We start from the raw sequence: 72,089 nt of genomic DNA on the forward strand, positions 1-72,089 counted from the left end.
TAAAAGTACCTGTGAGCGCATTGAGAAGCTATTTTTAATCATTTGTCAATATGTGATCCTTGCTAATTTTATCACTAATTGCAAATAGAGAGCAAATTACATGATCATTAACTAAATCTTCTGTGACCTGATAATCAATTAATTAAAATTGTTTAAACCTATCCTGCAAAGAATAATGTGAACTTTAGATATTTCTTCATAAAGGAAAAATGTGAGCGATATTATATATGTATATTTTAACTAAATTTATTTGTTAATAATTATATCTGTTGTAATATATTGGATAAAACACTCTAGAAAATCAGACATCCTGAATAAAATCCTGTGGCATCTTGCTACAGGATATAAATAAATTTCCCCTTTATCCATAGACTGCAAACTCTCTTATTAAATACCTTGGGAATGATAACTTGAGTAAACTTACCAAAAATATGTTAGAGTTTAATAATTACAACTGTAGGTAAGAGTGGCACTTGCCTCCTATGATATTACAGTTTTGGAAAATTTACCTAACTTAAATCACAAATAGTTGATACAAATTGAGAATCAATTAAAATTTAAGAAGATAATTTATTTATTATTATATTAAATGCAATTTTAGTAAAGTGTATCATATTATAAATCATAATATAAAATCATAATATAAAATTTACCATAATAAAATTAAAATTCTGCATTATGTAATTTTGTTAGAATGTATCATAATTTAATTTTCATTGTTTTCCCTATTATCTTATAATCATATTTTCATTTAAATTATACATTTTTTATCACTACATCTGAATTTTATAGAGAAGGTTTCCATGACAACTTGATATAGCTTTTGGCATATAGTACTTTTGAAAGTAGAATTCCTTTGGATTTGTGTTTTGGGTTATTCCATTAACCCTAGAGACTTTTCTGTTTAGTTTTTCTTGGAAAAACACAAGTTGGAGAACAAAAGTAAAGATCACAGTTGAACTAAAACAGAGAGGTCTTTCTTCTGGGGCATTATTCCTCTCATAATTTTAAATTAATTCAAATCAATTATTTTCAGATACGATTGATTGTTCAAAAACATTGGTCTCTGTAAATAAAAATATTCATTTACACTTGTACTTATCATATTTTTTCATAGTTATTAAAGCTATTTTATTGTTTACATTAGGAAAATCAAACTACATATGTTCTATAGATGATATGGATAGGTAATATTACTTTGATTTTGATTCATAAATAGTTATTACTTTTCCAATATGTTGTAGTAGTTAAGAAAAACATTAAATTTGGATAATAGGAAATAACATTGACCACTTTTTCATGATGGGTGAAAATGTATGGGATGCTTTTTTTTCTGCTATGTCACATTACAATTTCATGTAAGTTTATCGTTGTCTCCTAATATGTATGCAGACGAATATAAATAAAAATTTCACTCAGCTACACACATTAAAGAAGCATATATCCATGGATCTATGAATATTTAAATTGCTTCTAGGATTTCATGAGGAAAATGTATTGAATCTATCCTGTAATTAGGATGTGAAATGATGCCTTAGCTAAAAGCACTACATTGAACAGCATAAAAACAATACTTTGAAATATTCCTGTGCCTTTTCTTTTCTTTTCCTTTTGTTATTGAAGTTTAAACTTAGGGCTAGTTTTTGGGTCAAAACTAGCTCTCTTCCACTTGAGCCATACCTCCAGCATTTTTGCTCCTTAATTAGAGTCTCTTGGATTCCCTCTGCCCTGCATGGATTTGGCATGGGATCCTTCGATCTCAGTCTCCTGAACAGCTACGATTGCAGGCATTTAACTAGTCAGAATAATGTCAGCTTCTCATTTCCTTAATACTACAATTCAAGGCAAGATTATATCTGTTCCATTTTATTCCATATTTCTTTTATAGTTTATTGAATCATCTGTGATTATCATTAAAGGATTTTCTTAAAGTTCCTCCATTGTACATTTCCTATATGGCTTTGGGAAACATGGATCCCATCTTTGTCTTTCTACATACAATACTTATCAGCCAGGAAAATATCGATTTAAATATTTTCTTTAAAATTATTCTTTAATTTGGAAAGAAATGGCTTTTGCAAGCAACACCACCAAGTATACCTGTCAACTGCACAATGCTATTGCCATTCTCATCATATTTTATTTTTATAAGCAGATTATTTCTCCATAAGTACATGGAAATATAAAGAGGAGAAAACGTAAAATACTAGCAGGAATAATGAGAAGTAACTTGTCTTATCTGAGGTCATGCAAAAATTAATTAAACAGAGTAAACATGATTTTTATTTATTTATTATTTATTACAAAATAACTTGAGAAGGGTGGGTTGGTTCTCAACACAGAGATTATAAATATCCTGATTTTATCAAATGTATCACTTTGTAATCTATAAATATGTGTAATTATTGTCTACTAAAAATAAAAACTAAACCATTCTTTATAAAAAAAATGAGTTCAAGTCTTTCCATTTCCTAACAAATGGGGCAATGTTATAAGCCAGGCCGAAAGATACATAGGTCCCATGGTTTCCCTTATTTGCAATAACTAGTATATATCTGAGTCAAGCAGAAAAGGTCAGATAAATTGATGTTAGGGGAATGAACCCCAAGATAAGTATTCAATTTTTTTTTCTTTCATGCAATTGTTTCTAACATATTTGTAAGATGATTTCTATGTTGTTTTGTATATCCCTCCCCCATGGTATTACCCCTGCTTTCACTGTATTTGATGTTGGAATAATTTGTGGATGGGAAGGGCAAAAACAAATTGTTTAATTAGGGATACAAGTGGACCCATTGCAACAATGAGATGTACAAGTCGTTATGTCAAAAAATGAACTTTACAACTTTGGTGGGGGGGCGGATAATCAGGTGAGGGGAGGTGGGGGGAGTATGGGAAGGGATGGGAAGGCAAACAAAGAGGAGGCAAAAATGCTTGATAAGAAATGTACTTGTTATCTTGCCCATGTAATTGTAACTTCTCTGTATGGTATTCACACAATAAAAAATAAAATAAAATAAAAAGAAACAAAAAAATCACATAGTACATTAAAAACAACAACAACAACAAAATGAGTTCATTCACATAAGCAAATATATCTAAATTTCACTATTAAGAACATATTTAAATACATCTACATAGTTTTTTTTAATTTGTAGATAACTAATAATTTAACAAAGCAGATTACTTATTTTGTTCCTTTACTGAGGCTGCAATTTCTGCTCTCACTTGACTTTTTCACTGAATACAGGCAATGTACCAATTTATTTAGTCACATCTTTCCTTATTGCTCTTTGCTTGTGAACTAGAGATAAAAGTCTCGGAGTCTATTCTGCCTGGGTTTGCTTGAACTGGGAATATCAGATCTCAGCCTCCTGAGGAAGATTACAGGCCTGAGCCATCAGTAATCAGCCAAAACAGCATGTTTTTAAACATAAAGACAATTTATGTTGCATATAATCATGATACTACCATATGTGAATGTACTATATATCATATATGCATTATGTTTGTTTCTCTTATGTAAGTCATGTATTATATTAAGTAAAATAATATTACATACTATTAGTAAATTACTGTTTTCTGTTAGTCAAAATCTCAATTTTTGCTCCATTTTTAGAAAGAGATGTTGAGTTCTATGATCCATTTTTTTCTAAAATGGTGAAAGCAGGAAATTTAAAGAGTAAAGTATAAAAATGGCCACATAGAATATATAAAGATGTTAATTATTACATGTCTCCATAAAGTTGAGTTGGATGTCTTAATTCACAAGGATTCATCTGAAAATATTTTGAATTTTTCCATTCTTTCCATCTTGTGAAGAAGCAATTTTCATACTGTTTAACATATTGTCTTACAAATCTAATTGATTAAATGTATCGCTAATCTAGTTTTTTGTATAGATTCAAAAATGTTCATTTTAATAATATAGATCATTAGTATTTACTTTATTTCTCTTTCACTTCTGATTAGTACCAAATAGATTTAAGAACACTTCATTTTATTTCATTTTGTCAGTCCTGGGGCTTGAACTCGGGGCCTGGGCACTGTCCCTGAGCTAGTTTTGCTCAAGGCTAGCACTCTACCACTTGAGCCACAGTGCCACTCCTGCCCTTTTCTATTTATGTGGTACTGAGGAATCAAGCCCAGAGCTTCATGCAGGCTAGCAAGCCCTCTACCCCTAAGCCACATGCCCAGCCAAGACTTTGTCTTTTATAATGATATTTTTTATATAAGGTAAATCCTCCAGATTTTGAACTAGTTACTAAAATTTCCAGAATATTATGTAAAATTATTTTACACACACTTAGTGATTGCACAAAATACTAAAGTATGGATTAGTGTAATATAATAAGTAGGAAGACTGGAAATAATATTTTACATGACAAGACTGTATTACTGAAAACAATATTTAGGAGATGAAGATTGATTATAAGATATATTTGGCTCATTTAAGTGTATTAATATGTGGCATTTTTTGTTTTAAAATGCTCTCAAACTCACAATATTTAGATAGTGAAATAATCAAATGTTATAGGTATCTCAGTATCTATCACCTTTGTATCATCTATCTATATATGAAAGACAACACATATTTCAAAAAAATAGACATGTTCATATGTAACATTCACTTTTGTTGGAGAATTCATCCAATAAAAAGATATTAGTTTAAAAATTTACTGTTACCTTTAAGTACTATAAACTAAATCTATTCATTAAATAATTTTTATTTATTTACTTATTTTTATTTATTCCTTTTCAGCTTTTTTTTCTTTTCAAGTTTTGAAACTTGGAATGATCAAAAGTAGCAATTTGACTTTTAGTTAGGCAATATATTGCAAAACATAATAACTACTAAATTCTTCCAGTTCTTTTTGTTCCAAAGGTTTTACCTTGTCATGCAGTACAATCTCCACCCTTGAGGTATGATAGAGTATATTCCCTGCATGACTTCCATGAGACACAATGATACTGGCTTGGACTGGCTGCTTACAACTCTAAGCAGTACCTTTGATTTAAGATGCTCACCGCTAAGGGAAATTGTCTCTATTGAAGTGATTTGATTATGATAATCTAAGTATTTGTTATGCATTGTGTTTTGGACCAAAAAAAGACAAGGTCTTATATTTCAAATCTTTAAATTTTAGGGCTTTTGTTGTTTATGAACTATTTTATGTTTTCACAAATATCCACAATAATTTATTTTATATAGATTGTCATAAATTTAAATTTAATTACATATGTATAGATAAGTTCATCCACACATTTCGTATCCAGAACATTAAAGTTTATTAACAAGAAAAATACTGAACAAATATGGAATAATTGTCAAAACTTTACATACATGTACACATATATGTATTAGATAGTTTTAGATTATAGCTAAATATGTGAGAAGAGTAAATGTAATAATTTTTCCGGTCGTGGGGCCTGAACTCTGGGCCTGGGCACAGTCCCTCAGCTCTTCAGCTCAAGGCTAGCACTCTACTACTTGAGCCACAGTGGCACTTCTGGCTTTTTTCTTTTTGCTGATGTGGTGCTGAGGAATCGAACCCAGGACCTCAGGCATGCAAGGCAAGCACTCTATCACTGAGCAACCTTCCCAGCCCTAAATGGAATATTTTTAAGTGACTTTATTGTTATCATAATGGTGGTGTACAGAGGAATTATAATTACATGAGTCAGGTAATGAGTACATTCCCTCTTACAATGTCTTCTGTTCCCTCATTCTCTCCCAGTCCCTCCCTCCTATCTCCACTCATAGGTTGTATAAAACATTTTCATTAGTGTCCAGTGAGCTCCATTGCTATCCTTTTACATCCTTTTCCCCTTGAGTTCTGAACCTTCCCCCCAACCCTCCAAAGATATACACTTGATTACAACACACATAATGGAAGACAAAATCATTGAAAATTAAATTTAAAAAGAGACATATCTTGTTTCCATATCTTGGAGGAGGTCATAGCTAGATGGATGGATGAATGGACAGATAGACAGAAAGACAGACAGACAGACAGACAGACAGACAGACAGACAGACAGACAGACAGATAGATAGATAGATAGATAGATAGATAGATAGATAGATAGATAGATAGATAGATAGATAGATAGATAGATAGATAGATAGATAGATAGATAGATAGATAGATAGATAGATAGATAATTTGATAAAAATAGGAAGAGGCACATAGACATTGCACCCTTTTGTTTCTCTCCTAAGAGTATCCTCTTTTGGTATTATTGTGTATATCTAGAATCCTGTATCATTTATCATATCCCAATGACATTTAGTTCTAATTTCCAAATTGGCTGTATATTTCTCTGAACTTGGATTACATTTAGCATGATTTGTTCTAGTTCTATCCATTTCACTGCAAATGATATTATTTTATTCTTTCTAATGGCTGTGTAACATGCCATTGTGTATAGGTACTGTACTTTTTTGATCCATTCATCTATTGTGAGACATCTGGGCTGTTTCCATATCTTGGCTCTTGTTCTTGTGAATAGTGTGTCAATGAACATGGATATGCAGGTGTTTTTGTTTATCATATCCTGGCTCATGATGTTCAGGGTAGATGCCCAGGAGTGGTTTGGCTGGCTTGTAGGAAAGATATATGTTTATTCTTTTGAGTAACCTCGAGAATGCTGTCTATAGTGATTATACTAGTTTATATTCCCACCAACAGTACAGTAAGGTTCCTCTTTCCCCATATCTCTGCAAACATTTGTTGTTGATTAAATTGACAATGTTGGCCAATCTAACTGTGGTGAGATGGAATCTCAGAGTTGTTTTATATTTCTTTTATGGCCAGGGATGATAAGTATTTCCACATGTGTTTTTTGCCATTCATACCTCTTCTTCTGAGAAGTCTCTCCTTAGCTCCCTTGACAAATTATTGATTGGTGTACAAGGTTTGGGAGGGGATAGTTTATTATATAGAGGGATCCTTATATAGAAGGATTCCTTATATAGAGGAATCCCTTGTAATTCCTTATATATATAATCCCTTATAATTCCTTATATAGAGGGATCCCTCACCTATTATGAGAGCTACATTCCAGAGACCACTGCAACAGATGAAAATCCATGAAATAGCAGCAATATATTTATGATACATGTATATATACATATATATATATATATATATATATATATATATATAATGCTTAACAAACCCTTCCTACTACTTTTCCCACTCTTTTTTTAAACTTTTCCCCTTTCCCACCCTCTTTACATGCCCTTAAAAACTTTCTATCCTGTTAAACCTACATAATTATAACAACACTTTTAAAACCTACATAATTTTAACGACATATAAAACTATACGTGGGCACTTACCAATGAATTAAACAACTTGAATGATGATCAGAAATTATGTAGCTGTGCAGCACTGATGGTGATAAAGGTGATGACAATGATACATATCTACTACACATTCAAGAGGAACATTACAGCTTTTCTGAAGGCACCACTGCATCAGATGCTTCATCATATGGTGCAGTATCTTCAGGCCATAATTTCTATTTCCACTAAAAGCCTGGGCCTAACTGAGCTCTTCATCCAAGTGATGCCCATACTTATGGGGAGTTGCAGGTGCTGCTTTTTCTTCTGAGTGAAGAGGTTTTTTTTTTTTTATAAACTGACATGCCACCCGTATTTGTATTTATGAAGTATGATGAACGAAGCATCTGGGGATCCCATTCCTCAGTCACTCGCTGAAGTTCTTTGGCTATTTTGACCATGGTTTCAAGATGATCGAGTGTTTGACCACCCTGCTCCTTTTCTCCAGCCCAGAGTTGGTCTTGTTCCTCTTTCTCTTCTTGACTTGCTGACTTCATCATCTACATTAGGTCTTACCATCAGCGGTTGTGAGTAAATATTGATCAGGTCATACATATCATCAAATGTCACGTCATTGAAACCATCTCCTCCCAGTAGTTTTGTCAATTTCACAGCCTTACCTGATGCAGAGTGATGTACTTCATCATGGAAGAATCCCTTGTAATCATGGACCACTTGTGGCTACAAATGTTTCCAGCTGGCATTTCTGTTTCAGTCTTCATCTCCTTTATGGACTTCAAAATATTTAAGAGACAAGATACAGTATTGTTATCACACCAGTAAACATCGGCAAGAAGCATTTTATCTGAGTCCATAGCTTCAACCAGATTTAGTAGCATGTTTCAAAAGTGCAGATCACCTTACAAGCGTGAATATAACCTTGGGCGAAATGAGCAATGTAACGTTTTTCTCTAAGAACTCTATCTGGACACCATTATAAAAGAGATCAACAACATAGCTTCCAGCAGTGTACATGGTCAAAAGGAATTTGAATTTGAGGTTTTTCTCTGCCTAATAAAGCTTAACCTCTAGGATAAAGCACTGGTAGAACCAATCAGCTGTGAGGAGTTTTCATGATTGAGGCCCTGGGGTTGTGCATCTAGTATTGTTTTTTAGGGCACTGGGGTTTTGTGATTTATTTAAGCCCTGGCTTTACCATAAAGCTCCCAGCATTCCCATACATAATCAGTTACTCCATCTTTTTGAGCCTTAAAACTAAAGGCTTTGGCTTTGTCCTTCATAATACAAGTGGGAGATGGCATTCATTTCCAAAATAAGTCCCTCTCATCCATGTAGAAAACTTCAGGCTTGTGGCCCCTTCCTCAATGATAGATTTGAACATGTTCTTCACTCTCATACTCCTTGGCTCTGGTTTTATCCACAATGGCAGCTTCTCCATACAGAGAAACACTCTTGAATCCAATGCATCTTTGAAATTTATCAAACCAATCCTTGCTGGCACTGAATGTGGTGGTTCTGGTGTGGGCAGCACTCCACAGTATTGCTTCTGCATTGTTGTTGTCATCATCTTCTTCAGCATTGTGAAAATCCATGCTTTCTAAAAAACAATCATAAAGTTCCTTGGCCTTTGTCCAGATGGTGTTTGTATCCCAGGGGATATTCTTCTTCCTCCATTCATTTATCCACAGGTCCAATGCAGACTTCATCCTTACATTGGCCTTATTGTGAGAAGTGACTATCTTTTTGCAGTCTTGTTAAAAGTCTTCCTTGGTGCTGGGAAGTTGGCTCAGTGGTAGAGTGCTTGCATCACATGCATGCAGCCCTGAGTTCTATTCCTTAGTACCATAAAAGCAGAAAAAAGCTGCAAGTGGCACTGTCTTAAGTGGTAGGGAGCTAGCCTTGAGCTGAAGAGCTGAAGGACAGTGCCCAGACCCAGAGTTCAGCCCCCATAACCAAAAAAAGTCATTCTTGTGGTAAACCTAATGTTCTTTTCATCTTTATGTGTTGAATTGTACATCTGTTGATACAATAATGGCAGGTTATAGCCATGTAGCTTTTGCCTTCCTTTTACAAGCTGAGAACGTCCACATTTTGTTTGACAGTAAGCAACTTCCTCTGGCACTTGGCTTCACTTCCAGAAGCCTTAGAAGGTGCAAAACGTTTGGGTGGCATCGTAGGACTAGAAATAAATTCAGACTTTTACAAAATCTTCACAAAACACAACACTACAGAGCAACACTACATATAGTGATCAGATGTCCATGTAAAGGGGACAAAGAGGGATGCTGAGGGCTGGGAAGGTGGCTCAGTGGTAGAGCGCTTGACTTTCATTCCTGAGTCCCTGGGTTCGATTCCTCAGCACCACATAAGCAAAAAGAAAAAAGCTGGAAGTGGCACTGTGGCTCAAGTTGTAGAGCGTTAGCCTTGAGATGAAGACCTGAGGGACAGCGCCCAGGCTCAGAGTTCAGGCCCCACGACCAGACCCCCCCCCAAAAAAGAGGGATACTGAAAGATTGAAAGATTGGGCCCAGTAGGAAAGAATAAAGAGACTGATTCTATGGTTACTGGGCCAATCAGCTCCCAGGATACAGAGCACAGTACTGTGGTTTGTTGACTTCCGTTACATCAGCCAATAGTTTTACAACCTCACATTGGCAAACTTGTACAAGCACTAGTGGTGTATAGTACTGCATCTCAATTGTGCACAGTAAGGTGTTCATCCTCTAATGAACTACATACTGTATTTTATTTTTAATATTCTTCTAATATGTTTTAATTAATATTTTATATTGTTTAATTTTTTTAGCCAGAAATAGTTAAAGTCATCAATATTATATGACTATATAAATACTGCAAAATCCCACAATATAGTGAAAACTCCATGACACCTTCAACACAATGAAGCCACAATAAGTGAACTGCCATATAGCAAAGGATGATTGTACTGGATATTAGGAATTTATCTGATGTATTGCTGGTAAAGGTCTCACAGTCTGTTGGCTCTCTTCCTAGTTAATAGATCTGTCCTTACCTGTGCAGACACACTTGTCCAGCCTTTCTTCTAACTATTGTGCCCCCGTATTTTTTTAAAGGAAGTTTCTACCTGTACTAATGTTTCTGTTACTCCCTTGCAGTAATTTCAAAGTTTTGCTTCTGACATTGAGGTCTTGTTCACTTTAAATTGATATTAGTGCATCGTGACAAACAGGGTTACACTTTTTGTTTTCTGTAAATGTATGCCCAGAGAAACAGCTTTAATATCTGTAGGAAGTAAAACTTTTCAAGATTCAAAGGAAGATTTTTTTGAACTATTAATATTTTTCCTGTGGATTTAGCAGTCTTTTGACTTAAACATGATGATACCACAAAATAGTCCTGTAAGATCTTAACGAAATGAATTCTTAAAGAGTGAGAAGTTAACACAGGTCTCTCAACTTAGTTTATTCATTCAAACAGACATGGAACTTAGGCTCCATGTTTCCCAAATGATATATGCTAGAGTAAATTTTGTTAATAATTTTATCTAAGAGCTGATGGTGATGCCACTTGGGTTTACCATTCAGCCATTGAAAGATTCTTCTCTCCTATTAACCTCCTGGTAGAAATTGAAGCTCCTAATATTCTTGGATTACATTTTTAAACATATACACAACAACATGGGTCGGGGGGTGGGAGGAGGAGTAGGAAGGAGAAAATATGTAGATACAAAATATCCATAGTAGTGAAAAAATCAGACTTCAACAATCCTGTGGAAGGGGAAACATAACAAAGTCTCAGTGAACAAAAGAGTCAATTTTGAAAATAAAAATTAAAAATGAGTATACTATTCATTTTATTACAAAAAATCAATGTCCATACTATACATTTTTGTCAAGTTCAATTTCCTCTTAATCATATATCAAAATGATTTAAAATAAACTCTCCTTACTCTACACAATGATTAGTATAAAATAAAGGTCTAATGTTAATTTGAATATAAAATTTACTTGTAGAAAAAAGTGACACACCATGTTATTAAAACACTCATGGAGGTCTGCCTCAGAGGCCGAAAGCTACAGGACGTAAACTTCACAGTAGACCTGTTTTGCAGGCTCACTTCCTCAGTGAACTATCCATCTATCTTCACAGCAGCTTTCCTAGAGCCATCTTCCATTCCAGCACAGACCTAGCCTGTGAGCTGTCCTCTCATCAGTAGTGCTGAAATACAAAAGCTACTTTCCAAGTCACAGGACAATGTTGAAGGGAATAAGAGACAATGAAGAGTAGCTGTTGATCTACTCTGAAAGGAACCATGATCAAAAGCTGTCACCACCACTCTCCTCTGAGTTGAGAAAACAAGTGTTATTTGAAAACAAGTGTTACTGAGTACAAGTGTCAATGAATGGGCAAACTGGACCCTCAGCTGGGAACTCCCAATACAGAACTGTCTCTAGAAGTGGCAGTTTTAGCTGGACACCTCAGCTACAAGTCTTTCCATGTATGCCCAAAACAACATCACAATCGTATAGATTTTTGCAGGTGGGAATGGAAGGTTTTAGCTATTTAGCTGTTTAGATACTTTGTACTCCAAAGTATAGCAATATAGATGCCATTTCCTAAAAAAAATAAAAATAAAAATCCTAAAAAAATAAAAAAAACACTCATGGATTATCATTAGGAACTATATATTAAAAATGGAAGCCTCTTATCACTGCCAAAGAAATAGTACCAAATATTTCAAACAAATTATCTGGGAATCATTCATTAAAAATATATGTACACTTAAACATTCATAAAAAGCATATAGGTGTGGGAAATATATTACATTTATTCCTGCAAGGTGAAGAATGGTCAAAGCCACAAGTTTGATCTTTAAGGGGGTCAGTCAGTTTTCTTTGACCCAAGGGAGTGAGTTCATTTAAAGTTCTGTGCAGTATCCATTAACATTTATCATATTGTGAAATACCTTCATGATATACATGATTTGTAAAATAATCTGTACAATTTGGGAAAACATTAAAGCTATATTTTTCAAAACCTCATGAGTCGCCAACAGTTGTATAAAATTTCCCCAAATTAAATTTTGGTGATGTATGACATTGCTCTAGCCTACACAAATAAGCATTATCAATATAAGTGTTGATTGCAAATAGATAATTTAAATTTACTTAAATTGCCTCAAATAACATTTAATGCTTAAAGACTTTCTGAGACATCTCTATCATTTATTAATTCATATGGGCACTAAAACAAAATGCCTTCTAATTAAAAGATGTCAAACACTGTGCTTAATTTTCAAAGCAGCATTTAAAGCAGCAGGTCATAATTCTTATTGTCAGAATTCATGAGTGTGAAAGACATAAGCATCCATTGGACACTGAAGTTATTTTACTGGGGGACTCTCAAACCCAACAAACTTCAACTGGAAATTCATTAATTTGTTTTGACAATATATGTGACACATTTCTCATAAAATGGTGCGATTAGTTTTTAACATAATCTTAAATACATAGTTGATTAAACAGATTTCAATGTCACAAGTCAGAGATGTGTGCTATATACATTTTATATTGGTACGGGGCTTGAACTCAAGACCTGTGTGATCTAATTCAGCTTTTTCCACTTATAGCATGCACTCTACCTCTAGCCCCAACTCCATTTGGAGTTTTTTTTATTGGAAATAAAAATCTTTCAGATTGGCTTCCAGGGCTTGTTTCAAAATATGATTCTCAGATCTCAGACACCAGAATAGCTAGCTCTATTTTTGGCTTCTTGGTAGTTAATTGGAGATGAGAGTCTCATGAAATTTCTTGCCCAGGCCAGCTTCATACCAACTTTCTCAGATCTCAGAGACTTCTATAGAAGTAAGCCACCAGCATCTAACCTAAATTCCTAAATGATGTATGGGACACTATTTTAAATGTGTTATTGTGACATATTTCTGTAGAATAGGCTAAAAAAGGAGATCAGAGTAGAAATATGGAGCTATTTCAAAAGAAGACACTAGTGTCTCAAATGTATAATATTAGTTAATTAGGAGGCTGAGATCCCAAGGATGAGCTTGAAGCCAGGAAAAGGAGACAATTACTAGAGATTCCACATCCAAAAAAAAAATGCTGTCATAATGTTCAGTGTACCTATGAAAAAATGGAACCAGGTAACTAAGAGATGGTGTGATTGGGAGATATGGGGAGAAATATTAACGTGGTTATATGGATCAGGATACATTTTACTCATACACTGACTTACATGGTTAATTGAAACTCATTTTTACAATGAATTTCTAGAACATTTACAAATACTTTATTTAGGTTTCGTTAGTTTACATCCTGGAGGACTAAAACATCACACTGATCCTATGTGATTGCCTTGCTTTGGAGTTTGCCAGAAATCATGCCTCTGTTTCCATGGGTGCCAATTATCTTTCACCAGATTAGTTTTGATGGGTTTGCAAACAGGAGTTACTGTGTTTTTTGTTTTGTTTTTTACTTTGTATACGTAAGCACATCTCTTGCCAAGTAAAATTGTTATCATCTTGGGCATTAAACACCTTCCATTTTAAGGAAAGCCAGCATATAGCTGGGGAAAATATCCTTGCAACACAGCCTCTACTCATTTGGCCTATTTGAAGTGTTATAATCCCAACAGGTCCTCCACAGGTTCCAATATGGCAGAGAATATACCGCTATTTTTTTTAATTAAAAAAATTAACTAACAAATTCCAGCTGGAATTTGGCTTTGACATTCTGTCATAGCCAAATAAGACCAACATGTGAAGTTTAAACATTTTTTTTCTCAGAAAAAAATAAAAGAAATGACCATAAATAAGTAAAGATATAAAGCAACAGTTTTGTGTTTTGATTGGTAAACTCTGTAACTTGGTTATGTCAATAATGATGTATATGTGGAACTGATTACCTATAAATTATATTGAAATGCATGAGACTAATTGGAAAAGCCTCTAGAATGATTGTAAACAATAATTATAAGGCATGATATCTTACAACATCTTGATGTCTTACAACATCTTCAAAGCAAGGAATAAACATTTAAATGTAGTTGTCAAAGTGGCACGAGGAAACAAAGACTTTTTTGGAGAAATATTTCTGAGGATAAAAAGCAAGAGCACCTATGTCAAATGCGTTGTGCTGTAATTGATTTTAAGGATTGATAAGCAGCCATTGAATAACTTGCTATGGATAATTTCCCTCTCAATTTCAAATTCATCTATAGATTGTTTCATGGGTTCTTTCCTAGATTTCTTTTCTGTTCAGACTCCTATGCTAGTCCCCGGGGCTACATTACTTAGTAAAACAGACAGGATATCTGACTTCTTAAAGTTTTCATTCTGGTGGGGGAAGATGTTAGGAACTGAATACATGGATAGCATACTTTGCATAAACGGGCAGTTATATGAATAAAAAACAAGACATGAGAAATAACAATATGGAGAAGGGAAGTAAGTCACATGATTAATTGTAGTCTTCCATAGAAAGATGTCATTTTGTTACCAGTGGGTGGTGGTGGAAGTGAGCATCTCATGTCCTTGGCATTTCCAATGTGAACTGAATGAAAATGCACACATAAACAGACACCACACAAAAATAAAGTGGCAAAGCAATTACGGAGAACAGGCGAGGCTGAGAAAGAGACAGACAAGGACAGAATGAGAATACCATCAAGGGAAACACAAATGTTAGGCCTTCCTCACCTAGAGCAAATGCTCAAATGAGGATGATTAGGGATTCTCATAAAATTCAAGCTCACTACAATAGCCACAGGAGGTTGATCTATGGTTACTACAGTATTGGGTTTACCATGGCCATTTTATGCAGTTATGAAAAAAATTCTGCCTTTTAAAATTTCTACTTCATTTCTCTATTGTGAACAGCACCTTCACAGTTTATGTGTGAAGGTTTTGGTAAGTTATAACTTTCTATGATAGAATAGGGATAATATGGAAAATTATATACTTTTGATGTGTTTGTTTAGACATGTCTAAATGTTTTTTTCTATTAATTTCTACATTGCACATTTTCCAAGTTTAGCAATTGTATTCTCCAGGGATCATATGGGCATAAAGAAGAGTGGGTAATAGAAATCTGCACATTTTTCAATGGTCAACTTTGGCAAAAATAAATGAGACTTCATTTCAATGGAGGGAGCAGGGTATATTGACATATGCCGGACATTCCAGCCAAATGGAAAATAGTAGGATTGCATTTTAGGCACAAGTCCCCGGTTAAAAAGAAACACACAAATAAACAAGCAAACAAACAAGATATATCTTAAAACTAACCAATATAAAAAATAGCTGAAGGCATGGCTAAACAGGAGAACACCATACTAGCACGTATGACTGCCTGAGTTAGAAATCATAAAACTAAGCAAATAAAGATAAGGATATGGGAAACAGTATTTTCCATTCCTTTCTAAAGGTGATATAAAATGGTATAATGGTATAATCACTGAGGAAGAAAGTTTTGTTTTTTTTACTGTAGTACTAAAGAAAGAAACATTGTTTAATATTCACTGTGATACCAAACTGACATCCCTTTGTTCTTATCAAAAACAATTATACGTGCTTAGATTTTTAAAAATCATTTTAATAATTCTTTATGTGTATATCTGTGTCTGTTTATGTTCCTGAACTTGACTGCTCTGTGACTTTCTCTTAAAATATTTTTCCTGAGAATTGTATAACCTTAGTGTCTCTGTAGTTAGAAAATGGTCTCTGTTCTTCTGTTCCCTTGTAATCGGTTTTATTTGTATTAATTTTCCTTTAAATGTTTGGCAGAATTGATTAAAGAATATCTCTTGTACCCTGGAGGATTTTTTTAATTTTTGCAATTGTGGTATCAAATACTTAGAGCATACAGCAAATGCTTTATAATTCTCTGGCATTTATACCATATGGCTAATAGCACACAAGTCTCTCATAATTCCTTGTCAAACCTTATGTGCAACTCTCAGTTTACTATTCCTAATGCCATCTTGGAATCCCTGCAGAGACTCATTGAGCTGTTTGTCTATGTAGATTTGGACCCTTCTCCCTATATTCCAGGTACCTCAGCTTCTCCAGGATTTCTGTACCCACAGGTCAGTAAAAGCATTCCACCATGATTCTGTATGGTTAGGGATGTTTCAGTGAGGGGAAAAAATACCTCCTTGCAAAAGACAGTGATCAAAAGGTTCACAAATATTTCCTTCTCTTTCTTAGAGAGCCTAAATTTTTAGAATCATATTTCCCAAATTCTTATTGTTCATTACAAGAAATGGGAGGATCGGTAAGAACACCATGCGTCTATACTATGACTCATTTCTTCCTGAATGATGGGCCATTTCTTGGACCCTCCACTTTACCTCCAGAGCTTGTGGAATGCTACATTAAGCACATACACAATAAGAGAATGAGGGTGTATTTTCTCAGGTCTTTTCTGTATATTTAGTCATGTAACTTGCTCCAGCCAATAAAACAAGCTGAAGTGAATGTTCAACATTTTAGTAGGTCTCAATAGCACTTGAGCCATTTCTATGAAAGTAAAAAGAATAGCTGATAATCCAGCAGAGAATGTGAAACTTTATGTATAGAAAGACTGGCACTTAAGCACTTCAGCTCTAAAGAGACCTGCTTTAAGACCAGCTCTTAAGACACAACTTTAAGAAACATTCGGACCTAATTGCATTGACTATATTACATTATTAAGCTTTTATTTTAAATACCCGGAACTGCAAGATGCCCCAAACCCATCTCATGTATTTTATGAACTAGTTCTAACATAAATGATTTCTTTTTATTGAGGAATGGTACTAGGATTGAAGATCTGAATACACTGTGTACTTATTGCTGCCAAGATGTGTTTCAGTATAAACATTTTCAGTCAAAAGCACATATATTTATGATACAATAGCCCAAGTGTAAATATTTTATATCTAAACATGTTTTTGTTCCAACTTAACCAAGGATACATTTAGAAGAACAGTCAGTAGTTTACTCCTAGAAGCTTATTCTGTGATTTATCTGTTCTCTCTTCTGTTAAGAATATAATATATATAATATATATATAATCCTAATTTTTGGGACTTTAGGTAAATTATATTTACATTTCTCATTTCTCACTGTAGATCTATGTTCTGTGTCAATCTTCATGAATGAACTGAATATTACAGTTATCTTAAATTTATAAATAAATATAAATAAAATACCATTCTTAATGACCTCTTGATACTGCATTTTTTGAAATGGCAATAATAGTATGTAAAAAATCATTCATACTGGGAGGCTGGGAAGTGATGGGAAGGGGAAACAAAGGAGGAGGCTACAATGCTTGATAAGAAATGTACTCATTATCTTGCACATGTAATTGTAACCCTCTGTACAGTATTCTCACAATAAAAAAATCATTCATACTACCTAAAGATATAAGCTAAAATAAACAAATTCTAGAGGCAGAAATTGTTTCATTGTGGCTGGAGTTGGCATCTATTTAAAATGGACATTCTTGGTTTTGGCTCTTGTCTTGGCCAAGACAGGACTTTAAATCTTTATGTTTCTCTAAAGCATTTTCAGTCATAATCTCCTGTTAATTAGTTGTGTTCTTTCAGTGTTAAAGGAGCAGGAGGGGGGGTAAGGGTAAACATTCCACAAACATTTGATTAGATGTCTTATTTTAGTGGACCTGTGTGTTGGCACTTTAACCTTTACTTGTCCTTTCTTAGTGAAATAATTTGTTTTCCCTTACTTTTGTTGAAGCTCTGCACATGACTAATTATGATCTATCCCCCACTGAAGATGAGACTAAGGCTTACAGGAATTGGATAAATTTTCTCACAAGTGATTTGGTTTCTTATGAGAAAGCTCCCTAAAGTTTCCTAAAAGGATAAGTGCAATCAAATGTCATTGATTTTCAATTTTCAAAATTTTTCTTATGTGGATTTTAAGTGAAATTCTAAGGCTGACTTTCTCCAACCAAGGGCATAAAATATCTTAAAAGCCATTCTCTGAGTCTAATTAATTTCTTAGAAAAATATCCTAAAAAGAAAAAAATAAATGCCCAGAGCAAATCTGATGCTCTAAATATACATTAAATGAAAAAAGTGCCACCCTTCCTTAAGGTATTTTAATATCAGGATGCCACAAATTAGTTACTTAGACATTGTTCCTATTCTTAGCTAGTGATACATAATTTTGTAAATTCTCAAAATTTGCTTTGAAGCTTACCTTCTTTATGTTAGTATTTGTGATTAGCAATGAAAGCAAGGTCCTAGGAGAGAATGTGATGCTTCAGTATATGTATATACATAATAAAAAAGAAGGGGTAATTTACAGGATTTATGTTTTATGTATTAGTGAGCATTGCTGATAAGATCCTTTTATGTTATTTTAACAATTCTACTGGTCAGATTTTTTTGCCATATCCACTTGGCATATTTCTAATGCTCTCCTTATATTGGACAGAATTGATGACCTCTTCTTAAATTCAGTGAAATAAACAATTTTAACATGATTCTCTCTCTCACACACACACACATGATTGTTGGTTTTTCTTCAACACTATATGTAACTTTTTGATCATAAAATAACATATAAAGACTTCACTGAGAACAGATAGCCTGATGTTAGATACAAGATGTCAAGGAAAAAAGACAGACATTAACTTTAGATTTCTCTCCAGGGTACAGACAACGCAAGTTGAAAGGAACAATGGAAAAAAAGAGGTGAATTCTTTTCTAGAATGCTAGGATATTAGAATGTTGCCATTGTTTGAAAATGTTTTACATTGTTTTTTTAGGCTGAATCTAATTAGGAACCTCAGATTTGTATATAGTGACAAATCAATGAAATACAATAATTATGATTAAAGTCTATGTAAAATATAAAAAAGGAATCATTATTCAGATACAGTCATCGCCTTAGAATACATGATGATAAATAAATAGTAGCTCATACTTTTATTACCTTATGTAGTGTTTTATCGTGTGTGGATAAGCATAGTTGCAGTGATACAAATGGATGTGTTTGCCTGAGTAAAAACACTAAAACGGGGCAGCTGGGTTCAAATTTATAATCCTAACAATTTAGGCAGCTGAGATGTGAAGATCATCTTTCAAAATCAGCCCAGGGGGCTGGAAAGGTGGCTCAGTGGTAGAGCGCTTGCCTTGCATGCATGAGGCCCTGAGTTCGATTCCTGAGCACCACATAAGCAAAGAGAAAAAGCCAGAAGTGGCACTGTGGATCAAGTGGTAGAATGCTAGCCTTGAGCTGAAGATCTGAGGGACAGCACCCAGGCCCAGAATTCAGGCTCCACGACTGGACCCCCCCAAAAAAATCAGCCCAGAAAGGAAGCCTATGAAATTCCTGTCTCCAATTAACCACCAGAAAAACTGGAATTGGAGTTGTGGCTCAATGGTAGAGTGTTGCCCTTGAGCAAAACAAAACAAAAAAAAAACAACTCAGGGACAGTGCCCATGCCCTGAGTGCAAGACCCAAGACTTGCACACACACACGCACACACACACACACACACACACACACACACACACACACACACACACACACACACGAAAATCCAAAAGCATACCAAAACAATCATATCATTCTCAGGTGTATGCAATATGGAATTTCCCATGGTTCTTAGGGCATCACTTACCACTGAATTACAACTGACTTTCCTAGCTATCCAGAAACTAAATGACAGAAAATAAGTACCTCTTGATCTCCATAACTGAATAAGCCAATTACCATAACCTCAATCAGTGTATGTAACTGAACACATCCATGTACACAGACCAATTCATTAACTGTTACTGCATCTCTTTCAAAGTCCTATCTTAATAATTTCGTATAATGGGGAATATTTGCCTGTGCTATTTTTAATGTGTATTTATTCTCCATATGCCAACAATATTTTGATTTAAACAGCAAACAATATATTTCTGTCATTATTGATCTCTTACCCTGATAAAGGAGATAGATTCGAGTGCTAGAATTTTAAGAGATTTTTAATTTTAAGTGAATTTTCCCTATTTATTTTGATTGATTTGATGTGTGAAAGATTCATATAAACAACAGAGTGATCAACATGTAACTTATGTATAATAAACTGATTGTGTTTTAACCTGTGTATTGAAATATTTGTTACTATTTAGGAAGAGTTAAACTCTGCTCTAAATTCATGAATGGGATGGAATCAATCAAATAACATAAATGAAAAATTAAGATATTAAAATAGAATCAATAAAACAACAATACATTTCATACATAATCTCTATGTATTGTTCATGCTTTATATAAAATCATTGAAGACAACCGAGGGTCCATGGTTCAAAACTGTAATCCTAGCTACTCAAGAGGCTGAGATCTGAGGATCACAGTTCAGAGTGAGTCTGGGCAGGAACATCCACGGGACTCTTATCTCCAATTAACTACCAGAAAACCAAAAGTGGCAGTGTGGCTCAAATGGTAGAGTGTTAGCCTTGAGCTGAAGATCCCCGGTACAGCACCCAGGCCCAGAGTTCAAGCCCCAGAATCAAGAAAAAAAGTCATTAAAGATAAGCAATCACCTATTCTTAATACTATATATACAAATGATCACAATATTTTCCCATTTTCCTAATTTATTTATACACAAAGTGCATTGTGTACTTAATTAAAATGTCTATGTAAGCATTGTTTTCTCTTAACTACTAGAACATACAATTCATTATACTTGGCCATATGAACTAAATAATCTGAGTTGTGGAATTATAAGAGATTATTAAAATAACTTCTAAATGGCATCATTGATACACAGAGGATTTACTTTGTTACCTTGTGAAATCTGACCATATGTGTCATGTAAAAAGTTCCTCCATTTTCTGATTCACAAGTAGACCAAATAATGATAATATTATTTGTGATGCATTTTCCTTCATGAAAGTATAATCTATTGTGAATGGTTTTGTTTTAACTGGATGGGAGGATACGGGTTGTATGGAATATAAGTATGTCTTCATTGATTCTAGAAATTGAATATTATGATTTAAGCCAATTAAAATATAAAGAATTGTATGGTCTATCAAAAAAGATAAAATTTACGCAAGTCCCTTAAAAATCAGGAAAAAGGGAGATAAAAACAGATATAACTCACTTGTACTTGTTCTCAGAATAGGAACTTGGCAAACAAAAGTTTGATTTATGATAACTGACACAAGCCAAATTTTTATTTGAGAATAATATGATAGATCTATTTGTAGATATTATTTTTGTACACTTTAATATTATTATTTTGAGGTAATAAAATCATTGCTAATATATTGAGGAACACCAGTAACTAAAGTTTAAAAGAAGTACAGTTAATGTACTTCATCCACAAAAGAATCTATAGCTTTATGAGATTTTATGTGATGATTTATCAAGTATATGCCTAAAGAAAAAAAACTCATCAAAAATTTCTACTGTGTTAACAATCCATTACAGGTTACTTTGGCATATTCTAACATTGTTTGAGAATTAACTATTTGTGAGAAATATCACTATCACTTTATTTTGGTTGATTACTATTTGATAGATAAAATGTTATTTCAGAAGCATTAAATTATTTTTATACAAAGGAGACTGTTATATGTAAATTTTGTTAGATTAGATTAGATTTTTATTTTATTATTGTTGAGTTGTCCAAAAGTTCTCAAGCATATCAATTTGTAAGTACAACACATCTTGTTTAGTGTCATTGCCTGCATAATTCTACACCAGCTCTCCCAACCCCACCCATCCCTTGTAATTTCCTACATTTATTTTCACATATATACATTTTATATTATGATTGCATTCTCCCACCGTTTCTCCTCATTTGCCTAACCCCTCCCATTGGCCTCAAATTATCTACAATACCTCAAGATATAGAGCTTCCTTTCATGACAGCAAATATCACAATGAAATCCTTCACTTTGTGTGTGTGTGTGTGTGTGTGTGTGTGTGTGTGTGTGTGTGTGTGTGTGTGTGTGTGTGTGTGTGTGTGCATTGTGTTGTGGGGCTTCAACTCAGGGAATGGTCCCTGTCCCTGAGATTTTCTACTCAAGGCTAGCATTCTACTATTTAAGACATAGTTCCATTTCTGGTTTTCTGATGGTTAATTGGAGAAGAGAGACTCATGAACTTTCTTTCCCAGCCTGGCTTTGAACTACAATTCTCTGAGCTCAGCCTCCTGAATAGCTAGAATTAAAGGCATGAACCCTCAGAGCCAGCTAAAACAGTTTTAATAATATTGCAGATACATGTGTGTCTGTCATATGTGTGAAGCCAAATCATCACCTAAAAATGTACAAACTCCAGTAAGAAATAAATTGCATGTACTTAAGGATTCTGTCAATAATTCGGAACCTCTTTTGTGACAAAAATTAAAAGTTATGTATATTCATCTGGGAAATTTTAAATTGTTTTACCCTTTCAGTTTGTAAGGACAAATACAAATCTTCCAGTGAAACAGGAGAAGATGTTAAAACTGTTGGTTTGGTGAAATAAATGTATTATTAATTCCAGAGGAATTAATAGTGTAATTAGATAGTTTATAAGTCTTTTGTAAAACAACATGTACTGTTATAGATAAAATGCTCATTTGACATGAAATAACAGGAATTTTATCCACAAGGTAATAATCTTCAAACTGTGTACACCAAAATACTGAGAATGTCAACATTTAAAACATCATTGATTATGTTTATGAGCTGTTTTCATAGTATTCTATGACTATGGTTTGAAAATAAATACCTATGTCTATCTATTTATAGTACTTTTGCACATCTTAACATCTTAAGATTCAGGCCATGAAACTGTGTTCTCTTACTTTGCTATTTTTTCAAGTTCATATCATTTTGGTGATCATTTGTCATTTATTTTGACAAACTGTCTACAAAAGATTATAATTTGATAAGGTGAAAAATTAGTCTATGAAACTATATATATACAAATAAAAATAGAAATGTTTTTCTTGATGTTAGGAAAAAATACTTCAATTTTCATTGAGCATGATGTGAACTGTTAATGTATTTTCTAAGGGCTTTATGGTGCTGCAGTTTTTCCTTCTACACATAATTTTTGGGAGTGAAGTAAGGAGGCCAAGTCTGGCTGGCGCCATATTGGCCACATGGTAGATGGTAGGGTCTGGCATCTTTTCTTATGCTGGGGGAAGGAAAGCCCCCCCCCCCCACCCCATCATGTGCCTTCCAGTTAATGAGTGTGACTGGACCCCTAGAGGCAGGGCAGGCACTTGGCTGATAGGTTGCTGAATCTGTCAGTCTAGTGCCTGGGACTGGTATTTTCCTGAGTATTTGCCCCCGTGCCTACCTATTTAGGCCTGGACCAGCCTAGGCCAGGAACTCCATGCCACCTGTGTCTTCGTGATGGTGTCCTGTGTAGTGTCTCCTGGCTCATCTCAATCATCATGGAGTCCCAATTCAGTTCTCCATTGGAGCTGAATTGGCTTGTTGGTATTACTTTTGTTATTTCTTTCCTCTTTAGTATGTTTCCTAGCTATGTTATGTGTATTCGCATGCTATAGGCCTTTGTAACAACTTGCAGCCTGCAGCCTGTTAACTATATAATAATGACTCCAATATACTATATTTTAAAATGTGGCTTCTGGGAATATTTAACTTACAACAAAAGAATTTAAAATAAATAATGAGGAATGTTTGTTTAATTTTATTATTGCAGTATTTGGTCTTGAACTAAGGGATTGAGTGCTGTTTCTTAGCTATTACATTAAAGGCTGGCACTCTACTCCTTGAGCCACACCTTCAATCCCAGCTGTCTCCTGATTAATTAGAAACAAAAGCCTCAGACTTTTCTTCCTGGGCTGTTTTTAACTGCAGTTTTCAGATCTCAGCTGAGAATACAGGCATAAGCACAAAAACTCATGGTCATTCCCTGAGCTCTAGCCTCAGTACTAATACATACAAAGCACAATGTTGGGTACAATTAGTCATGAAGTCTTGTAATCTTAGACTTTTCTTTGTTGAGATGTTTTATTACTAATTCAATTCTCTTTAACTGTTTAGTTATTTTATTCCCATTTATCATTATTCAGTCATAGTGTATTATACAGTTCTTGTAATTTTTTGTACTTTACATAATATTGAAAAACGTTATCAAAATAATTAAGCAAGAGTAATTTACAAAATAAATCTAAATCATAGTACTACAAAAAAGAGAATATGGATTTATATAGAGTGAAATGTATTTTGTTATTCTGGTCTAGAATTTTAAAAAAATTAAAATTATTACATTAATATTATTATTCTAACACATCTCAAATGAATTAAGCCTGCAATACACATTATAATATCACATAACTTTGTGGTATTATATTTGGATTAAAAATGCTAAAGTCACTTGATTTAGCCAGAAAATCTATTTTCTTTTTTTGTTCATTAGTGTTATTTTTAAAATATAATCTATTCACAGAAATTTACACCATATTAAAATTACATTATTTTAGTGATAACCTTCAAACATTTCTTTGATTAAATGCAATGTTTCTAAAATCTCTATTTCAAGATAAGCACACATGTTAAGGGACGGTACATTATATAAATGTAACACAAATGTCCTAATTTTCCTCCACAAACAATTAAACATAGTGCTTTTTTCCTATATTTCCATATGTCCCCTAACAACAAATCTTCACAAGTTCTTCAGACAGTGCCTTAGTGTAGAGACAGAATTAATACATAAGTGCTTGTAAAGTGCAATTTTGAGCAATGGATTTGTGAGTCACCCTGTGAATGATATTTTATACTTGTAGACATGGTTGGATAAGATTACAATGGGATCCTATCTAGATGGCTATTAGAGAAAGAAAAACGTTAGAACTTTGACCAAAGTTCTAATATATCTCTAGACATAAAGGCATAATTGCTACACCACTTAAGAATTGAAGTCAATATGCTTCTTCAGAATGGTGATATGCAAAAAGTCTGATTCATTATTTGGAAAATCTAATCATGTTGAGAATAGAGGCAAAAGTGTTATCTCATACATGTTTAACCTAACCCATACACCCACACAAGCATACCTTACTACCCAAGAGAATAAATCCAAGATGCTATAGATCTGACCACAGGAGAACCAGTGTTGAGGAAGGGCCTGTCTTTATATTGAATACAGAATTTGAAGATCAGTGGGCATTTGAAGGGCCATATCTTAGTAAAAAGCTAGATATACTACACAAACCTAAGCTATGGGTAGTTTCACCCTTTGGAGTTGATTAGAGAAAATAGTTTATACATACAAAATATTTTTATAATGTACATTTTGGCCAGATTTTTAAGTGAATGCTTCTTTCTGCTTTTAAATTTTTTCAAAACAATTAGATCATGACAAACTATAGAAATTTGGTATCTTTTCCACCTTTTTGGGTTTTTTCTCAATTAATTTATATATTTATATATTTATTTATTTATTTATGTTTTTAATTGTGAAAATGCCCTACACAGGGGTTACAATTACATGGGCAAGGTAATGAGTATATTCCTTATCAAGCATTGTTGCCTCCTCCTTTGTTTCTCCTTACCATCCCTGCCCTCCCAATTCCTCCCCCCGACCCATCAAAGTTGTAAATTTCGTTTTTCAACATAATATCTTATAAATTGTTGCAATGGGTCCACCTGTATCCCTATTTAAACAATTTATTTTTTTCCTTCCATTATAGAAATTATACCAACATCAAATAGAGTGAAAACAGGGCGTATACAATGGGGGAGGGACATACAAAGCAACAAAGAAATATCATATAAATATGTTAGACACAATAGCAAGCAAGAAAAAAAAATTGATTCCTTATCTTGGGGTTCATTTCGCTTAACATCAACTTATCTAACCATTTCTGCTTGTCTCAGACAGATACTAGTTATTGAAAATAAAGGAAACCATGGGACCTATGTTTCTTTGGGTCTAGCTTACTTCATTTAATATAATTTTTTCCAAGTCTTTACATTTCCTAACAAATGGAGCAAAGCCATTCTTTCTGATGGAGGCATAGAATTCCATTGTGTATATATACCACGTTTTCTTGATCCATTCATCTACTGAGGGACATCTGGGTTGGTTCCATATCTTAGCTATGGTAAATAATACTGCAATAAGCCTAGTTGTGCTGGTAGCTTTAGTATGGTCTTGTTTGTGTTCATTGGGGTAAATGCTCAAAAGTAGGATTGCTGGGTCATAGGGGAGCTCTATGTGGAGACTTTTGAGGAACTTCCATACTACTTTCCAAAGTGGTGAAACAAGTTTACACTCCCACCAACAATGCAGTAAGGTTCCCTTCTGTCCACATCCCCTCCATCATCTGTTGTTATTAGAGCTCTTACAAAATATTTGTAATAGAAACAAAGAGTACCAAATTGTTTTTTTTGTGTGTGTGTGTGTGTGTGTGTGTGTGTGTGTATGTGTGTGTGTGTGTGTGTGTGTGTGTGTGTGTGTGTGTGTATGCACACACTGGTTCTAGGGCTTGAACTCAGTGTTTAGGCACTCTCCCTGAGATTTTCTTCTCAAGAGTAGACTTCCATTATGTGATTCACAGCTCCAGTTCTTGCTTTTTGATGGTTAATTGGAGGTAAGGGTCTCACGAACTTTCTTGCTCTAATTTGTTTGAACCTGAATCCTCAAATCTCAATATAATAAATAGGTGGGATCACAGTTGTGAACTAACAGCACCCAGCTTCAAATGGGTATTTTAAATAGAATGTCACTTACCTATACATTTAGAGAAGGCAGAAGCAGTTAAAAATTAATCTCACATGTATATAATTCATCATGATTTTATATTCCGAAGAAACAAAGCAAAACAAAAGGTCATTTTCTAAAGGAATATTTTCTAGCACTGTAATTAAATTGGTTTGCTTATTGTACTGCTTAAACATAATAAAATCATATTTAAATATTTCCATGAAATATTAATATGCCTAATGGTGTAAAGGCTACTTCTCAAGGATAAAGTGTAATTACCTATTCTCATTCTTAGCTATTTTTCAAAAACGCTGTGGTGTAAGTGATGAATTCAGAACAAAGTTGTCTACATGAATTTTCAGAGAAAGAAAGAAGAAAGGAGAAGATGAATGAACTGTGCCTGAAACTCTAGATTCTGCACTAAATGTGAAATAGAAGAACAGAGTTGAACACATCAATGGCATGATGCTGGCAAAGAAAAGATCACATTGAGAACCATGAAACAGACTTCTAAGGAAAAAATGAGTGATGAAGGCAGGCAGTAATACTGAAAGGTTGTTATAAGAATTTGACAACTTGTGTTTTGAAGAAAAGTTACATACAGACACACATACATGGTTATGTATACTGTATCCTGATAGAATTATCTATTCTCTCTCTCTCTCTCTCTCTCTCTCTCTCTCTCTCTCTCTCTCTCTCTCTCTCTCTCTCTCTCTCTCTCTCTCTCTTTCTTTCTCTCTGTACCTATCTATCTATGTATGTATGTATCTAGCTAGCTAGCTAGCTAGTTATCATTGAATATATTTAAGATTGTGAAAGACAAATAAGACTATTAACATATCCAAAGAGAACTATGACTTTTGGGCTTGCTACAGCAATGATTATGTAAATGGAGGAAAGATTTTGGAATTAAATAGGTTGAGAAAGAAGACAATAGTGTCTCATTCTTGACATCTAAATTAACATACACTTAGGAGAATGTAGGCAAAGAATGTCCAAAAGGTCCTGACTGGATGGTTGGCAGCAATTGGAGTGGGGAAGGGTAACAAGAGAGGGTATAGGAGGGTGAATATGGTTAGAATATTTTAAGTAACTGTGTGAAATGGAAAAATAAAGAAGTAAGTTTTGGAAGGGGGAGCAACACAGAAAGACAATGATGCTTGTGATGAGTCAGATCAAGGTATACTATCTACATATATGGTCTTGTCAAAAGGAAATCCCTTCTATAACTAATTTATATTAACAAAAATTGGGGAACAGAAAACAACTCAATTAGTTAATATCGGCACGCCAATGATAGTGGCTTTATTGTAATCTCTAGCGAATCATACAAGACTAAAGCTCTGCCAAGTTATTTAACAAAGAGTTGTACAAATGAACTGTGGTAAAAGTATAGTCAATTATTTTTTGGCCAGTTCTGGACTTGATCTCGGCCTGGAACTGTCCTTGAGATTCTTTTGTTCAAGGCTAGCACTCTACCATTTAACATACAGCATCACTTCTGAATTTTTCTGTTTATGAGGTACTGAGGAATCAAATTCAGGGCTTCATGCATGCTAGGCAATTCCTCTACCACTAAGCCACATTCACAGCACGAATGACCGTCTTTTTTAAAACATTTTTTACCACACGTTCTGACAGTTTTATGTGACCTTGTTGCTACACGTGAAGATAGCATGGTAAATCATTTGATTGGGATGAAGGTTCGTGTGCAAAAAATAAAAGAGCTATGTTAGCAAGTTGAGGGATAAAATTTAAAAGTGGTACGTATGATAAATATAATTATGCTGGTAGCGTTAGTGTGGTCTTGTTTGTGATCATGGGGGTAAAAGCCAAAAAAATGGGATTGCTGGGTCCTAGGGGAGCTCTATGTGGAGTCTTTTGAGGGAACTCCATACTGCTTTCCAAAGTGATTAAACAAGGTTACACTCCCATCAACAATAAAGTAAGGTTCCCTTCTGTCTACATCCCCTCCAGCATCTGTTGTTATTAGAGTTCTTGATTATAGCCATTCTAACTGGGGTGAAATGGTATCCCAATGTTGATTTCATTTGCATTGCTTTTATGGCTAGGGAGGTTGAGCATTTCTTCATGTGTTTATTGGCCATCCTTCTTTCTTCTTCAGAGAAGTTTCTCTTTAAGTCTTTAGACCACTTATTTATTGGGCAGTTGTTTCTTTGAAGATTTGTTGTTGGGGGTTTTAATTATTTGAGTTCCAGGTATATTTTAGATATGAGACCCTTGTATGTTGTATGGCTAGTGAAGATCTTCTCCCAATCCATGGGGTTTCTATTAATCTTGCTAGCTATGTCCTTTGCCATGCAGAAGCTCTGCAATTTTATGCAATCCCATTTGTGCAAACTTTCTTTGATGTGTTGTGTTTCTGGTTCTCTATTAAGACAATTTCAGCCTGTGCCAGGGAGACCTAGGGTTTCTGCTATTCCATCCTGTAATGTTTTCAGAATGTCTGTTTTGACTCCGAGGTCTTTGATCCATTTGGAGTTGATTCTATTGGAGTATGATATATAAGGATCTATCTTTAGTTTTCTACAAGTAGTTAACCACAAGCACAACTATATTTATTGTAGCATTATTTACCATAGCTAAGATATGAAACCAACCCAGATGCCCTTCAGCAGATGAATGGATCAAGAAAATGTGGTATATATACACAATGCAACTCTATCCTTCCATGAGAAAGGATGACATTGCCCCATTTGTTAGGAAATGGAAAGACAGAAAAATTATATTAAGTGAAGTAAGCCAGGCCCAAAGAAACATAGCCCCATGGTTTTCCTTATTTGCAATAACAATTGTATGTCTTGAGTCAAGAAGAAAAGGTCAGATAAGTTCATCTTAGAGAAATGAACCCCAAGATAAGTAATCAAATGGTCTGTTTTCTTTCTTGCGATTGTATCTAACATATTTATAAAATGATTTCTTTGTAGCTTTGTATGTCCCTCCCCCATGGTATAACCCCTGCTTTCACTGTATTTGATGTTGGTATAATTTGTAGAAGGGAAGGGAAAAAACAAATCGTTTAAATAAGGATAAAGGTGGAGCCATAACATAACATAACAATGGGTTGTTATGTAGAAAATGGAACTTTACAACTTCGGTGTGGGTGGGAGGTTCGGGTAGGGAGGGCAGGGCAGTGGGTATAGGAACGATTGGGAAGGGAAAACAAAGGAGGAGGCAACAATACTTGATAAGAAATGTATTCATTATCTTGCCCATGTAATCGTAACCCCTCTGTATTTTCACAACAAAAAAATAAATTAATTATAATAAAAAAAATAAAAAAGAGGTACCTACAAAGCTAAACAATGTGATTCACACATTCACATTCCAAATATAAAGACACAACACTGGACTTGTGCATGTATTGTAGTACCCAGAGTCTTGGAGGCCCCCCGTAGACCACCAGAGACCTTGGAAAATGCAAGCTGCAAAGAGTCGTTTATTAACGAACATGCGAGCACGGACCTCCTGCACACCTTTGTAGGGGTGTTAACAAGAGGCCCTGAACACAGGGTTACAGCACTTTTTATTCATTTTAAGGTAGGGGCAGGGCCCCGGTAGACACTCACAGCAAATCTCTATACCACGCAGGAAGTTTTGTAACATTCTTTGTAAAATGATTGGCGCGGGGTGACTCAAGGGGGATGGTTACTTTGGATGATAAGGGTTAGGGGGAATTCCCATAGTTACAGGCTTGCGATTGGTTGACATTCGGCCTAGTTTGCTGGTCCTGTCAGATGGTCGTTATCTCAGGGTCCAGTTCCTGGAGGAGGATCCGGAATATGTGTTAGCCATTGTTCCGGACTCTGGGAATGTCTGGGCCTGAGGTCAGCAGTTAGTTATCTATCACGGCGGTTACATTCTTTAGAGTTTGTTGACACAGACCTATCTTTAGACTTTAACGTTAGCAAAAGCAAGTTACAGAAGCGAAGTCAGCAGTTAGTGACTGCAAAATGGTGAATATAATTTTTAGTTCTTCAGTATAAACGCAATTGAGTGAGATTGAGTTTTTGACATTAGTAATGTATTTATTACAAATAATAAAATTATGCTAGCAGTTAATATGGACTGGTAACATCTATCTTTTTTCAACTTGAATAGATAGATTTTCAGTATATAGGTTTTATATAGCTTTCACATCTTTAGGACAAAGTGAAAAGAAAGTCACCATCTTATGCTTTGGTTTAGCTTTTGATATAAAATAATCTGATTTTTAAACAGTGATAGTAACATGATATATGGATATCTGTTTTGAAAATTAGTTTACATGAGAAAGCAAAGTTGATTTCTCACAGAATATAATACCAGCCAGATTCAAAAGTCCTGACAAAAGAAATGTTTAAAAGTCTATGCAAACATTTTCTGTCAACTTCATATCTTTTCTCCTTTATTTCTTTCTATACTCATATACTTATGTCTCTTAGACTTTAAAAACAATTCTAAATATATCTATTTAGATTATGATTGGAGTATATTTTTATTTATATTGAAATTGTTGCTATACCACTAAAAATAATAAAACATGTTGTTTCTGTTAGGCTTAATTTTTTGTTGTTTTACTCAAAACAGGTATATATTCAGAATACCAAAACCTGTGATTTTCTGTCTTCTTAATATTTTTATTGTTTATAATATAATATATTGTTTTATAATCATTCAATTATAATGTTGTCTTTTCATGTTGAATGTAGTTTGAGTGACATTGGGGAAATAAAATAAAGCATTCACATTTTGTAGTTTAATTCCTAATGTATAATGCATCTTGATTTCTGTATTTTGAGTATCAAAGTTTCCATAATAAAATTTTACGTATCCTGTGTGCTTACCAGATTCTGTATTAAGCATTCTTTATCTACACAATACTCAACTCTCATAAACATAGCCATACATACAAGGACTATGCCTGGGAGAAATCAGTATTTTCATCCAAGATTTACGGCTTATGGCCAAGCTAGAATTACTTAAGGGTAGACTTGCATACCAGAAATAACATTCATTATCATTATAATGAGAAGAAAGTTTTCCAAAAGGGTAATGCATCATCTGTAATTTGATGGTTTGATGGGTGCTGGCTACACATATGGTACATTTTTTTTTGGTCTTTAATGGGGCTTGTACTCTGGGCCTAGGCACTGTCCTGAGCTCTTCAGCTCGAGGCTAATGCTCTACCACTTGAACCACAGTGCACTTCTGGTTTTCTGGTAGGTAATTGGAGATAAGAGTCTCACAGACTTTCCTGTCTAGGCTGGCTTTGAACTGAGATCCTTAGGTCTCAGCCTCCTGAGTAACTAGAATAATCAGTTTGTGTCACTGAAGCCCACCTTACTTAACCTTCTTAGTACAAAGGAACAATTTTGCTGCTATAATTATTCTTTGTACAACTCTAGAGTAAAAAATATAAACAGGATACCAAAGTGGAGCACTCAAACCTCAATGCAAATCTTGAAAAACCTAGAATATGTGCGTGGTGCCACATAACTCTAAAGGAAAAAAATTTAGAATAAATAACCACATAGCCAACCTCTCAATTAAAACCCTTTGTAAAACTGACTTACCTCAATTTTTGTGAGAAATAAGGACCGAATCAAACAATTTTTTTCATTATGAAAATACCGTACAGAGGAGTTAAAATTACATGAGTAAGACAATGAGTACATTTCCTATCAAGCATTGTTGCCTCTTCCTTTGTTTCCCCTTCCTATCCCTTCCCATCTCCCCCCCCCACCCCCCTAAATCTCCCCTCCTTCCCCCCTGCCATCTCCACCCCGGCCAAAGTTGTAAAGTTTGTTTTTCTACATAACAACTTGTATGTCTCATTGTTGCAATGGGTCCATCTGTATCCCGAATTAAAGAATTTGTTTTTTTCTCTTCCCCTCCACAAATTATACCAACATCAAATACAGTGAAAGCAGGGGTTATACCGTGTGGGAGGGACATACAAAGCAACATAAAAATTATATTATAAATATGTTAGAAACAATGGCATGAAAGAAAAAAAACATTTGAATATTTATCTTGGGTTTCATTTCATCTAACATCAATTTATCTGACCTTTTCTGCTTGACTCAGTCAGACATATACAAGTAATTGCAAATAAGGGAAACCATGGGGCCTATGTTTCTTTGTGGCTGGCTTACTTCACTTAATATAATTTTTTCAAGTCTTTCCATTTCCTAACAAATGGGCAAACAGAAATTTTTATGATTTTCATTTACAAAATGTAAAATTAAGCTTAATTTGGATTCTAAAAATTCCTATAATCTTTTTTTTGGGGGGAGGTCCGGTCGTGGGGCCTGAACTCTTGGCCTGGGCGCTGTCCCTCAGCTCTTCAGCTCAAGGCTAGCACTCTACCACTTGAACTATAGTGCCACTTCTGTCTTTTTTCTTTTTTGCTTATGTGGTGATGAGTAATTGAACCCAGGGCCTCAGGCATGCAAGGCAAGTGCTCTACCACTGAGCCACATTCCCAGCCCCCTATAATCTTTTTTTAATGTAGGAAAGGAGATAAGATTTGGGTAATTTAAAGAGAAAATTTGACATACTACAACTAATTAGTGGGTTAAAATACATGTAACACAGCTACTGAATAGGCTGAGCTACAGAGGATAGTGACCTAACTTTGTCCAGGTAGCAAAAGCATGAGAAACTTTATTTCCAGTTAACCAACAAAATTCTGGACGGAAGGTATGGCTCAAGGGATAATGTATCATGCTTGAGCAAGAAAGCGTAGAATGTGAGGTTCAGAGTTCATTCCAATATGTGCGCAGAAATTAAATTAAAAAAACTAACTCAGTATTGACAGATTTCTAAACATTAGCATAAACACTTCATGTTTATAATATAAAATAATTTTGACTATTACTAAAATTTTCAGTGCTTTCAGTCTCATTAGTATGTATTAAATAATCATTTAGTAAATTATTTAAGTATCTAGCAGGACAATTTTTATAATGCTTTGGTTATTTTTGAGAAACAACTAAGGACATAAGTATGCAATTAGAATTTCATAATCTTGTCTTTAAAATATAGTACAATCTCATTTTGTATACTTCATCATCTCAAGAGAAAAGTAGAATCTGTTGCTTTATTATTAAAACCACTTTTAATATATTTTGCATATCCCATGAATTTTCAGTATTCTGACATTTATTTACTTATTAGATGCTTTAAATTATGCCTTTTGCTTCAAAGCCTGACACAAGATTCATAAAACCTTTCATTAAATGTTTAAATAAGAAGAAGGAACAATCAGATAGTAACATAATAACCAAACAATAGAGCTCTCAGCATCAAACCACAGATCTTATTTATTGAAACAGACTCCTTACTTAGAAGAAAAGAATTGAGTGTGGCTTTTTGTTTTATGTATTATTAATGCCTAAACTGAGCAAAATAAAATTTGAATTTTGTACAAGGACCCTTATGTTTAATAATTTAAAAAGTTGATCAGCTGGCCCCTCCTTGGCTAATTCTTTGTCCAACTTGTTCAATAATTCAGCCGTTTTATTAACAAGGATGGTTTATAGTTAGAAAAATTTATACAGTTCACCCTGAAATGATATGATAGAAATTTATGAAAACCATAAACACCTTGAAACAGTGTTGTATATCCATTGTACGTAACTTGTATTAAAGCCATTACTTCATCAATATACCAAAAGAAGCATGTGTTTACTATTACAAATATGAGAGGAAAAAATTCACAGCATTTCAATAGCATGATTTACTGAAAAGCCATTCAAACTAGGATGGACAATTGTTATGTAAAAATATAATAACGGCTGGCTGCCAGTAACTCATGCCTGCAGGCTTCATTTTCCCTGGGGCTGAGATCTTAGTATCAGGGTTTGAAGCCAGACTGGGGACGAAAGTTCATGGGCCTCTTATCTCCAACTAATTACTCAAAAAAAAACCAAACCCCCAATACAAAACCTAGAAGCGAAGCTGCGGTTTAAATGATAGTGTGATAGCTTTGAACAAAATTTGTTCAGGGCCAAAGCCAAGACCTTGAGTTCAAGACCCAGGACTGACAGAAAAAATTAAAGGAAAACAAACAGCAACAACAACAACAAACATTTCTCTGAAAGAACTTCCAATTCTCTTATGATTCTTTAGTAGAGCACATTGTGACATCCAGCAGATATTCAATAAATGAGTTTTGCATTGATTCATAAAGATGTATTTTCCTTTAAGAAGGTGTCATAATTGTGCATGATTGTTTCCACTAGTAAAATTTGTATTCTCCATATTGAGGCATTTTTGAAAACATAGGAAACATGCTTGGTGACTTATGTTTTCTTAAATTACTTTTGTAAGCTGAACATTTTAATGGTATTTCTGGCCAGAAGAGTTAGTATTGAGTGATATTGGTTCTGATTTTAGCTTCAAAGCATATTAAAAGTCAGCAAACACATTCATTATTTCTGAAAATCTCTGGTTTTGAAAATGAGGGATATATAGAGAGAGGTAAATTAAACTAATATCTTTCTACTTTATCCAACATATTTAAGATCCAGTGTTACAGTTATATGTTTCTACTCTCTTTCCTGATATTTTACAATGTAGATTGAAACAAATTTAATGTCTCATTATGACTTTTAAAACTTATTTAAGAGAAAGTACATGCTTTTCTGAATTAGATATAGCAAAACTAGTTTACTTGGTGTATCAAAACTCTAGAATTATTTTTCTGAAGAATAATTGATGGTCTCATATAAAATCATATCCATCATCAAGCTCCCAGAAAAAAGTCACAAGATCATTCAAAGAAAAATGGAAGCAAGTATCAACTATATTATATTTTTAATAAAGGAGGAAAGTAACTTTTCTAGTATTCTTAAAGATAAATGTATTCAAATAGAATCTATAGCTTTAGTCATTCTGTACACAGATTCCCAAAACTCATTCATCCTATGACTTGAAGTTTACTTTGAGAAATACCTCACCATCCCCTTAACCATGATAACCGCAATTATCTCTCTTATTGGGAGAACAAACTTGTTAGCTTTCAAACATTGTAATATCACAGAATTTCTCTCATTTTGTCTGAATAATATTCCAGTGATATGCATATAATATACACATGTGTTTATACATAAATATATATATGTATACATATATGTAATATATTTTTATTGGTTCAACAATCAATCAGGACACTCTATTTCCATTTCTTGGTTTCAAAAAATAATATAAAAATAGAAGTGAAGGTGCACATGGCTCTTCAAAATGTTGACATCATTTTATTGGCAATGTACCCATAGACAAAACTGCTGTATATTAGAATTATGAATAATTTCTTGAAGTCTCCATAATGTTTTCAAATCCAAAATTCATGTGTATATTTATTTATATTGCTGTAAAAGTGATATTGAGTCCTTTGTTGTATAACTATTGGCTTTTCATATGTATGAAAATAGATATTTATTAATTATAAATATTTGATAATTAACTACTATGCAAACTTGCACAAAATATCACTATTAATCCTTATAGATTCTAACCCTAATTCTACCCTGATGGCTTTAATGTTGTTTTGAAAAGTATTTCTGGGTGAGTTATCTATATTTTGATTTTGTGGGTTTTTGTGTTTTTTTCTATTCATCTAGACAACATGATGACATATGTTTGTTTCTCCAGCTTCTGAATATGTACATTATGCATGCTTTCCAGCTGTAGCAAATCATAATTTCCTAATATTCAGATGTAATTATACAAAACACACATGCTTTGAAAGTATCCTCATGAATTAGGCCTCATTAAAAAATAAGACTGTCTTTCTTAGAATTATTACCTTTACACTTTTATTCAACTGACACCTAATATTTCAAGCATCTATTTTTACTTGTAAGCAACAGAGTGTGACTATATAGGGGTCATTTCAGTGTACAAATGATATACATGAGAAAGAATGTAAATGATGGGGAGAAATGATAGTATATTCTAGGTTTTGCAAATAAAACAAAACCTCTAGTTGGAGACAGTAGTAATTAATTGTCTACATTTTCTAGCATTGCCCCTACAATCTGTAAGAGTTCTGAAGTTAATAAAATAGGCTATGGAATTTCACTCAGTTTAAAACATAGCATAAAAATTTTTTAAAGAAAGGAGAAACTTTCATAAAAAATAAGATATGGCACATTGACTTCTGACATAGAAAATTTATCAGAGATTAAGCTGTATAACTGCCTATTCAGACATCAGAATGTGAAGGCAGCTTTCACACATCAAAATTTCATGTTTACAAAGATAGTTATTTAGCTGGCAGAGCTGTGAAAGATGTTTAAAAAAATGTCCAGGTTCCAAAATTAAAATTTTCACTATTAATGCAATGAAAAATGTGCATTTTCAAAACTGAGTTTATGAATGGAAGTTGAGATAGGAAAAATTAGACTAAAAGAACTGTATGTTAGACTCGGTAAATCAACAGCTGCATGATTTCAGTATTCCGGCCCCAATAACACAGTGTTGTTCAGCCATCAACAAAATCATCTGAATGAAAGGAGAGGTTTTATTAAAAATTCAGATGTAGCATAAAGGACAAAATAGGTGAAATTATTCAAAATCTCAAAGAGGTACGTTCTAGGATTTGCTAGTAGGATTTTTTAAAACTGTATAACTGAATATAAAAGTTTAAATCTAGCCAGGTGTTGGTGGCTCATACCTATAACCTTCGCTACTTAGCAGGCTGAGATCTGAGGATTATGGTTTGAAGTCACACCAGATAAGAGAGTCCATGAGACTCTTATCATCAATAAACTATCAAAAAGCCAGAAATGGAGCTATGGCTCAAGAATTAGAATGCTAGCCTGGAGCAAAAGAAGCTCAAGGACAGGGATCAGGGCCTGACTTCAAGCCCATGTCTAGGACAAATAAAAATCTTCAAGCTTAGCGGGGTGCCGGTAGCTCATGCCTGGAATACTAGCTACTCCGGAGGCTGAGATCTGAAGATCATTGTTCAAAGCCAGCCTGGGCAGGAAAAGCTGTGAAACTCTTATCTCTAATTAACGAAAAAATCGGAAATGGCACTGTGGCTCAAGTGGTAGATTGACCCTTTTGAGCTGAAGAGATGAGGGACAGTGCCCAGGCCCAGAATTCAAGCCCCACGACAGGAAAAAAAAAAGAATACCTGCCAGGTCATGGTGTCTCTCATCTATAATCGTGACTACTAAGAGGATGAGAACCAAGGACGAGGGTACAAACCTGCTCCAGCAGACAAATCCTCAAGTCCTCAAAATTCTTAGACTCAATAACTAGCACATAGCTGGATGTGGAAGTTTGGATGAGTGGTAAGGCACCAGCCTTGAGTGGAAAAAGCCAAGCAATAGTATAAGGCTTTTATTTCAAACCCTAGTACTAGCACCAAAAAAGACATAAATAAGAACCTAGTAGATAGTGGAAGTCACTGGAAGTCTGCTAAGCCACTGACTATAAAGTATTTCAATTAAAGATAAGCCCTTAGAGTATTCTAAAGGGAAAGAACTTAGAATACTGCAGAAACTATATGCTTAGTAAAATAAAAATTAAAAAAAAAACCTATAACAGTCTTTTTTATGAAACAAATCAGGGGAGCTAAATACATTTTCTTAAGTAATAGATTGGTACATACTGAAATAAAACATTATGCTAAGAATACTGTTAGTTTAAGACTGCTTTGTTGTCACTTAATCTATTTTAAGTAGTTTTATGAAAAAAACAAACGTAGTTTGTTGCATTACTATCTTCTGTAATACCACTGGAATTAGTTAACTTGTTTTATATATTTTTCTGTGAAAGTCCTAAACTGCCAATGCCCATGATTGAGAATTTATTTTATTTTTTATTTATTTTACTTATTAATAAGTTTTTTATTGTGAAAATATCATACAGAGGCGTTACAATTACATGAGCAAGGTAATGAGTCTATTTCCTATCAAGCATTTTTGCCTCTTCCTTTGTTTCCTGGGAAAAGTGACATTGACAATTCAGTTAAGAGGAAGTCATTTCTAAGTATGGAAGATCCCTAATCCAGTGGGACTAATGTCTTAATATAAATAATATTTGGGCAAAAGTATACACTCAAGGAGAAAGGCAGATGTCATGGTGTTGTCTTTACAAGGTAAAGAATGCAATAGATTGTCAGAATACCACCAGAAATGAGTTGAGTAGGATCAATTGGATCTTCTTGAATAGTGTCCAGAAGAAACTAACACTGCTGATAGGTTTGATTTTGAATGTTCAGGTTTATATGAGGATATGAATTTGTGTTATAGTTCATTCAGTCTGTGGTAGTGTGTATGATTAAGTGAAGATGACTAATAATTATCCACACAAGTCTATTGTACTCCCAACAGAAAAAGATATATATATATATATATATATATATATATGTGTGTGTGTGTGTGTGTGTGCATATATATATATATATATGTGTGTGTGTGTGTGTGTGTGTGTGCATATATATATATATATATATAGTACAATTACTAGTATATCATATAATGTCAAAATTTGTAGCATATACTTAGGAAGAGAGAATTTGTTCATAACTATAATACAGTTGTTATTTAATTATGACTGAAAGATGAGCATTGACATCATCATATGGAGAGAAAGAAAAATCCAGATAGTGGAAACAAAATAATAGAATTTCAAAAGTACATGAGTGTGAGAATTGAACGAAGTGATAATTCCCGGCAGACTTTGTGAAGAGAAACAGATATCCTCAGAATAAGCAGTTGTCTATGATAAATGATAAATTCCATCGGTGTTCCAAAATTGAATCTGTAACCAGTTGAAGAATCAAAATCGGATGAAATAATATGATGTCTCTTCAAGTTTGTAGCATTTGATAAAATTAATAAAGTCAGGTATATGATTTAATATGCTGGGAAACACAAAGGAAGTGTTCCTTTCAGGATGGAACTGACTTACCATACATGGCCAGAAAGTGGATGCAGAAACATTGTGTTAAACAAATTTTGCTAATATCTATTGTATCACATTTTTTTGGTTATCAAGTGTGAAAAAATGTAAGAAGTCTCTAGGACTCTCAGTTATAATACAACAAATCTTGGAAGATACATAAAAAGTGTGTCTTTGATATAGACAGAATGTCCAGTATCCGTAAGCAGGAATTCTGGGTCTATCTCTGGAGGAGTCTTATCTGCTGCATCTACAGAAATGAACAAAAGATGTGTCCCCAAATCTCCTAAATCCAGTGCTTTAATAAATGGAGAGAAAAATGAAATAAGCAGATAGACTTCATTGCAAATGTCATAAGATATATAAAGCAGAATAGAATGGTATTAAAGTGACCTGGGGCATACACTAAGTTGAGAAGCACTCTACTTAAAGTAAGAAATTATCTGAGTCAAAGTCATTTATGTGAAAATCTCAGGGTAAAGAGCTCAGTCTGAGTGTCGGAAAACTAGAACAAACGTACAAATTAAACAATATTTTAGAGAAGAGTAAGAAGGATTGGGAAGCCAGATAAATGGATAAAGAAAATAGAGAAAAAACATACTAAATGAAATACCAAGAAATAAAACAGAAAAGCTTAGTACGTGGATATTTTAGTACATATTTTCCAAATGAATATTTTAGTAATTTAGTTCTAGCTACATGAAAATATTCATGAAAATATGGCCGTGAGTTGTCATAGGTTCTTACAAAATTCTACATTCTCAAGATCAGAAACTGGATCCACTAATGTAAAGTACTATGTCTTTTCTGTGTGCTTAAGTAATGTTTGATGCTACAAATGATACAGGGAAGATATTTATAAGATCTTTAAAAGAATACATACTAGCAAGCTGTGTTTTTTCATTTTTTATTGTGAAAATACTGTACAGATGAGTTACAATTACATGAGCAAGGTAATGAGTACATTTCTTATCAACCATTATTGCCTCTTCCTTTGTTTCACCTTCCTATCCCTTCCCATCTCCGCCCCCCTTCCCTGTTCCCTCCCCTTCCCTCTTCCCCCCTCCCTTTCCCCCAGCCAAAGTTGTAAAGTTCGTTTTTGGACATGAAATTCACATGCAATATATTATCTCCTTTCATTGTATACATTTTAGTGCTTTGGAAGTGAATTGTACAATCATAGGTTTTCCAAGCCTAATTTTCACAAACTTGCATTTCTTCAAATAGAAATGCTATAAATTTTAGAACAGATATTAAAATAGGTATAAAATTGAGTTACAGGAATTTGTCCTGCATACATCTTCTATAGGGTGTCTTTTCACAATTTGTTTTGGGGAATTATTTCCAGGTTCTCACTCATACTGTCCAAGTGCACTGTCTATGAACTACATTCCTGATCCATACAAGTTTTTTTACTTCTCCTTAATACATACATAGAAGTGTAATGGCTAGAACATATACAATTCTCTTTGACCTTTTGAAGACTTGAAAACTTGCTTGCTAAAATGACTGCAGTATTACCCAAATAATTCTGCTATGCAGAGTATATGAATTTCTCCACAAATGCATTAGTATATTTTGTGTCATCTTTTTATATTATGGTCATACTAGTGAGTTTTCTTTTTCTTTTTTTCTTAGACACTAAAGAGGAGCTTAATTCATATGCTCCTCCTATTGACTATTAATTTACATATGTTCTTTATAGAAATATCCTGTTCGGGAAAAATTCATACAGAATTAGAAGTATAAAATACTTAAGATTCAGGATCATTGTACCATTAACATTTTAGCATTAACAAATATGTGCCCTCTATCTGTTGGATATGTTTTCACTAGTTTCATAGAATTAAGAAAGGTTATCAGTTGATATTAGTTTAATCTTGCTTTTCTTTAGCCACTAATGCTTTCCATGTCAAATTTTTGGAAACCTTTACGATCCATTGTCATGAATTTTTACATTTATGTTTTGTAGGTTTTTACAACTCACATTTAGTTTGATAATCATTTTTTTTAGTTTAAATTTTTGTATAAGGTTTGAGGTAGTAGTCTAAGATCATTCTTTAAAACTAGAGAAGCAATAGTGCCAATACACACATTTAAAATTCTATTTTTATTTCATTAAGTCATGGCATCCTTTTCAAAATTTATTGACAATAAAACTAAGAATTTATTTTTGATAAATCTGTTACATTCTTCTATGTGTCGGTTCTTTCACTAATAAACATGGTAATAAGATTCAAATCTAGTATGAGTGCTCAAGCTACACCATTTTACAAGATTGTTCTGACTGACCTGTATTCCTTGAGTTTACATACAACTTTATTGAGCAGGTGGACCAATATACTACAGATTGATAGTCACTCATATTTTGTACCTTGTGAACACACAAGACTCCAGATATTATATAGGGAAAAAATGTCTTTAGAGAATGCTTAAAACAACTAAAATTAATTTAGAAATGAGTTAAGATTTAGATAACACTATAGCATAATAAAGTTGAATGATAACGACTTGAGCTGTACTACAGAGGAGAGTGAAAGGGGATAGAATGATGGACCACCTAGGAGCTGTACGTCATTGTTATTGTGTTTCAAAACTAAAAGACTTCAGAGAAGAGAAGAAGGAAAATAATTAAAGTGTCCTTAATCAAGTTTTTTTTAATCCACCTAATAGTGTGGACTGAGAGTCAGAGAAGATGGGAAAAATAAAATAGAAAGTAAAGCACTGTATAGACCTCTTACAATGTAAATATATTGTAATAGGAATATGATAATTAATTTCCAAAGAAATAAAGGAAACAATAGGTAAACTCTAAAGGCAAAAAGAATGAAGAGAGAAAAGAAGCAAAGTTAAACCTTTATCAATAACAAACACAAGAATTTGGAAGTGAAAAAGCAGTGGAAATCTTCTAAATAACAATAAAATAACAATAAAAATTGCTAACGTGGATAAAAAATGGATCACATTGTATCATATATAATTTTGAAAAAAACATACTAGGAATGAAAATTTAAAAGTCATAATTTAAAACACTATTTACATTATAACTACACAGTATAGTTCAGTGGTAAAATCTTGACGTACCATATGTGAAATAATGCTGTTATCTCCCAAGAAATACAAAGTACACACAAAGCACAAATACACACAAACCACATAAACACACACACACACACACACACACACAGCACATACACACATTTGGAATATTGATATCATAATATTAAATAGAGGAAAATATTACAAATAATAAAAATAGGTTAATATATGAAATCATACTATTGCTCGTACTATTTAAACGTTTAGTAGAAATCAAATAGTCACAATATACTTGGATTCTTATAGATTAAGTAAAGTGAAAATTAAGAAACAGAAGACATGAGAATCTTGCAAATAAGTTTTAAATAATAAACATTTTGAAACATGTATCCTTTTATTTTGACGAGATTAATGTTACTGGTGTTTTAACCTCAAGTTTTAGAATATGATAACCAGGTGCTCTATATCTCACTACTGGTGGCTATATCTCTAAACATTTCACTCTACATACTTTTATGATAAGGTCTCATAGTTTCTCAGGCTCTCTCGAATTACAAACCCTATTTTCAGTTCCTACCATAGGTAGAAAATGGAAGCCACAAATCACCATGACAAGCTCAACCGTTTTTTATTCAAGTACAAATATTTACACAAAAGTAACCAAGAAATGAAGCCTTTCTTAATATAGTATGTGGTTCTTTTTTTTTAATTTAATTTAATTTTATTTGTGAACATACTGTACAGAGGAGTTACAATTAGGTGGGCAGGATAATGCGTACATTTCTTACCAAGCATTGCAGCCTCCTCCTTTGTTTATCCTTCACATCCCTTCCCAGCCTCCCCCTCCCCCCCAATCCCAATCGTTCTTCTACCCCCTTCCTCCCCCCGCACTGAAGATGTAGAGCTCGTTTTGTACATGACAACTTGTACTTCTCATTGTTGCAACAGGTCCACCTGTATCCTTAAACAACTGGTTTTTGCCCATCTCCTCCACAAGTTATACTGACATCAAATATAGTGAAAGCAGGGGTTATATTGTGGGGGAGGGATATACAAAGCAACAAAGAGATAATCTTATAAATACATTAGAAACACATGCATGAAAGAAAAAAACATTAAAATACACATCTAAGGGTTCATTTTCGGAGGTTCCTCAAAAGACTTCACATAGAACTCCCCTATGACCCAGCAATCCCACTTTTGGGCATTTACCCAAATGTTTACAAACAAGACCACACTAAAGCTACCAGCACAACTATGTTTATTGCAGCATTATTTACCATAGCAAATATATGGAACCAATCCAGATGCCCCTCAGTAGATGAATGGATCAAGAAAATGTGTTATATATACACAATGGAATTCTATGCCTCCATCAGAAAGAACGACATTGCCCCATTTGTTAGGAAATGGAAAAACTTGGAAAAAGTATGTGGTTCTTGAAAATAGAGTAATTATTTGTTACCTGGAAAAATATGTTTAGAACTATAAGAAAATCAATTTATTTAAATTCACCAACAATATAAAAATTAAGAAAATAATTTTAAATATTCACATATGAAGTATTTTAAAAGCAACATACATGTCTCTGAATAATTTACATGTGCAACAATCGTGCAAAATTAAATTAATCCTACAACTCTGAAAAAAGAATTATCCTAAAGAAACAAGAAAATAAGTAATCAAGATCAAAATTTGAAATATAGAAAATAAAATGCAGTGTACTCTTTAGTTGACTTAAGTAACTGTAAACACTTCTTATATCAATTTTATAATAAAAATGCATGAACAATGAAAGCAAAAGTACATTTGATCAATAGAAACAGCTAAAGCATCAATAATTGTTTGAGTATATAAAAAAATCGATGGAGGGGATAACAATGTTCCTTCCAAAAGAAATGTACTCATTACCTTATTTGTGTAACTGTAACCCCTCTGTACATTACGTATACAATAAAATTATATTGAAATTAAAAATAAATAATATAGCAATTAAGAATTCTTAGAAGTCATTAGTTAAAAACTTTATAAAAATCTGCCCCAAGTACCCAAGGAATATACTTTGATGATACTACCCTTTGAAGGGCTGAGTATGTAGCACCCTGTGTAAAACACTGAGTGCACAGCACCCTTTGAAAAATTCAGCACATAGCACAGTTTTGTAGGACTCAGCACATACCACCTTGTGGAAGAAATCAGCACACAGCACTATTTGAAAGACAATACAGAGCACACTGTCTACAGGACTCGGCAGACAGAACTCACCTCATCCTCCTCTTCTCAAGGATGCAGCACATTGCACCCATTGGGATAACTCAGCACACGGCCCTCTTTGAAGCTCTCAGCAAAAGTACCCTGTGTAAAGGACTGGGCCCACAGCCCCCATTGAAAAACTCACCTGTCCCTCCCTTCTCAAGGGGTCAGCACATAGCACCACTTGGGATGAATTAGCACACTGCACTTTTGAAGGACTCAGCATAAAGTATATTGTATAATGGACTCAGCACACAGCACCCTTTGAAAAACCCAGCACAGAGCACTCTTCTCCAGGACTCAGAACATAGCACCCTTTGGGATGAATCAGCACACAGCATGGTTTTTGAAGACTCAGAAAAAACACGCTATATGGGAAGGACCCAGAAAACAGTACCCTGTGAAGGACTCAGCACATACCTTTATGTCACAAGTTCAGTGTCATTAGAATTAGGGTGCTTTCTTCAGTATCACCATTTTTCAGAAACACTTCACAAATCCTACTAGTTCACATTTAGCTAATGTGTGTTTTATGGGGGAAGGTCAGCTGGGGGTCTTGAACTCAAAGCTTAGGGCCCATGTCCCTGAGCTCTTTGTTTCAATGCTAGAGCTCTACCACTTTGATTCACAGCTCCAATTTTGGTTTGTTTGTTTTTTTGGATTGTTCTTTGACAGGCCTTATGGTGATCAGGAAGGACAAGTTGGGCAAAGGCTCTTAGCTGGGCCTGGAGCTGACTTCTCACTTCCTTGTGTCCCTGGGAACAGGGCCTCCTGGAGCTCTCTTGGCCTAGGGTGGAACAGATCTGCTCTGGAATCAGCACTCAGGGTGAGTGAAAGTCAGGTTGGCCCTGGTCACTTCCCCAAATAGAACTCTAGGGGAGGATAGTCCCCCACAATGGCACAGGGACGCATGTTCCACGTCTGGCCACGAAGAGGCAGGAGTTGCCCACCAAAGGGATTGTATTTACTCTTGTTTCCCTGGGGCCCCCATCATGCTTTGAAGCCACCCTGGACAGGAAAGCCCTTGAAACTTACCTAAAATTAACCATCGAAAAGCAAGTAGGGTTGTGGCTCAATTCACACACACACACACACACACACACACACACACACACACACACACACACACACACACACACACGACATGCATGGAAAATCAAAGATTTCTGCACTGCAATCTTTGGGTATTCTCTACCTTTTCCCCACTGTGTCTGGTGGCTGTTGGCCTAGGTGTCTGATGCATCCAACACCACCTTGCATCTTTAATTTTGGGGAACAGAATGGCTAGAAGGTCAGCCTTCCCAATCCCAACTCCTTGATTGGGTCAAGGTCTATCCAGGGCCTTTGGGTCTCCTTTTACAGACTCACCAAGACGCCTTCAAAAGGTATCAAATGCTGGGAACTGGTGGCTCATTCCTGTCATTCTAGCTACTCTGGAAGCTGAGATCTGGAAGATCACTGTTCAAAGCTAGCCTGGGCAGGAAAGTGTGTGAGACTCTTATCATCGATGAACCATAAGAAAACAAGAAGTGGTCCTGTGGCTCAAGTGGTAGAGTGCTAGCCATGAGAGAAAGAGCTCAGGGACAGTGACCAGGACCTGAGTTCAAGCCCCAGGACTGGAACAACAAATCTTTATTGGAGGCTTGTTTTCCCTTTGAGAACATGTATTCTTTGTGATAAGCATAACATGGCCCTCTTCTCTGGCCACCAAAAGTCCATTAAATGTCCCTTGAATATTGGCCACCTCCCGGCAGCCTTTGCCCTACCCGACCCGCAGTTTACCCTTCCCATGACCCAGCAGATGGAAGCCTGAGAGAAGGACACCTGTCCACCTACTTTCGGTGGCTGCTGAGGCTTTGGAGAGATATTATGTCACACAGTCATCATCTGCATCAGTCTACAGAAGAAAGGGAGGGAGCGCTCCTCACCTGAGCCCATGAGCTGTGGGTGGCTCTGGATGTGGGGCAGCTGTGGCAGAATGTGCCACATTGGGTCTGCCTCTCTAGGTGCTGCTGCAGGGCCTCCTTCTTGGAACTCAGCCGCTAATTGTAGGTGATGTGCCGCTCACAGGTGGCTCTGAGCTCCTGCAGCTGGGCCAAGCACTGCTCCTGCTGGTCCTGAGATGCTTGACTTTCTTTCTATCTCAGCCATTTCTTTCCATTCCTCTATCTTCTCCTTTCTGTGGACCAGCTGTTCCTGCAGGTGTTTCTTCACCTGCTGCTCTGTGTCCAGGATGCTGGCGAGCTCCTCCTTCTCACCACTCACCCCGTGGAGAGCGTCCCACAGCAGGGCCAGCTGCTCCTCCAGCTGTCCGTCACACACATATGCGCATCATGGGGTCTCAGGGATCTCCTGCCAATCCTTGGCCTTTTCCTCCAGTCTCCACCATTGCTCCTGCTGCTCCGGGTTCTGGAGATGGAGCCTCTGGTTTTCCTGGACCTGGATGTGAAGTTATTCCTCCCGGTTTGTCAACTCCATCTGCGTGCAGTAGTCGTGGGCCTGTAACTGCCACTAGACCTGAGATGGGCCATGGTTCCTCCAGCCTGTTCTCTAGGCTGAACACCTGCCTTGCCCCTTGCTCCTTCTCCTCTGTCAGTTGGTTTACCCGCTGGGTCAGCTGCCAGGTATCTTACTTCCACGTGGACCTCTCAATGCTCAGGTCTTCTGTGAAGGTGTCTGTCTCTAGATTCGCTGTGCTCACTAGTCAGCTCACGTTGTCCAGTAGTCTCTTCAGTAACTCATGCCCCACCAGTGCTTGTTGGAACTTGCAGATTCCTTTCTTCCAGTTGTCCAGAGCACTTCCAGCTTCTCCTATAACTTTGAGTTCTCTTGCTCCAGGTCATCGAAACTTCTGGCCTTTTCCTTGAGCAGAAAGGTCACATCATGCAGCTGTTCAAAGAACATTTCAGTCTGATTCTGTGATCAGTAACCACAGAATCCGACATCTCCAGCTCTGCCCTGCACTGCTCTGCGGCCTGCAGGCTGCTGGTGAGAGCTTCGTGCTCCCTTTCTGTGTCATCGGTCGCCTGCTGCAGGAGGGATTGTAAATTGCTTTCTGCCGAAACCAACCTCTGTATGGGTGCATTGTGGATCTCTAGCTCTATTTTAGATGCTGCACGCACCTGGGCTATCTTCTCCCTCTCTTTCTCCCGTTGATCTTGAAGGTCTGTCTTTTGCTGCTTCAGTGATTGGATCTCAGCATAGAGTGCCTGATTTCTTCTTTGCTGAGATCCACGTGTCATTAGCACTTCTGTAGGTCCTTGTTGGTATCAGCACCATTGACACTCTGAAACCTCGTGGCTGTTACTGAGTCCAAAGGCACGGGAAGCCCTTGGTGGGCATCACCTTTGGCCGGACCTTCCATTGAATCACGCTCCCTTGTGGTGTGTTTCTTGGGGATCCTTCCTTTTTTCATATTCTTTGTTTTCTTGAATCTTACAGGTCTGTCAAGAGGATTCTTCTACCGGTGTTCTGGCAGCAGTTTCATGCCCGTAGCTTTCTCATGGAGTCTTGTTGTTTCAGACATCTGAGTGCTGAGATGGGAAAGATGGGCAGACCACGTTCCCAGCCTCTGGGAATTCCCCTCTTCTCCCACTAACTGATTAGGATGTCAATTTCCTACTCTACTCCAAAGTCACCTGGAGTCTCTTGCTCACCACTTAGCTAACTCTACAATCCTCAACTGCTGGTAGTGGTGTCAACCAATAGAGGGAATCCCGGTGCTTCTGCGCAGCATGGAATGTGGGTGTGACCACCATTCTTGTATCCCATTGGTCAGAAAGAACCATGAAAGAATGGAGGTGTGACCAGAATACTGTGATGCAGCCAGAATGGGCGGAGTCAAGATGAGAGCAGTTTCCCAGGAAAATGTCCAATTCAGTTGGGAACAAGAAGGTGACCTGCTTTAGCTGGATGGTTGCACAGATTGTTCTGTATGTCTGTTTGTTTTCAGTCCCGGACCTTTAACTCAGGATCTGGGCACAGTCCGTGAGTTGCATTTGCTCAAGGTTAGCCCTCAACCTCTGGAGCCATACAGCTCTACTTCTGGCTTTCTTGGCACTGAAGTTGGACAGGAGTCTCAAGGATATTCCTGCCTAAGGTAACTTTGACCATGATCCTCCTATCACAGACTTGTAAGTATTAAGGAGGACTGCTGAGAGGCGCAGGTGCCTGCCTAATTGTTGGTCTTGCTGATGTTCTTGGACAGACCTGTGAGTTCCCTGTGCTGGAGATTAAATGGTGGAAGGAGGAGCCCACAGTTTGAATCCTGGTCCTGCCACCTCCAAATGTCAGGAGATCCTAAGAAACTCATTCTTATCCATAGGAATACCAATGGAATGTGATATATGTCATGATTGAAAGGGCACTTCTTGAACTATTCTAGGATAACATAATACACAATTATATCCTAGGACTCTGATCGATTTTTTATATTTAATTTTATTTTATTTGTGAACATACTGTACAGAGGAGTTACAATTACATGGGCAGGATAATGCATACATTTCTTACCAAGCATTTCAGCCTCCTCCTTTGGTTTATCCTTCACACCCCTTCCCAGCCTCACCCCTCCCCCACAATCCCAATCCTTCTTCTACCCCCCCCCTTCCTCCCCCCGCACTGACGTTGTAGAGCTCATTTTGGACATGACAACTTGTACTTCTCATTGTTGCAACAGGTCCACCTGTATCCTTAAACAACTGGTTTTTCCCTCTCTCCTCCACAAGTTATACTGACATCAAATATAGTGAAAGCATGGGTTATACTGTGGGAGAGGGACATATAAAGCAACAAAGAGATGATCTTATAAATGCGTTGGAAACACATGCATGAAAAAAAACATTAAAATATATATCTAAGGGTTCATTTTCCTGACATCACATTATCTGACCTTTTCAGCTTGACTCATACATATACTAGATATTGCAAATAAGGGAAATCATGGGACCTATGTTTCTTTGGGCCTGGCTTACTTCAATTAATACAATTTTTTCCAAGTTTTTCCATTTCCTAACAAATGGGGTAATGTCATTCTTTCTGATGCAGGCATAGAATTCCATTGTGTATATATACCACATTTTCTTGATCCATTCATCTACTGAGGGGCATCTGGGTTGGTTCCATATCTTAGCTACGGTAAATAATGCTGCAATAAACATTGTTGTGTTGGTAGCTTTAGTGTGGTCTTGTTTGTAAACATTTGGGTAAATGCCCAAAAGTGGGATTGCTGGGTCATAGGGGAGTTCTATGTGAAGTCTTTTGAGGAAACTCCATACAGCTTTCCAAAGTGGTTGAACAAGTTTACATTCCCACCAACAATGAAGTAAGGTTCCTTTCTGTCCACATCCCCTCCAGCATCTTGATTTTTGCTGTTCTAACTGGGGTGAGGTGATATCTCAATGTTGTTTTGATTTGCATTTCTTTTATAGCTAGGGATGTTGAACATTTCATGTGTCTATTGGCCATCCTTCTTTCTTATTCAGAGAAGTTTCTCTTTAAGTCTTTTGCCCACTTATTTATTGGGCAGTTGTTTCTTTGAGGATTTGTTGTTGGGGGGTTTAATTTTTTAAGTTCCAAGTATATTTTAGATATGAGACCCTTGTCCGTTGTATGGCTAGTAAAGATTTTCTCCCAATCCATGGGCTTTCTATTAATCTTTCTAGCTATGTCATTTGCCCTGCAGAAGGTCTGCAACTTTATGCAATTCCATTTGTCCAACGTTTCTTTGATTTGTTGTGTTTCCGGTTCTCTATTCAAAAAATTTCGGCCTGAGCCAAGGAGACCTAGGGTTTCTCCTATTCCATCCTGTAATGTTTTCAGAGTGTCTGCTTTGACTTCAAGGTCTTTGATCCATTTGGAGTTGATTCTGGTGCAGGGTGATACATACGGATATAGCTTTAGTTTTCTACATGTAGTTAACTAATTTTGCCAGCACCATTTATTGAAGAGGCTGTCTTTCTTCCATTCTATTGTTTAAGCTCCCTTATCGAAGATTAGATGGCTATAGGTCTGTAGGTTAATTTCTGTGTTTTCAGGTCTATTCCATTGGTCCTGAGGTCTGTTCTTATGCCAATACCAAGCTGTTTTGATTACTATGGCTTTATAGTAGAGTTTGAAATTTGGTATTGATATTCCTCCAGCAGTATTCTTTCCGTTGAGGAGCGTTTTTGCTATTCGGGGTCTTTTATTGTTCCATATGAATTTTTCGATTGCCTCTTCCATTTCCTTGAAGAATGAGGTTGGAATTTTGATAGGTATTGCGTTGAATTTGTAGATAGCCTTGGGAAGTATTGCCATTTTCACGAAGTTAATCTTTCCAATCCAGGAGCATGGGAGGCTTTGCCATTTTTTTAGTTCTGTGTTGATTTCCTTTTTCAAGATTTAAAGTTTTCATCATAGAGGTCCTTCACTTCTTTAGTTAATTCCTAGGTATTTTATTTTTTGTGGTAATTCCTAGGTATTTTATTTTTTGTGGGGCTATTATAAATGGAGTTGCTTTCCTAATTTCAGCCACACTTTTCTCGTTGTTGGCAGACAGAAAAGCCATTGATTTTGGGGGGTTAATTTTATAACCTGCTACTTTGCCAAAGTTTTGAATCAGCTTGTGTAATTTGGGAGTGGAGTCTATGGTATTCTTTAAATACAAGATCATGTCATTTGCAAAGAGGGAGAGTTTTATTTCTTCTTTCCCTATTTGGATCCCCTTTATGTCTGCATCTTGTCTTATTGCTCTATCTACACATTCTAATACTAGATTGAAGAGAAGTGGAGAGTGTGGGCATCTTTGTCTTGTTCCTGAGTTAAGAGGAAAAGGCTTTAGTTGTTCAACATTGAGAATAATGCTGGTTGTAGGTTTGTCATATACAGCCTTTATTATATTGAGAAATGTTCCATGGATTCCTAATTTTTCCAAAACCTTCATCATGATGGGGTGTTGGATCATGTCGAATGCTGTTTCTGCATCTATTGAGATAACCATGTGGTTCTTATTCTTGCTCCTGTTGATGTGATGAATAATATTAATTGATTCGCATATATTGAACCAGCTTTGCATCCCTGAAATGAATCCTGTTTGATCGTGGTGTATGATTTTTTGGATGAATTGTTGAATTCGATTGGCCAAAATTTTGTTGAGAAGTTTTGCATCAATATTCATCAAAGAAATTCTCTTTCTTTGATGAGTCCCTGCCTGGTTTTGGGATGAGGGATATGATGGCTTCATAGAATGTGTTCGGTAGTGAGCTTTCTCTATCAATTTCATTGAAGAGTTGGAGGAGTATTGGTGTGAGCTCTGCTTTGAAGGCCTTGTAAAATTCCGCTGTAAAACAATCTGGTCCTGGACTTTTCTTAGCTGGGAGGTCTCTTATTGCTGTTTCTATTTTAGTGCTTAATATGGGCCTGTTAAGATAGTTTAACTCATCTTGGTATAGTTTTGGCATGTCAATATTTGCTAGGAAAAGGTCCATTTCTGTCAAGTTCTCAAACTTATTAGCATAAAGTTTTGAGAAGTATTCCCTTATAATGTTCTGAATCTTGGTTTTTTCCGTGGGGATGTTTCCATTCTCATCTCTGAGTTTAATAATTTGGGTGTGTTCTCTCATTTTTCTGATAAGATTTCCTAAGGGTCTGTCAATTTTGTTAAGTTTTTCGAAGAACCAACTCTTTGTTTTGTTGATTCTTTCTATAGTATTTTTGGATTCTAATTCATTTAATTCTGATTTAATTTTGATTATTTCTTTCCGTCTACTGGATTGGGGTTTATCTTGCTGCTCTTTTTCAAGAAGGTTTAGATGTGTCATTAAATTGTTAGTTTCAGATCGCTCCAATTTGTTGATGTAGGAGCTCAGAGCTATAAACTTGCCTCTGAGTACTGCCTTTGCTGTGTCCCATAGGAGCTGGTAATTTGAGTGTTCATTTTTGTTGAATAGCATGAACATTTTAATTTCCTTTCTAATCTCTTCCATGACCCACTTATGATTCAGCAGTGTGTTGTTCAGCATCCATGTGATGCCGGACTTTCTTTGGTGGCTTTTGGTGTTGAGTTCTAATTTTATTTCCTTCTGGTCAGAGAGGATGCAAGGAATAACTTCAATGTTTCTTAATTTAGACAAGTGTGATTTATGGCCTAAAATGTGGTCTAATTTAGAAAACCTTCCATGTGCTGCTGAGAAAAACGTGTATTTTGATGCTACTGGGTGAAATGTTCAGTAGATGTCTGTTAAGACTAGTTGATCTATGCAGCTGTTTAGATCTGCGGTTTCTCTGTTGAGTTTTTGCCGAGTTGATCTATCTAGTGGGGAGAGGGGTGTGTTAAAATCCCCAACAATTAATGTCTTTGGATTTATATGGGATTTGAGGGAAAGGAGTGTTTCTTTGATAAATTTGGGTGCTCCATTGTTTGGCGAAAAGATATTTAGAATTGTAGTATCCTCCTGAAGGAGAGATCCTTTAATTAGTATGTAGCGACCTTCTTTATCTCTTCTCAAGAATTTTAATTTGAAGTCTATTTTATATGATATTAGGATTGGAATTCCCGCCTGTTTATGGGGGCCGTTGGCTTGGTAGATTTTGTTCCAGCCATTAACAATGAAAATGTGTTTGTTTTTATGGGCAAGATGTGACTCCTGCAGGCAGCAGATAGAAGGGTCTTGTTTTTTAATCCAACTAGACAGTCTATGTCGCTTAATTGGAGAGTTCAGTCCGTTAACGTTAAGAGATAGGACTGAGAGGTATTTGGGAGTTCCTGCCATGTTACCCAACTTCTTGGGGACTGCAAAAACTGGGTTCTTCCTATGGTTCTTGTATTGTCAGTTTGGGTGCAGTTTCTTGGCCTTTATTGTGGTCTTGTTGGTTTTCTATGTGTAGGACATCTTTAAGAATATTTTATAGGGCTGGTTTGGTGGAGATGTATTGTTTCAATTTTTCTTTGCTTTGGAAGTTTTTTATTTGGCCTTCAGTTATGAAGGAGAGTTTAGCTGGGTACAGTATTCTTGGTTAATAGTTGTTTGTTTTTAGGGCATGGCATACATCATTCCAGGCTCTTCTTGCTTTGATTGTCTGCTGAGAAATCTGAGGTGATTCTAATTGGTTTCCCTTTATAGGTGATTACCCTTTTCCCCTTGACAGCTTTAAGGATCTTTTCCTTGGTCTGAGTTGATCCTGTGTGTATTATAATGTGACGGTGGGATGTCCTATTCTGGTTTGGTCTATTTGGGGTTCTAAAAGCTTCTTGTATCTGAATAGGCCTATCTTTTTGTATGTTTGGGAAGTTCTCTGCTAGGATCCTGTTAAACAAATTTCCTAGACCATTAACTTCTGTTTCTAGGTGTTCCTCTACACCCATTATCCTTAGATTAGGCCTTCTGATGGTGTCTTCCAGGTGTTGGATAGATCTATCATATTTCTTGGACTTGTCTTGGATGGTTGTATGTTCTTTCTCTATAATATCTAGGCTGTCTTCAATACCTGAGATTCGATCTTCTGCATGGTCTAACCTGCTGTCAAGACTCTCTACTTTGTTTTTTTTATCTCTTTTCCTTCTAATTGGTTAGCTTTGATGGCTTCAAGTTCTTTGTTGAAGCTCTGTTTTAGGTCTTGTATGAATTTCTTTACTTCCTTAATTTGGTGTTCAGTGTTTGTTCTCAAATCACCTAGTCGATTGGATATGGTTTCTTTGGACTCCCATTCCTTCTGTTGGGTTCCATTCAGCATTCCCTTTGTGGTCTCCCTGACTTCCTTCAGCTCTTTGTTAATGGATTCCATGAATGCCTTTAGTGATCTTTGTGTATTCTCTACCTGGTCTCTCAATTCCTGTATTACTCTTGATTATCTTCCTCCCATTCGTGGGATTCCTGTAGTTCTCTTTCCTCCCGTTCGTGGGATTCCTGCAGTTCTCTTTGAGTGTTCTCAGCCTGCTCATGCCATTCCTCCCTTTCTCTTTGAGTATTCTCAAGTTGTTCACACAAATCCTGTATCAGTTTTTGAGTAGCTTCCTCACGCTTATGATATTCCTGTATAAGCTTTGGGATGCCTCCTCTCTCTCCCTTTCACGCTCATACAGAGTCCTTTGTAAGTTGTCAAACTTCTCATTTATCATGTCTGCCACAGTGTTTGTAGAGCTATTTGGGAACTCTCCTCTGGTTTATTCATTATCTGTTCTGACCCCTGATTATCAAGATTGGGAATTGAGATACCCGGACTTGCCATTTTTCTTGTGTTTTTCCGGCTTACTCTGCCCATATGAGATGAAAATAGCACCAGTTATGTGCTAGAACACTATCTTAAGGCAACCATCAACCAAAGTTTGCATTTGTACAGTCAATAGTCTACAGATACAATCTAGTTCAACAGATACATCTATTCAACATCAAACAACTATATGTTAATGGGCTTCGAACCACAGAGAAGAATTTGGAAAACCAGAAATTATTAGGGTTAGGAAGAGATGTGGGTAAAAAATAGGAATAGATTGGTGTGGGGAGGCACAGGGAGAGTTAACTATGTCCTAATCCCAATGCAGGAAATGGGTTGGGTAGGATGCAAGTAGAGAGAGAGAGAAAAAGAAGAAAGGGAAAGGGAAATGAAAAGAGACCAGAAAAAATAGAAACGTAAAAATTAATATTATTATGGAGGCTAAAAGACCATCTATATAGAGAGGAATGTGAGTATATTAAGAGAGGGGAAGGGACATAGAGGAGAAGTGAAAAACTTAAAAAAAAATGCTTAAAATATTATATAGGTATAAAGAGGTAGTACTGCTATTAAGGAATTTAAGTCTCAGAGGTTTTGAATTGAGTAATAAACTTGTGGATTAAGTGTGTGCACAGTGGGGGATAGGGTCTCCTTGTTAACCACGGGTTTATCTGAGGATGTGCAGGACAAGAGTTAAGTCACATAAAGAAGATCAAAGGAGAGTAAAAGGTGAGAAGGATAAGAAAGGGAGAAAAAATCAGAAGTTCAGTAGAGCTAGACGAAAAACAAAAAGATAGTTAAGAATGAAAAAAAAGAAAAAGACGACAAGATAAGAAAGGAAAACGCACATTCATATATTCCTAAAATAAAAATTATAAGAGGAAAAGAAAGTTACTGGAAAACAATTATTTTTTCAAAAAAGGCAAAAATTAAATATTAATAAAATTTTTAGAAAAGTAAAAAAAAATTATATATATAAGTTACCAAAAAGAATAAGAAAAAAAGAAGAAAAAAAAGTTCTTTGATTTTTTTTTTATTTTTTTGGGAAGAATCCTGTATCTCCCTTTTGTCTGTAACCAGCCTCTTGTTGGAGTCTCTGGTCAGCTTAAGGTCCTGTGGCTTGATTGGTTTCTTAAGTCAGTTTGTTCGAACAGGCAGAAAAATGCTCTGCTTTACCCAAGATTTTGAGATCCCCCTTCCAGATTAGTTTAATGGGAGGGTGATCTGCTTTGAGAATCACAACAGAGGGGGATGCAGTGGTGAGGCTTGGTTCTGGGTAGAGTTGAGGCCTTTCAACAATCAGTAGCTTTTCCCTGGGGCTATTTTGTGAAAAATCTCACAGAGCCCAGCCTGAAGCCATTCTCAGGGTTTCTGTTTTTCCATTGATTGCCAAGGCTGCTAGAGGGAGGGGCAGCCTCTGGCTCTGGTTAGCCAGTGAGGAAGGCCACTCCAATGGCTGGCGCCTGAGCTGGGTGACTTTTCCCTGGATGGAGCCGAGTCTGCCAGGTCACTTCGCTGTTATGTTCTTGTGACCTGCTAAATGACTCGTTTTATTCCAAGGCCTGAGTTGGAGCTGGCAGCTCCTCCGAGCTTTCTCAGTATCCAAGGTGGAGATCACCGGTGTTGGGGGGGGAGGGTGGCCTTCCCTCCTCTGCTCCCTGAGAACGAGTGAGGATGTCGGGCTTCTACTCATGCCGAGTATTGGATCCTGGGTCGTCTCTGGTCTGCAAAGTGCAGGATGAAGATGTCTGCTCCTTGTCGGTTGTTGCTGGTGTTGAGTAGAATCCGCTTGCCCGCTGCGTCTGGCTCCTTCATCCCGAACTCTCTGTGTGAGTGCTCAGGTATGGCCCCAGCTGCAGTCTCTGCCGCGACCCTGCCGCCGCCACAGGGCCGGCTGCTGGCAAGCGCTCAGATGTGTCATCTTGCCTTGGCTTTCCCTCTCTTGTCTAACCCTCTATCCTGTGATGTCACACTTGGTGTGATTCTCTGGCTTAGGCCTGTTCACTGGAACTCTAAAACTGCTTTCTATGCGAGAGCTTGTTCAGATTCCAGCTTGTCCTCCGCCATCTTCCTGGAACCCTCTAAGTCCTCTGATCTATTTTAACTAACATGTTATGAAACTACTGCTTGAGTCACAGTGCTACTTCCGGGTTTCTAGTGGTTTTTTGGAGATAGGATTCTCAAGAACTTTCCTGCCCGGGCTGGTTTTCAACTTCGATCTTCAGATCTCAGCCTCCTGTGTAGCTTGGATTATATTTGTGAGCCACCAGTGCCCGGCTTTGCCACTTTTTTATGTGCATATTTTTTCCACTTGCAAGGCTTGGAGATCTAGGATCCCAGGATCGGCTGTGGCTCCAGTGGCTGCACCCCAGCCTAGGATCATGGAAGCTGAGCAGAGGTGCCATGACCTGAGTTCAAGCACTTGGTTCGCAAAGAAAAAAAATTAGCTCCCTGGCTTGCAATTCACGCTGTTTTTCTCTACCAGGCTTTGGATTTGAACTCAGGGTCTGGGTAACTCTGTAGCACTGTGGACGAAGGGGAAGCTCACCATGCTTAAAGACAAGAAGTCGGGCCTGGTCCCTAGACCTGAATTCAAGCCCCAGCCCTGGCAAACATACTATTTATATTCATTGTAAAGATAGAATTTGTATTTACCTATAGATGTTCAGTCCATCTCCTGTTTGTTGTGGTTATTGACTGTATTTTTGTTTTATTCAATTATTTACCCTTTATTGACTGTGAGGATATGCATTCCATTTATTATACTGATGACATCCCATCACATAGTATCTAAATTTATAGATATGTTGTCCATGATGTCTGAGACCCAGGACTCTCAGAGAAAAGGAAAACAGGTGTCACACTTGGCTTCTTATTCCACAATCCAATTGTTTGCAGTGCTGGGATCTGAACTCAGGGCCTAGCAGACCCAATTCATGAATGAATGTGTCAACGCGGCAACCTCTAGCCATGGAAGCTGCCAGGCAGTTCCCAGACCCTGAGATTGAGCCACAGGGTTGGACAAAATAACAATACATGGATAGGCAGGTGGCAGAATACCAATAAATATATATTTGTATAGAATTCCAGAGACATCTACTTAGGATTCAATGACATCAACTACATTCCTTCCAACTCTTAGGTATTTATTATGCTGCCATTGAAGGAATAGGATTGTTTTCATTCTTAATAAACCATTCATTAAGATCAATCAGTGTCCTAGGATCATTGCATCCCATTTTAGATTAGACTTATGCCTGCAGAAACTTATTCAATCATGAGTTTCCAAACATTCCATCGTTATTCCCGTGCATAGGAAAAAGTCTCTTGGGAAGTCTCCCAACTGATAGGTGTCAGGACCAGGATTCAATATCGGGGCCTTCGATGACATACGGGCCTGTGGCTTCCGCGATAGCCCACTAGCCTTGGCCAATGCAAAGTGAAGTAAACTTGTAGCCTTGTCATTCAGACCCAGGTTGGTCACCATGTAAAGGAATAAAATGTAAAAAATCCATCCCGCAGCTATTTTTCACTGAGGGTTTTTTTTTTTCTCCTGCAAGGCTTCAGGGCCTAGGATCACAGGATCGGCTAGATGCCCATGGCAGCCCACCAACGTAAAGTGATCGAAGCTGAGGTAGAGTTGCCATGAATTGAGTTCAAATCGCTTGTTTGGAAAAAATACAATAAAATAAAAAATAATAAATAATAAACTATCTTAGCTCAGAATTTGCACCATTTTTTTCTACCACAGCCGGGATTCCAACTCAGATCTGGGTAACACTATAGCACTATGGGTGTGGGGGAAGATTCACTGTCTTTGAAGACTACAAGGTCACGTCTGCTCCCAGGTCCTGAATTGAAGGCCTCACACTGGCAAAATATATGCCCACCTATATCAAACATAGGATCTCTATTTAAATACATGTGTGGAATGCATCATGTGTTCAATGTAGTTATTCTTTTTATTGTGTCTTAGTCAGGGATGCATTTTGTATTTTATTGAGTTATGATGACAGATATAACTGTGCTTCCAGGAATGAGAACTAATTCCCATGTCTATAGCATTGCGTAAGCCTTCTCCATCCTAGCTGAGACCCAGAATTTTCATAGGGCAGGAAAACAAGTGGACATATTGGATTCTCACATCTGCATTCCTCCTTTGGCAGTGTTGGGGTTGGAACTTAGATCTTAGCAAACCCAACAGGAGAAAGGGTCAAGGTGAGGATACCAGGCAGAGAGCTAATAAGGAACTAAGCTGTTCCCAGGAACTGAGATTGAGCCCCGGAAGTGGGAGAGAGAGAGCACAATACTAATCCATTCTTAAGCTAAAGGTAGTCTGCATATTTGTATACAGTAGGAAAGATGGCGACCTGTGATGGAATCCAATATACCCCATGACTACTGATTCTTGGATCTTTCCCGATGCCTCCATTTCATGACTGTGATGATTATGGTCAACCTTCATCAACTCTTCATTGAAAATAATCGATACACAATGAGTTTTGCCTATCATTTCCTACATGCATCCTGCAGAAAGTACTCATTCAAAGATGAGATTGATCGAATTCCATGAGCTTTCCAAGTGCCAGAAAAGAGTATCTCAGGATCTCCCGCCATTCCCTCAATGGAGGGGGGCTGACCTGCATTCGACCTTGAGTTCTCTGATACCCCAACGCCTTGGGCTTCTGCGAGAGCCAGCAGAACTTCAGTCACTCCAGGTCAACTTCACTCTGCAGGCCGCCGAGTTCGGACCCAGCATGGTCATCATGCAAAGGAAAATGAGCATAAAAGCACCAGGTGGAACTTCCTGCAACTTTATTTTTCCCTTCGCAGTTATTTTATTTTCCTGCAAGCCCTAGGATCCGATGATGGGTTATAGGTCCAGAGGCTGCAGCCTAAGATGATCGGAACTGAAGCAGAGTTGCCACGACTTGAGTTCAACCTCTGATTCTGTTAAAAAAAATTATGAAGGAAGCACCCTAGCTCCGAATACGCCCCATTTTACTGCCAGAGCTGGGATTTGAACTCAGGTCAGGGTAACTCTGTTGCACTGTGGGAGAAGGAGAAGATCATCATCCTTGAAGACTACATGTTCAGGCGTGCTCCCAGTGCCTGAATTGAAGCCCAACACTGACAAAAATCATATTCCCAATAGGATCTCTATTTACATACATGTGTGGAATGCATCATGTTTCAGTGTAGTTATTTATTTTATTGTGTGTCTTAGAGATGCATTTTATATTTTATTGAGTATGATGACAGATATAACTGTGTTGACATGCATGACAACCTATTCCTATGTCTATAGAGTTTCCTATGCCTTGTCCATCCTAGATGAGACCCAGGACTTTCACAGGACTGGAAAGCAGGTGAAATGATGTACTGCTCACATCAGGATTCATGTTTTGACAGTGTTGTTATTTGAATCTAGCAGGTCCAATTGGTGAAAGGGTCAAGGTGAAAACACTGGCCTGTGAGCAACTGAGGAGCTACACTGTTTCCAGGACCTGATATTGAGCACCAGGGAAGGCCAGGATGGCATAAATTCATAATTTAAAGATAGGACCTCTATTGATGTACATGTATGGACAGCATCTTGCATTCGGTGCACTTCTCCTTAATATGTGTCTAATTCATGGAGATATTGTGTATTTTACTGAGTATGGTGACAGGTAAAACTGTGCTGACAAGGATTTCAACCTGTTCCCATGGCTATAGATTTGCCTATATAGCATGTTCCATACCTAGCTGAGAAGCAGTACTTTCACAGCACAGGAAAAGAGGAGGATCACTTGGCTTCTTACATCAGTATTCATCTTTTGACAGTGGTGGGATTTAAACTCAAGGCCTAGCAAACCCAAGTGATGAATGGGTCATGGTGAGTACACCAGCCTGTGAGCCAATAGAGTGTTAAATCCATTCCAGGACCTGAGATTGAGCCCTGCCTGGGCTGGCTTTAAACCGTGATCCTCAGATCTCAGCCTCCCGAGTAGATAGGATTATAGGCATGACGCACTGGCGCCCAGCACTAATATGATTTCTATGTACTCCTTTTTATGCGCCTGACACAAGTCTGTTTCATGCACTCATCACTGGTCACCTAGTCTTAAACAACTTTTTACAAAGTATGTTTTTCCCCATAGTGTTTTCATATTGGTCCTCTCCATCAACAAATTACTGCTCCTTGTAAGCATGCAGAGGGAAGAGCTCAGACACAAATTCTAGTATCATTATTTACTCACTACATTGACTGTTGGCCTTACATTTCTCATCTATAAATGGATGTAATCTACCAGAAATATTGAAGAATACTTTGCTTAGTCCTAGAGCAAGAAAAAAGAAAAGTGAAGAGTCCTTACATTTTCCACCTTAGCTTACAAATAAGGAAAGAATCAAATTCAGTTTGTTGGTATAAAGTCACAAATTGTTTCATGCAGAAATAAAAATAAAGTTTACCTCCTGACACTAAGGGTTGTGTCCTTTTAAGGCAACTACAGATATGTATGTGGTATTATGTAAATTGGGTCATGTGTCTACATTTGTATTGAAGGACATACTCAACATATCATTGGAAAACATTGGTTATTGAATAGTATCTATATGAGGATGTTACTTGAACTAATGACACTAACTTGAAAACTAATCTTAGTCCATCAAATTTTTCTTATTGCTTTATGTGCTGCCAAGTGTTCTTCATAAATTTATACATAGATTTTCTTCAGTGACCTGGATAGAAACTACAACTGACTAAGGATTTCTGCCTAATGAGTGAAGCATGCTTGAGGCATGTATTGTTACCTTCTAGGGATATACAACTAAGCTACTGGCTATGTGGGTGGTGAAAGGCTTTCTCCTAAGTTCCCAAGGCTCGAACAAACAAGATCATTTGATAGCAAAGCACTCAGCTTATTATATTATATCTATGTGGGATAATAAACATGTGAAAATAAACGAGTTTATTTATAAGAAAACAATACCACCAAGAAAAGTGAGTATACATTAGAGAGACTGCAAGAATAACGTTAGGGATTTACTGTCTCACCTGATTATGGGATTGTTATTTCTTGATATTGAAACTCTCCTCTTGTTATTCTTATTGTATGTAATCCAATGCTGTTTATTATTATGTATTCAATGTGGGAAATCTAAATTTAAAGATGTCTAAAAATTTTTCTTTTTCAATCATAACATTGCCATTACCAAGGTCACTCTGGTCATCATCATCTTCAGCAAAATTATTATTATCATCATAAGTGCTAATTTCACAAAAGCATTTTTAACTGCTGTTAACATTTCTTAGAAACATGAATATATGCCCCTGGAAATTTTTAAGTAAAAAGTACAGAATATTTATGTCTATGTTAAAGACATGACTATTTAGATTGTTTAAGATATTTAGCTAATGTTTAGGAATTAAGTATAATGATAGGTAGGTAATAATTTGGAATGGTCTTTTATTCTGTTTCATGATAGTGATAAAATGATACCTGTAATGATTATATAAAATTACTCTTGCATGGTATTTGAATTATAATAAGTGATAAGTCACATCTTGCCCATAAAAACAAACACATTTTGAAAGTGAAAGACTGGAACAAAATCTACCAAGTAAATGACCCCCATAAACAGGTGGGAGTTGCAATCCTAATATCAGATAAAATAGACTTTAAATTAAAATTCGTGAGAAGAGAAAAAGAAGGTCGCTACATACTAATTAAGGGATTGCTCCTTCAGGAAAATATTACAATTCTAAATATCTATTTGCCAAACAAGGGAGCACGCATTTATCCAAGAAAAACTACTTTCCTTCAAAGCTCACATAGATCTAAAGACATTAATTGTTGGGGACTTTAACACACAACTGTCCCCACTAGATAGATCAACTCGGCAAAAACACAATAACCTGCAGATCTAAACAACTGCAAGGATCAACTGGATTTAACAGACATCTAACGCATAATTCACCCAGCAGTATCAGAATACACCTTTGTCTCAGCAGCATATAGAACATTTTCAAAAACTGACCACATTTTAGGTCACAAAACAAAAGTCCAAATTCAGAAACATTGAAGTTATACCTTGCATTCTCTCAGACCACAGGAAATAAAATTAGAATTCAACGCCAAAAGCCACCAAAGTAAGTCCTGTAACACATGGATGCTGAACAACACACTGTTGAATCGCGAGTAAGTCATGTAAGAGATTAGAAAGGAAATTTAAGTGTTCATGATATTCAACAAAAACGAGCACACAAATTACCAGTTCCTCTGAGACACAGAAAAGTCATTACTCAGAGGCAAGTTGGAGATATATGAAACCAACAATTTAATGAGACATCTGCACCTCCTTGAAAAAGAGTAGCAAGATAAACACCAACCCAGTAGATGGAAAGAAATAATTAAAATTAAATAAGAATTAAATGAATTAGATTCAAAAAACATAGAAAGAATCAATAAAACAAAGAACTGGTTCTTCAAAATCATTAACAAAATTGACATACTCTTAACAAATCTTATCAGAAAAAGAAAACTCACCCAAAGAAATAAACTCAGAGATGAGAATGGAAACATCACCAGAGAAACAACCAAGATTCAGAACATTATAAGGGAATATTTCTCAAAACTATGCTAATAAGTTTGAGAACTTGGCAAAAATCGACGTTTTCATAGCAAATATCGACATGCTGCTGAAACTAAAACAAGATGAATTAAACCATTTTAACAGCCCATATCAAGCATTAAGATAGAAACAGCCTTAAGAGAATTCCTATCTAAAAAAACCCAAGACCTGACAGATTTACATCAGAATTCTACAAGGCCTTCAACGCAGAGCTCACCCCAATACTACTCCAACTCTTCAATGAAATTGAAAGTTCACTACAGAACTTATTCCATGAGGACATCAAAACCCTCATCCCCAAACCAGGCAGGACTCATCAGAAAAGAGAAGTTTAAACACATTTCTTTGATGAACAATGATGCAAAACTTCTCAACAAAATTTTGGTCAATTGACTTCAACAATTCATCCAAAAAATAATACACCACGATCAAACAAGATTAATTTCAGGGATGCAAAGTTGGGTCAATATACGCAAATCAATTAATATAATACATTGCAACAACAAGAGCAAGGGTAAGAACCACATGGTTATCTCAATTGTTTGAGAAAAAGCATTAGACAATATCCAACAATCCCTTTATGATGAAAGCTCTGGAAAAATTAGGAATCCAGGGAACATTCCTCAATTGAATAAAGGCTGTATATGACAAACCTACAGCCAGCATTATACTTAATGGTGAAAAACTAAAGCCATTTTCTCTTAAATCAAGAAGGGGACAACGGATTGCTGGGTCATAGGGAAGCACTATGTGGAGTCTTTTGAGAAATCTCCATACTACTCTCCAAAGTGGTTGAACAAATTTACACTCCCACCAACACTGCATTAAGGTTCCCTTCTGTCCACATCCCCGAAAGAATCTGTTGTTGTTAGAGTTCTTGATTTTAGCCATTCTAACAGGAGTGAGGTGATATCTCAATGTTGTTTTGATTTGCATTTTTTTATGGCTAGGGAGGTTGAGCATTTCTTAATGTATCTATTGGCAATCCTTCTTTCCTCTTCAGAAACGTTTCTCTTTAAGGCTTTAGCCTAATTATTTATTGGGCAGTTGTTTCTTTGAAGATTTGTTGTTGGGGGATTTAATTTTTTGATTTACAGGTATATTTTATTTTGTTTGTTTGTTCGTTTTTTTGGGTCCGGTCATGGGGCCTGAAGTCTGGGCCTAGGCGCTGTCCCTCAGCTCTTCAGCTCAAGGCTAGCGCTCTACCACTTGAGCCACAGCACTACTTCTGGCTTTTTTCTTTTTGCTTATGTGGTGCTGAGGAATCGAACCCAGGGCCTCCGGCATGCAAGGCATTCGCTCTACCACTAAGCCACCTTCCCAGCCCCTCCAGATATATTTTAGATATGAGACTATTGTCAGTTTTATGGCTAGTGAAGATATTCTCCCAATCTGTGGGCTTTCTATTGATCTTGCTAACTATGACCTTTGCCATGCAGAAGCTCTGCAGTTTCATGCAATCCCATTTGTCCAACCATTCTTTGATTTGTCGTGTTTCTTGGTCTCTATTAAGAAAATTTCAGCCTGTGCGGCACTTACCCAAATGTTCACAAACAAGTCCACACTAAAGCTACCAGCACGACTATGTTTATTGTAGCATTATTTACTGTAGCTAAGATAAGGAACCAACTCAGATGTCCCTCAGTAGATGAATGGATCAAGAAAATGTGGTATATATACACAATTGAATTCTATGCCTACATCAGAAAGAATGACATTGCCCCATTTGTTAGGAAATGGTAAGGCTTTGTAAAAATTATATTAAGTGAAGTAAGCCAGGCCCAAAGAAACATACGCCCCATGGTTTCCCTTACTAGGAGTATCTAGTATGTCTGAGTCAAGCAGAAAAGGTCAGATAATTTGATGTTAGGGAAATGAATCCTAAGATATGTATTCAAATGTTTTTATTTCTTCATGCAATTGTTTCTAACACAATTGTAAAATTATTTCCTTGTTGCTTTGTATGTCCCTCCCTCACAGTATAACCCCCTCTTTCTCTGTATTTGATGTTAGTATAATTTGTAGAGGGGAAGGGGAAAAACAAATAGTCTAAATATGGATACAGGTAGACCCATTGCAACAATGAGATGTACAAGTCGTTATGTCGAAAACGAACTTTACAACTTTGGTGGGGGGGGTGGGGGGGGTAGGGGGAGGATGGGAAGGGATGGGAAGGGGAAGCAAAGGACGAGATTAAAATGCTTGACAATCTTGCCCATGTAATTGTAACCCCTCTGTAAAGTATTTTCACAATAAAAAAAAAGAAGGGGACAAGGATGTCCACTCTCTCCAGTTTTTTTCAATTTAGTGTTAGAATGCCAAGCTACAACAATAAGACAAGGTGCAAACATAAAATGGATCCAAATTGGGAAAGATTAAGTAAAACTCACCCTCTTTGTAGATGACATGATCTTGTATTTAAAGAATCCTATGGAATCCATTCCCAAATTACTCATAGTGATTCAAAACTTTGGCAAAGTTGCCGGTTATAAAATTAACCCTCAAATACAATGGCTTTTCTCTAATCCAACAATGAGAAAAGTGTGGCTGAAACCAGGAAAACAATTCCATCTATAATAGCCACCCCTCCAAATAGAACACTTAGGAATTAATCAAAAAGTGAAGGACCTTAATGATGGAAACTTTTTTTGTTTTTTGTCAGTCATGGGTCTTGAACTCTGTTCCTGGGTGTTCTCCCACAGGTCTTCAGCTCAAGGCGAGCTCTCTATCACTTGAGACACAGCACCACTTCTGGTTTTTTAGTGGTTTATTGGAAATTAGAGTCTCTCTGACTTAACTTCCCTGGCTAGCTTTGAACCATGATCCTCAGATCTCAACCTCCTGAATAGCTAGGATTACAGGCATGAGCCAACAATGCCCGGCTGATGAAAACTATAAAAACCTGAAAAAGAAAATCAAAACAGTACTTAGAAACTGGAAAAACCTCCCATGCTCCTGGATTGGAAGGATCCACATCGTGAAAATGGCAATACTTCCCAAGGCTATCTACAAATTCAGTGTGATACCTATCAATATTCCAACTTCATTGTTCAAGGAAGTAGAAGAGACAATCCAAAAATTCATACAGAACAATAAAAGACCCCGAATAGCCAAAATGATCAAAAACAGAAAGAAAAGGGGTGGAGGAATATCCATACCATATTTCAAACTCTACTACCACACCATTGTAATCAAAACAGCTTGATACTGACACAAGAACAGACTTCAGGACCAATGGAATATAATTGAAAATCCAAAAATGAACCTACAGACCTATAGCCATCTAATCTTCGATAATGAAGCTAAAAATTAGAATGGAAGAAAGACAGCCTCTTCAGTAAGTGGTGCTGGCCAAAATGGTTAATCACTTGTAGAAAACTAAATCTACATCCTTATATATCACCCTGCCAAAGAATCAACTCCAAATGGACTCTGAAAACATTACAGGGTGGAATTGGAGAAACTCTAAGTCTCCTTGGCACATGCCGAAATTTTGTTAAAAGAGACCAAGAAACACAATAAATCAAAGAAAGGTTGGACAAATGGGATTGCATGAAATTGCAGAGTTTCTGCATGGCAAAGGATGAAGCTAGCAAGATCAATAGAAAGCCGAAGGATTGGGAGAAGATCTTCACTAGCCATACAACGGACAAGGTTCTCATATGTAAAATAAACCTGGAAATCAAAAAATTAAATCCCCTAACTACAAATCTTCACACAAACAACTGCCCAATAAATAAGTGGGCTAAAGACTTAAAGAGAAACTTCTCTGAAGAGGAAAGCAGGATGGCCAGTAGACACATGAAGGAATGCTCAACCTCCTTAGCTATAAAATAAATACGAATCAAAACAACATTCAGATTCCACCTCACCCTTGTTACTATGGCTATAATCAAGAACTCTAACAACTGATTCTGGATGGTATGTGTCCAGAAGGGAACCCTACTTCATTGTTTGTGGGCGTGTAAACTTGTTCAACCACTTTGGAAAGTAGTATGGAGATTCCTCAAAAGACTCCACATATAGCTGCCCTATTTCCAAGCAATCCCACTTTTGAGCATTTACCCAAATGATACAAACGTGATTATTTTAAAGCAACCTGCACGACTGTTGTTTATTGCAGCATTATTTACCATAGGTAAGATATTGAACCAACCCAGATGCCCCTCAGTAGATGAATGGATTAAGAAACTGTGGTATATATACAAAATGGACTTCTATGCCTCTATCAGAAAGAATGACATTGCCCCATTTCTTAGGAAATAGAAAGACTTGGAAAAAATTAATTAAGTGAAGTAAGCCAGGCCCAATGAAACATATATTCCATGGTTTCCCTTATTTACAATAATGTATATTTGTGAGGCAAGTAGAAACGGTCAGATAAGTTGATGTGAGGCGAAATGAACCCCAATATAAGTATTCAAATGTTTTTTTCTTTCTTGTGATTGTTTCTAACACTTATAAGATTATTTCTTTGTTGCTTTGTTTGTCCCTCCCCCACAGTATAACCCCTAGTTTTCACTGTATTTGATGTTGGTATAATTTGTGGAGGGGAAGGGAAAACCAAATAGTTTAAATAAGGATACAGATGGACCCATTGCAACAATGAACTATACAAGTTGTTATGTTGAAAAATGACCTTTACAACTTTGGCCTGGGGGAGGAGGTAGGGGGACACTTGGTGGGGGAATGAGAATGGATGTGAAAGTGAAACAGAGGAGGAGGCAACAATGCTTGATAAGAAATGTACTCATTACTTTGCTAATGTAATTGTAACCCCTCTGTTCAGTATTTTCACTATTAAATAAAAAGAAGTATACTATTCAGAAAAAAATATATAGAATTAGGGGCTTGGAAGGTGGCTCAGTTGTAGAACTCATGCCTTGCATTCTTGAAACCCTGGGTTCAATTCCTCGGCACCACATAAGCAAAAAGAACAAATCAGCAAGTGGCGCTGTGGCTCAAGTGTTAGAGGACTAGCCTTGAGCTGAAGAGCTGAAGGACAGCACCCAGGCCCAGGGTTCAAGCCCCATGACCGGACCCAAAAAATATATAGAGAGAGAGAATTATAAGATATAAAAATATTTAAGACTCAGGATCATTGTAGCATTAAAATTGTAGCATTAACAAATATGTGCCTTGTATCTGTTGGATATATTTTCACTTCTGTTATAGTGTCCTTTGAATTATGAAAGGTTATCATTAGTTGTTAACCGATTTATTCTTGCTTTTCTTTAGCCACTAATGAGTGTCCTGAGCATGTAGGATTACAGGGATGACATATTGGTGCATGTTTGTCTTTCAATATTTTAAGGGTTTTCCTCTCTCCTTTGAATTCAAACTTTGTCCTGTCAGTAATTCTGCAAATTCTCTGACTGCTGTTTTCAAACATGATAAGCATCTGTTTGATGGGTAATTGTCCTGTTCATTGTGTTTGACATAGTTTTCATTGTTTCTATTGATTTGCCCTTCCTAATTATTTCATATGATGATTAGAATATTTAATATATATACTTCTGTTTTGCCTCTATGGAGATTGTCAATAGAATGTTTTAAAAGATTCTTAAAGAGATAGCATTGTGAACTTTATACATCAAAACGAAAAAACTTTTAGTTATTCTTTGTTCCTATGAAGAAATTTTAAAAATATTATTTAAATTATATGGTAATATATTTTTAAATGCCATATGAACAAAAAATAAGATAATAAGCAAAATTTTCCCTAGGTGACTGTCCCATTTATTCCCCCACCCCACTTTTCCCTTTTCTGGAGCCTAGAAAGGAAAAGGAAAATTTGTGTTGATTATTAAACATTGTGAAATTCTCAAACTAGCTTTTTTGAAGCTGTAGAGGGTTGGGATGTAGAACTGTGTTAGAGACCAAGCCTTTTATATGCAAGACTCTGCGCTAGATCTTCAGCACTGAGAAAAGAGGAGGAGGAAGAAGAAGAAGAAGAAGAAGAAGAAGAAGAAGAAGAAGAAGAAGGAGGAGGAGGAGGAGGAGGAGGAGGAGGAGGAGGAGGAGGAGGAGGAGGAGGAGGAGGAGGAGGAGGAGGAGGAGGAGGAGGAGGAGGAGGAGGAAGAGAAGAAGAAGAAGAAGAAGAAGAAGAAGAAGAAGAAGAAGAAGAAGAAGAAGAAGAAGAAGAAGAAACAAATATAGTTACAATAAAACTTAAGCTATAAATTAGGTACAGTAAGACAATTATAACAGTAACTAATAAAAATAGAAAAATTGTAACAATATACTGTAAAAAAAAGTGAAATGGATGTGGAAGTGCATACCTGTAATTCCAGGAAACAGAAGCCTAGGCAGGAAAATAATCAAAGATATATACAATTAAACTTTAGCTCCAAAAGAACCAAAAAAAAAAAGAATAAAGGTATTATGTGAATGTGGTCTCTTTCAAATTATGAGATGTTTTTCCATTAATCTTTTCAGAGCATATTTGAGCACAGGTAACTCTTTGGGTCTTTGTCCATCCCAGGTATAATTTGTAGAGGGGAAGGGGAAAAACAAATAGTCTAAATATGGATATGTACAACAATGAGATGTACAAGTCGTTATGTCGAAAACGAACTTTACAACTTTGGTGAGGGGGGGGTGGGTGGGGGCAGGGGGAGGATGGGAAGGGATGGGAAGGGGAAACAAAGGAAGATATTACAATGCTTGACAAGAAATGTATTTATTATCTTGCCCATGTAATTGTAACCCCTCTGTAAAGTATTTTCACAATAAAAAAAAGAAGGGGAAAGGTAAGTGCGGTGCTAGCCCATTCTCCAGTCCTCTTAGCCCGAGAGAAAATCAGACACAGCGGGGAGCGAAGTCAAGCAGGAAGAAAACTCATTTATTAACAGAGAGCAGCCCTTTTTAAAGCAAAAAACAGCGGGTGGCATGGCAGGGGAGGAAGAGGAACCAACCACTGTCAAGGTCACACCCTATCATGCACCTAAGCTTTCACGGGCTGGTTAAGCACTGAACATAAGGTAAATTGAGCTCTGCTGACTCAACTCCCTCTCAGCGCCATCTTTGCTGCCCATGTGCTCTGCAGTAACTAACTACAGAAGGGGAAATTACAGTGAAGGGGACTACTGTATAATTGTTTTGTGAAGTGAAAAACGTATCATTTTTAAAGGTTATTTTCTGAGAAGAAAAAACATGCACAATTCTTTTGCCTTTTTCTGAAACTCTAAGACATTTCTCCCCTCCCAACTAACCATCTTCCCACCTGGGTGCTGGAAAGGACAAGCACTCCCAAACTAGCTTAGCTGTGCCATCAAGTCTTTCCATGGCAACAATGCTTGATAAGAAATGTACTCATTACCTTTCTCAGGTAATTGAAACCTCTCTGTATGGTATTTTCACAATTAAAAAGAAAAAGCAGAAGTACAAACATGATTTATTCCTGAACAATCAAGCTTCCTGTAGCCTGTTTCACTCTTCCTATTTTGCTCCCAGATGCCCAGGAGACCCTGGTTTGAAGACATATTATGTATTGTCAGGTGTGTGAGATAAATGACTTCCTTAGAAGAAAATGTGAATTTGAAGATTGAAATTGAGAAGGGAAATCAAACTCTTCCATCTTTTTTACTAAGGACCAGAAAACAATGATAATGTGCTTACATGCTGAGAGTAAGCAACTTTTGCCACCTGTGGTAATGAATTTAATTTTGATGCTGTTGTGAAATGTATCTGACATGTGTCCTGAACCCTAATTCCTTATTTTCTGAAAGTACCAGCTCTTAAGAAATTCTGATTTGTGCTGTGAATATTTACTTCCTGTAAAATGTAGTTGCTTGGATATTTTGATTTTGTGAAAGCTTGGATAGTTTGATATTGTTCTCTCATTTAAATTATAAGCAAGTAAAAATGAATTGAACCTGATTAAATAAAGTTCTTTCTGCCCGCTTGGTAAGAAATGTACGCATTATCCTGCCCATGTAATTGTAACTCCTCTGTACAGTATGTTCACAAATAAAATAAAATAAAAAAATTTTTAAAAAAAGTTCTTTCTGCCCATTTGCTCTGGTACAGATTTCTCTGAATTAGGAAATCTACATTTTAAGTCATTCTG

This window comes from Dipodomys merriami, unplaced genomic scaffold (genome assembly GCF_024711535.1).
Source record: "Dipodomys merriami isolate MVZ:Mamm:240054 unplaced genomic scaffold, mDipMer1.0.p SCAF_997, whole genome shotgun sequence".
Classification (NCBI taxonomy): domain Eukaryota; kingdom Metazoa; phylum Chordata; class Mammalia; order Rodentia; family Heteromyidae; genus Dipodomys; species Dipodomys merriami.